The sequence below is a fragment of the Spermophilus citellus genome (genome assembly GCF_964194105.1).
Source record: "Spermophilus citellus genome assembly, chromosome: 7".
Lineage (NCBI taxonomy): Eukaryota > Metazoa > Chordata > Mammalia > Rodentia > Sciuridae > Spermophilus > Spermophilus citellus.
In genome coordinates this window covers 3,349,605-3,421,693 of record NC_138188.1, presented here as the reverse complement: position 1 = coordinate 3,421,693, position 72,089 = coordinate 3,349,605, and positions in this window count along the sequence as shown.

Genomic DNA, 72,089 nt, shown 5'->3' with positions numbered 1-72,089 from the left:
GACTTGGTTCCCCAAATTTTGTTCTTCTATGTTGAAGCGTTCGTTTCCAGTAACAGTTTGAATTTTAGGTTTCACTCTGTTTTCTCCTATATTGATAGATGTATTTGGAACTCTGAATCCAACAAGGTTTGTGCTAGGTTCTTGAAACTTGACACAATAAAGTAGTTTCACGTTCTATCTATATGTTTTGTTTCCTCTTGATGTAGCCCTAACAGTAACTGGCGAGAAACACTTTCATGGATAGGGGTTGCCAGGCTTCCCAAATATATGAATCTCCAGAAATCTCAGTAAATATTTTTTCACCCAAACAGGATGATACTTTCAGGTAATGATCAGTACACTAAGGCGACTTGGTTCCCCAAATTTCGTTTTTCTATGTTAAAGCGTTCGTTTCCAGTAACAGTTTGAATTTTTAGGTTTCACTCTGTTTTCTCCTATATTGATAGATGTATTTGGAAGTCTAAATCCAACACGGTTTGTGCTAGTTTATTGAAACTTGACACAATAAAGTAGTTTCACGTTCTATCTCTATGTTTTGTTTCCTCTTGATGTAGCCCTAAGCAGTGACTGGCGAGAAACACTTTCATGGAACGGGGTTGCCAGGCTTCCCAAATATACGAATCTCCAGAAATCTCAGCAAATATTTTTTCACCCAAACTGGATGATACTTTCAGATAATGATCAGTACACTAAGGCGACTTGGTTCCCCAAATGTCGTTCCTCTATGTTGAAGCATTCGTTTCCAGTAACAGTTTGAATTTTTAGGTTTCACTCTGTTTTCTCCTATATTGATAGATGTATTTGGAACTCTAAATCCAACACGGTTTGTGCTAGCTTCTTGAAACTTGACACAATAAAGTAGTTTCACGTTCTATCTCTATGTTTTGTTTCCTCTTGATGTAGCCCTAAGCAGTGACTGGCGAGAAACACTTTCATGGAAAGGGGTTGCCAGGCTTCCCAAATATACGAATCTCCAGAAATCTCAGGAAATATTTTTTCACCCAAACAGGATGATACTTTCAGGTAATGATCAGTACACTAAGGCGACTTGGTTCCCCAAATTTCGTTTTTCTATGTTAAAGCGTTCGTTTCCAGTAACAGTTTGAATTTTTAGGTTTCACTCTGTTTTCTCCTATATTGATAGATGTATTTGGAACTCTAAATCCAACACGGTTTGTGCTAGCTTCTTGAAACTTGACACAATAAAGTAGTTTCACGTTCTATCTCTATGTTTTGTTTCCTCTTGATGTAGCCCTAAGCAGAGACTGGCGAGAAACACTTTCATGGAAAGGGGTGGCTTCCCAAAATTACCAATCTCCAGAAATCTCAGCAAATATTTTTTCACCCAAACTGGATGATACTTTCAGGTAATGATCAGTACACTAAGGCGACTTGGTTCCCCAAATTTCGTTCTTCTATGTTGAAGCGTTCGTTTCCAGTAACAGTTTGAATTTTAGGTTTCACTCTGTTTTCTCCTATATTGATAGATGTATTTGGAACTCTGAATCCAACAAGGTTTGTGCTAGGTTCTTGAAACTTGACACAATAAAGTAGTTTCACGTTCTATCTCTATGTTTTGTTTCCTCTTGATGTAGCCCTAACAGTGACTGTCGAGAAACACTTTCATGGAAAGGGGTTGCCAGGCTTCCCAAATATACGAATCTCCAGAAATCTCAGCAAATATTTTTTCACCCAAACTGGATGATACTTCCAGGTAATGATCAGTACACTAAGGCGACTTGGTTCCCCAAATGTCGTTCTTCTATGTTAAAGCGTTCGTTTCCAGAAACAGTTTGAATTTTTAGGTTTCACTCTGTTTTCTCCTATATTGATAGATGTATTTGGAACTCTAAATCCAACACGGTTTGTGCTAGCTTCTTGAAACTTGACACAATAAAGTAGTTTCACGTTCTATCTCTATGTTTTGTTTCCTCTTGATGTAGCCCTAACAGTGACTGGCGAGAAACACTTTCATGGCAAGGGGTTGCCAGGCTTCCTATATATACAAATCTCCAGAAATCTCAGGAAATATTTTTTCACCCAAACAGGATGATACTTTCAGGTAATGATCAGTACACTAAGGCGACTTGGTTCCCCAAATTTCGTTTTTCTATGTTAAAGCGTTCGTTTCCAGTAACAGTTTGAATTTTTAGGTTTCACTCTGTTTTCTCCTATATTGATAGATGTTTTTGGAACTCTAAATCCAACACGGTTTGTGCCTGCTTCTTGAAACTTGACACAATAAAGTAGTTTCACGTTCTATCTCTATGTTTTGTTTCCTCTTGATGTAGCCCTAAGCAGTGACTGGCGAGAAACACTTTCATGGAAAGGGGTGGCTTCCCAAAATTACGAATCTCCAGAAATCTCAGCAAATATTTTTTCACCCAAACTGGATGATACTTTCAGGTAATGATCAGTACACTAAGGCGACTTGGTTCCCCAAATTTTGTTCTTCTATGTTGAAGCGTTCGTTTCCAGTAACAGTTTGAATTTTAGGTTTCACTCTGTTTTCTCCTATATTGATAGATGTATTTGGAACTCTGAATCCAACAAGGTTTGTGCTAGGTTCTTGAAACTTGACACAATAAAGTAGTTTCACGTTCTATCTATATGTTTTGTTTCCTCTTGATGTAGCCCTAACAGTAACTGGCGAGAAACACTTTCATGGATAGGGGTTGCCAGGCTTCCCAAATATATGAATCTCCAGAAATCTCAGTAAATATTTTTTCACCCAAACAGGATGATACTTTCAGGTAATGATCAGTACACTAAGGCGACTTGGTTCCCCAAATTTCGTTTTTCTATGTTAAAGCGTTCGTTTCCAGTAACAGTTTGAATTTTTAGGTTTCACTCTGTTTTCTCCTATATTGATAGATGTATTTGGAAGTCTAAATCCAACACGGTTTGTGCTAGTTTATTGAAACTTGACACAATAAAGTAGTTTCACGTTCTATCTCTATGTTTTGTTTCCTCTTGATGTAGCCCTAAGCAGTGACTGGCGAGAAACACTTTCATGGAACGGGGTTGCCAGGCTTCCCAAATATACGAATCTCCAGAAATCTCAGCAAATATTTTTTCACCCAAACTGGATGATACTTTCAGATAATGATCAGTACACTAAGGCGACTTGGTTCCCCAAATGTCGTTCCTCTATGTTGAAGCATTCGTTTCCAGTAACAGTTTGAATTTTTAGGTTTCACTCTGTTTTCTCCTATATTGATAGATGTATTTGGAACTCTAAATCCAACACGGTTTGTGCTAGCTTCTTGAAACTTGACACAATAAAGTAGTTTCACGTTCTATCTCTATGTTTTGTTTCCTCTTGATGTAGCCCTAACAGTGACTGGCGAGAAACACTTTCATGGAAAGGGGTGGCTTCCCAAAATTACGAATCTCCAGAAATCTCAGCAAATATTTTTTCACCCAAACTGGATGATACTTTCAGGTAATGATCAGTACACTAAGGCGACTTGGTTCCCCAAATTTCGTTCTTCTATGTTGAAGCGTTCGTTTCCAGTAACAGTTTGAATTTTAGGTTTCACTCTGTTTTCTCCTATATTGATAGATGTATTTGGAACTCTGAATCCAACAAGGTTTGTGCTAGGTTCTTGAAACTTGACACAATAAAGTAGTTTCACATTCTATCTATATGTTTTGTTTCCTCTTGATGTAGCCCTAACAGTAACTGGCGAGAAACACTTTCATGGATAGGGGTTGCCAGGCTTCCCAAATATATGAATCTCCAGAAATCTCAGTAAATATTTTTTCACCCAAACAGGATGATACTTTCAGGTAATGATCAGTACACTAAGGCGACTTGGTTCCCCAAATTTCGTTTTTCTATGTTAAAGCGTTCGTTTCCAGTAACAGTTTAAATTTTTAGGTTTCACTCTGTTTTCTCCTATATTGATAGATGTATTTGGAACTCTAAATCCTACACGGTTTGTGCTAGCTTCTTGAAACTTGACACAATAATGTAGTTTCACGTTCTATCTCTATGTTTTGTTTCCTCTTGATGTAGCCCTAAGCAGAGACTGGCGAGAAACACTTTCATGGAAAGGGGTGGCTTCCCAAAATTACCAATCTCCAGAAATCTCAGCAAATATTTTTTCACCCAAACTGGATGATACATTCAGGTAATGATCAGTACACTAAGGCGACTTGGTTCCCCAAATTTCGTTCTTCTATGTTGAAGCGTTCGTTTCCAGTAACAGTTTGAATTTTAGGTTTCACTCTGTTTTCTCCTATATTGATAGATGTATTTGGAACTCTGAATCCAACAAGGTTTGTGCTAGGTTCTTGAAACTTGACACAATAAAGTAGTTTCACGTTCTATCTCTATGTTTTGTTTCCTCTTGATGTAGCCCTAACAGTGACTGTCGAGAAACACTTTCATGGAAAGGGGTTGCCAGGCTTCCCAAATATACGAATCTCCAGAAATCTCAGCAAATATTTTTTCACCCAAACTGGATGATACTTTCAGGTAATGATCAGTACACTAAGGCGACTTGGTTCCCCAAATGTCGTTCTTCTATGTTAAAGCGTTCGTTTCCAGAAACAGTTTGAATTTTTAGGTTTCACTCTGTTTTCTCCTATATTGATAGATGTATTTGGAACTCTAAATCCAACACGGTTTGTGCCTGCTTCTTGAAACTTGACACAATAAAGTAGTTTCACGTTCTATCTCTATGTTTTGTTTCCTCTTGATGTAGCCCTAAGCAGTGACTGGCGAGAAACACTTTCATGGAAAGGGGTGGCTTCCCAAAATTACGAATCTCCAGAAATCTCAGCAAATATTTTTTCACCCAAACTGGATGATACTTTCAGGTAATGATCAGTACACTAAGGCGACTTGGTTCCCCAAATTTTGTTCTTCTATATTGAAGCGTTCGTTTCCAGTAACAGTTTGAATTTTAGGTTTCACTCTGTTTTCTCCTATATTGATAGATGTATTTGGAACTCTGAATCCAACAAGGTTTGTGCTAGGTTCTTGAAACTTGACACAATAAAGTAGTTTCACGTTCTATCTATATGTTTTGTTTCCTCTTGATGTAGCCCTAACAGTAACTGGCGAGAAACACTTTCATGGATAGGGGTTGCCAGGCTTCCCAAATATATGAATCTCCAGAAATCTCAGTAAATATTTTTTCACCCAAACAGGATGATACTTTCAGGTAATGATCAGTACACTAAGGCGACTTGGTTCCCCAAATTTCGTTTTTCTATGTTAAAGCGTTCGTTTCCAGTAACAGTTTGAATTTTTAGGTTTCACTCTGTTTTCTCCTATATTGATAGATGTATTTGGAAGTCTAAATCCAACACGGTTTGTGCTAGTTTATTGAAACTTGACACAATAAAGTAGTTTCACGTTCTATCTCTATGTTTTGTTTCCTCTTGATGTAGCCCTAAGCAGTGACTGGCGAGAAACACTTTCATAGAAAGGGGTTGCCAGGCTTCCCAAATATACGAATCTCCAGAAATCTCAGCAAATATTTTTTCACCCAAACTGGATGATACTTTCAGATAATGATCAGTACACTAAGGCGACTTGGTTCCCCAAATGTCGTTCCTCTATGTTGAAGCATTCGTTTCCAGTAACAGTTTGAATTTTTAGGTTTCACTCTGTTTTCTCCTATATTGATAGATGTATTTGGAACTCTAAATCCAACACGGTTTGTGCTAGCTTCTTGAAACTTGACACAATAAAGTAGTTTCACGTTCTATCTCTATGTTTTGTTTCCTCTTGATGTAGCCCTAAGCAGTGACTGGCGAGAAACACTTTCATGGAAAGGGGTTGCCAGGCTTCCCAAAATTACGAATCTCCAGAAATCTCAGCAAATATTTTTTCACCAAAACTGGATGATACTTTCAGGTAATGATCAGTACACTAAGGCGACTTGGTTCCCCAAATTTCGTTTTTCTATGTTAAAGCGTTCGTTTCCACTAACAGTTTGAATTTTTAGGTTTCACTCTGTTTTCTCCTATATTGATAGATGTATTTGGAACTCTAAATCCAACACGGTTTGTGCTAGCTTCTTGAAACTTGACACAATAAAGTAGTTTCACGTTCTATCTCTATGTTTTGTTTCCTCTTGATGTAGCCCTAAGCAGAGACTGGCGAGAAACACTTTCATGGAAAGGGGTGGCTTCCCAAAATTACCAATCTCCAGAAATCTCAGCAAATATTTTTTCACCCAAACTGGATGATACATTCAGGTAATGATCAGTACACTAAGGCGACTTGGTTCCCCAAATTTCGTTCTTCTATGTTGAAGCGTTCGTTTCCAGTAACAGTTTGAATTTTAGGTTTCACTCTGTTTTCTCCTATATTGATAGATGTATTTGGAACTCTGAACCCAACAAGGTTTGTGCTAGGTTCTTGAAACTTGACACAATAAAGTAGTTTCACGTTCTATCTCTATGTTTTGTTTCCTCTTGATGTAGCCCTAACAGTGACTGTCGAGAAACACTTTCATGGAAAGGGGTTGCCAGGCTTCCCAAATATACGAATCTCCAGAAATCTCAGCAAATATTTTTTCACCCAAACTGGATGATACTTTCAGGTAATGATCAGTACACTAAGGCGACTTGGTTCCCCAAATGTCGTTCTTCTATGTTAAAGCATTCGTTTCCAGAAACAGTTTGAATTTTTAGGTTTCACTCTGTTTTCTCCTATATTGATAGATGTATTTGGAACTCTAAATCCAACACGGTTTGTGCTAGCTTCTTGAAACTTGACACAATAAAGTAGTTTCACGTTCTATCTCTATGTTTTTTTTCCTCTTGATGTAGCCCTAACAGTGACTGGCGAGAAACACTTTCATGGAAAGGGGTTGCCAGGCTTCCCATATATACGAATCTCCAGAAATCTCAGGAAATATTTTTTCACCCAAACAGGATGATACTTTCAGGTAATGATCAGTACACTAAGGCGATTTGGTTCCCCAAATTTCGTTTTTCTATGTTAAAGCGTTCGTTTCCAGTAACAGTTTGAATTTTTAGGTTTCACTCTGTTTTCTCCTATATTGATAGATGTATTTGGAACTCTAAATCCAACACGGTTTGTGCTAGCTTCTTGAAACTTGACACAATAAAGTAGTTTCACGTTCTATCTCTATGTTTTGTTTCCTCTTGATGTAGCCCTAAGCAGTGACTGGCGAGAAACACTTTCATGGAAAGGGGTTGCCAGGCTTCCCAAAATTACGAATCTCCAGAAATCTCAGCAAATATTTTTTCACCCAAACTGGATGATACTTTCAGGTAATGATCAGTACACTAAGGCGACTTGGTTCCCCAAATGTCGTTCTTCTATGTTGAAGCGTTCGTTTCCAGTAACAGTTTGAATTTTTAGGTTTCACTCTGTTTTCTCATATATTGATAGATGTATTTGGAACTCTAAATCCAACACGGTTTGTGCTAGCTTCTTGAAACTTGACACAATAAAGTAGTTTCACGTTCTATCTCTATGTTTTGTTTCCACTTGATGTAGCCCTAACAGTGACTGGCGAGAAACACTTTCATGGAAAGGGTTTGCCAGGCTTCCCAAATATACGAATCTGCAGAAATCTCAGGAAACATTTTTTCACCCAAACTGGATGATACTTTCACGTAATGATCACTAAACTAACGCGACTTGGTTCCCCAAATTTCGTTCTTCTATGTTGAAGAGTTCGTTTCCAGTAACAGTTTGAATTTTAGGTTTCACTCTGTTTTCTCCTATATTGATAGATGTATTTGGAACTCTGAATCCAACAAGGTTTGTGCTAGGTTCTTGAAACTTGACACAATAAAGTAGCTTCACGTTCTATCTATATGTTTTGTTTCCTCTTGATGTAGCCCTAACGGTGACTGGCGAAAAACACTTTCATGGAAAGTGGTTGCCAGGCTTCCCAAATATATGAAACTCCAGAAATCTCAGGAAATATTTTTTCACCCAAACAGGATGATACTTTCAGGTAATGATCAGTACACTAAGGCGACTTGGTTTCCCAAATTTCGTTTTTCTATGTTAAAGCGTTCGTTTCCAGTAACAGTTTGAATTTTTAGGTTTCACTCTGTTTTCTCCTATATTGATAGATGTATTTGGAAGTCTAAATCCAACACGGTTTGTGCTAGCTTCTTGAAACTTGACACAATAAAGTAGTTTCACGTTCTATCTCTATGTTTTGTTTCCTCTTGATGTAGCCCTAAGCAGTGACTGGCGAGAAACACTTTCATGGAAAGGGGTTGCCAGGCTTCCCAAAATTACGAATCTCCAGAAATCTCAGCAAATATTTTTTCACCCAAACTGGATGATACTTTCAGGTAATGATCAGTACACTAAGGCGACTTGGTTCCCCAAATGTCGTTCTTCTATGTTGAAGCGTTCGTTTCCAGTAACAGTTTGAATTTTTAGGTTTCACTCTGTTTTCTCCTATATTGATAGATGTATTTGGAACTCTAAATCCAACACGGTTTGTGCTAGCTTCTTGAAATTGAGACAATAAAATAGTTTCACGTTCTATCTCTATGTTTTGTTTCCTCTTGATGTAGCCCTAACAGTGACTGGCGAGAAACACTTTCATGGAAAGGGGTTGCCAGGCTTCCCAAATATACGAATCTCCAGAAATCTCAGCAAATATTTTTTCACCCAAACTGGATGATACTTTCAGGTAATGATCACTACACTAACGCGACTTGGTTCCCCAAATTTCGTTCTTCTATGTTGAAGCCTTCGTTTCCAGTAACAGTTTGAATTTTTAGGTTTCACTCTGTTTTCTCCTATATTGATAGATGTTTTTGGAACTCTAAATCCAACACGGTTTGTGCCTGCTTCTTGAAACTTGACACAATAAAGTAGTTTCACGTTCTATCTCTATGTTTTGTTTCCTCTTGATGTAGCCCTAAGCAGTGACTGGCGAGAAACACTTTCATGGAAAGGGGTGGCTTCCCAAAATTACGAATCTCCAGAAATCTCAGCAAATATTTTTTCACCCAAACTGGATGATACTTTCAGGTAATGATCAGTACACTAAGGCGACTTGGTTCCCCAAATATCGTTCTTCTATGTTGAAGCGTTCGTTTCCAGTAACAGTTTGAATTTTTAGGTTTCACTCTGTTTTCTCCTATATTGATAGATGTATTTGGAAGTCTAAATCCAACACGGTTTGTGCTAGTTTATTGAAACTTGACACAATAAAGTAGTTTCACGTTCTATCTCTATGTTTTGTTTCCTCTTGATGTAGCCCTAAGCAGTGACTGGCGAGAAACACTTTCATAGAAAGGGGTTGCCAGGCTTCCCAAATATACGAATCTCCAGAAATCTCAGCAAATATTTTTTCACCCAAACTGGATGATACTTTCAGATAATGATCAGTACACTAAGGCGACTTGGTTCCCCAAATGTCGTTCCTCTATGTTGAAGCATTCGTTTCCAGTAACAGTTTGAATTTTTAGGTTTCACTCTGTTTTCTCCTATATTGATAGATGTATTTGGAACTCTAAATCCAACACGGTTTGTGCTAGCTTCTTGAAACTTGACACAATAAAGTAGTTTCACGTTCTATCTCTATGTTTTGTTTCCTCTTGATGTAGCCCTAAGCAGTGACTGGCGAGAAACACTTTCATGGAAAGGGGTTGCCAGGCTTCCCAAAATTACGAATCTCCAGAAATCTCAGCAAATATTTTTTCACCAAAACTGGATGATACTTTCAGGTAATGATCAGTACACTAAGGCGACTTGGTTCCCCAAATTTCGTTTTTCTATGTTAAAGCGTTCGTTTCCACTAACAGTTTGAATTTTTAGGTTTCACTCTGTTTTCTCCTATATTGATAGATGTATTTGGAACTCTAAATCCAACACGGTTTGTGCTAGCTTCTTGAAACTTGACACAATAAAGTAGTTTCACGTTCTATCTCTATGTTTTGTTTCCTCTTGATGTAGCCCTAAGCAGAGACTGGCGAGAAACACTTTCATGGAAAGGGGTGGCTTCCCAAAATTACCAATCTCCAGAAATCTCAGCAAATATTTTTTCACCCAAACTGGATGATACATTCAGGTAATGATCAGTACACTAAGGCGACTTGGTTCCCCAAATTTCGTTCTTCTATGTTGAAGCGTTCGTTTCCAGTAACAGTTTGAATTTTAGGTTTCACTCTGTTTTCTCCTATATTGATAGATGTATTTGGAACTCTGAACCCAACAAGGTTTGTGCTAGGTTCTTGAAACTTGACACAATAAAGTAGTTTCACGTTCTATCTCTATGTTTTGTTTCCTCTTGATGTAGCCCTAACAGTGACTGTCGAGAAACACTTTCATGGAAAGGGGTTGCCAGGCTTCCCAAATATACGAATCTCCAGAAATCTCAGCAAATATTTTTTCACCCAAACTGGATGATACTTTCAGGTAATGATCAGTACACTAAGGCGACTTGGTTCCCCAAATGTCGTTCTTCTATGTTAAAGCATTCGTTTCCAGAAACAGTTTGAATTTTTAGGTTTCACTCTGTTTTCTCCTATATTGATAGATGTATTTGGAACTCTAAATCCAACACGGTTTGTGCTAGCTTCTTGAAACTTGACACAATAAAGTAGTTTCACGTTCTATCTCTATGTTTTTTTTCCTCTTGATGTAGCCCTAACAGTGACTGGCGAGAAACACTTTCATGGAAAGGGGTTGCCAGGCTTCCCATATATACGAATCTCCAGAAATCTCAGGAAATATTTTTTCACCCAAACAGGATGATACTTTCAGGTAATGATCAGTACACTAAGGCGATTTGGTTCCCCAAATTTCGTTTTTCTATGTTAAAGCGTTCGTTTCCAGTAACAGTTTGAATTTTTAGGTTTCACTCTGTTTTCTCCTATATTGATAGATGTATTTGGAACTCTAAATCCAACACGGTTTGTGCTAGCTTCTTGAAACTTGACACAATAAAGTAGTTTCACGTTCTATCTCTATGTTTTGTTTCCTCTTGATGTAGCCCTAAGCAGTGACTGGCGAGAAACACTTTCATGGAAAGGGGTTGCCAGGCTTCCCAAAATTACGAATCTCCAGAAATCTCAGCAAATATTTTTTCACCCAAACTGGATGATACTTTCAGGTAATGATCAGTACACTAAGGCGACTTGGTTCCCCAAATGTCGTTCTTCTATGTTGAAGCGTTCGTTTCCAGTAACAGTTTGAATTTTTAGGTTTCACTCTGTTTTCTCATATATTGATAGATGTATTTGGAACTCTAAATCCAACACGGTTTGTGCTAGCTTCTTGAAACTTGACACAATAAAGTAGTTTCACGTTCTATCTCTATGTTTTGTTTCCACTTGATGTAGCCCTAACAGTGACTGGCGAGAAACACTTTCATGGAAAGGGTTTGCCAGGCTTCCCAAATATACGAATCTGCAGAAATCTCAGGAAACATTTTTTCACCCAAACTGGATGATACTTTCACGTAATGATCACTAAACTAACGCGACTTGGTTCCCCAAATTTCGTTCTTCTATGTTGAAGAGTTCGTTTCCAGTAACAGTTTGAATTTTAGGTTTCACTCTGTTTTCTCCTATATTGATAGATGTATTTGGAACTCTGAATCCAACAAGGTTTGTGCTAGGTTCTTGAAACTTGACACAATAAAGTAGCTTCACGTTCTATCTATATGTTTTGTTTCCTCTTGATGTAGCCCTAACGGTGACTGGCGAAAAACACTTTCATGGAAAGTGGTTGCCAGGCTTCCCAAATATATGAAACTCCAGAAATCTCAGGAAATATTTTTTCACCCAAACAGGATGATACTTTCAGGTAATGATCAGTACACTAAGGCGACTTGGTTTCCCAAATTTCGTTTTTCTATGTTAAAGCGTTCGTTTCCAGTAACAGTTTGAATTTTTAGGTTTCACTCTGTTTTCTCCTATATTGATAGATGTATTTGGAAGTCTAAATCCAACACGGTTTGTGCTAGCTTCTTGAAACTTGACACAATAAAGTAGTTTCACGTTCTATCTCTATGTTTTGTTTCCTCTTGATGTAGCCCTAAGCAGTGACTGGCGAGAAACACTTTCATGGAAAGGGGTTGCCAGGCTTCCCAAAATTACGAATCTCCAGAAATCTCAGCAAATATTTTTTCACCCAAACTGGATGATACTTTCAGGTAATGATCAGTACACTAAGGCGACTTGGTTCCCCAAATGTCGTTCTTCTATGTTGAAGCGTTCGTTTCCAGTAACAGTTTGAATTTTTAGGTTTCACTCTGTTTTCTCCTATATTGATAGATGTATTTGGAACTCTAAATCCAACACGGTTTGTGCTAGCTTCTTGAAATTGAGACAATAAAATAGTTTCACGTTCTATCTCTATGTTTTGTTTCCTCTTGATGTAGCCCTAACAGTGACTGGCGAGAAACACTTTCATGGAAAGGGGTTGCCAGGCTTCCCAAATATACGAATCTCCAGAAATCTCAGCAAATATTTTTTCACCCAAACTGGATGATACTTTCAGGTAATGATCACTACACTAACGCGACTTGGTTCCCCAAATTTCGTTCTTCTATGTTGAAGCCTTCGTTTCCAGTAACAGTTTGAATTTTTAGGTTTCACTCTGTTTTCTCCTATATTGATAGATGTTTTTGGAACTCTAAATCCAACACGGTTTGTGCCTGCTTCTTGAAACTTGACACAATAAAGTAGTTTCACGTTCTATCTCTATGTTTTGTTTCCTCTTGATGTAGCCCTAAGCAGTGACTGGCGAGAAACACTTTCATGGAAAGGGGTGGCTTCCCAAAATTACGAATCTCCAGAAATCTCAGCAAATATTTTTTCACCCAAACTGGATGATACTTTCAGGTAATGATCAGTACACTAAGGCGACTTGGTTCCCCAAATTTTGTTCTTCTATGTTGAAGCGTTCGTTTCCAGTAACAGTTTGAATTTTAGGTTTCACTCTGTTTTCTCCTATATTGATAGATGTATTTGGAACTCTGAATCCAACAAGGTTTGTGCTAGGTTCTTGAAACTTGACACAATAAAGTAGTTTCACGTTCTATCTATATGTTTTGTTTCCTCTTGATGTAGCCCTAACAGTAACTGGCGAGAAACACTTTCATGGATAGGGGTTGCCAGGCTTCCCAAATATATGAATCTCCAGAAATCTCAGTAAATATTTTTTCACCCAAACAGGATGATACTTTCAGGTAATGATCAGTACACTAAGGCGACTTGGTTCCCCAAATTTCGTTTTTCTATGTTAAAGCGTTCGTTTCCAGTAACAGTTTGAATTTTTAGGTTTCACTCTGTTTTCTCCTATATTGATAGATGTATTTGGAAGTCTAAATCCAACACGGTTTGTGCTAGTTTATTGAAACTTGACACAATAAAGTAGTTTCACGTTCTATCTCTATGTTTTGTTTCCTCTTGATGTAGCCCTAAGCAGTGACTGGCGAGAAACACTTTCATGGAAAGGGGTTGCCAGGCTTCCCAAATATACGAATCTCCAGAAATCTCAGCAAATATTTTTTCACCCAAACTGGATGATACTTTCAGGTAATGATCAGTACACTAAGGCGACTTGGTTCCCCAAATGTCGTTCCTCTATGTTGAAGCATTCACTTTCCAGTAACAGTTTGAATTCTTAGGTTTCACTCTGTTTTCTCCTATATTGATAGATGTATTTGGAACTCTAAATCCAACACGGTTTGTGCTAGCTTCTTGAAACTTGACACAATAAAGTAGTTTCACGTTCTATCTCTATGTTTTGTTTCCTCTTGATGTAGCCCTAAGCAGTGACTGGCGAGAAACACTTTCATGGAAAGGGGTTGCCAGGCTTCCCAAATATACGAATCTCCAGAAATCTCAGGAAATATTTTTTCACCCAAACAGGATGATACTTTCAGGTAATGATCAGTACACTAAGGCGACTTGGTTCCCCAAATTTCGTTTTTCTATGTTAAAGCGTTCGTTTCCAGTAACAGTTTGAATTTTTAGGTTTCACTCTGTTTTCTCCTATATTGATAGATGTATTTGGAACTCTAAATCCAACACGGTTTGTGCTAGCTTCTTGAAACTTGACACAATAAAGTAGTTTCACGTTCTATCTCTATGTTTTGTTTCCTCTTGATGTAGCCCTAACAGTAACTGGCGAGAAACACTTTCATGGAAAGGGGTGGCTTCCCAAAATTACCAATCTCCAGAAATCTCAGCAAATATTTTTTCACCCAAACTGGATGATACATTCAGGTAATGATCAGTACACTAAGGCGACTTGGTTCCCCAAATTTCGTTCTTCTATGTTGAAGCGTTCGTTTCCAGTAACAGTTTGAATTTTAGGTTTCACTCTGTTTTCTCCTATATTGATAGATGTATTTGGAACTCTGAATCCAACAAGGTTTGTGCTAGGTTCTTGAAACTTGACACAATAAAGTAGTTTCACGTTCTATCTCTATGTTTTGTTTCCTCTTGATGTAGCCCTAACAGTGACTGGCGAGAAACACTTTCATGGAAAGGGGTTGCCAGGCTTCCCAAATATACGAATCTCCAGAAATCTCAGCAAATATTTTTTCACCCAAACTGGATGATACTTTCAGGTAATGATCACTACACTAACGCGACTTGGTTCCCCAAATTTCGTTCTTCTATGTTGAAGCCTTCGTTTCCAGTAACAGTTTGAATTTTTAGGTTTCACTCTGTTTTCTCCTATATTGATAGATGTTTTTGGAACTCTAAATCCAACACGGTTTGTGCCTGCTTCTTGAAACTTGACACAATAAAGTAGTTTCACGTTCTATCTCTATGTTTTGTTTCCTCTTGATGTAGCCCTAAGCAGTGACTGGCGAGAAACACTTTCATGGAAAGGGGTGGCTTCCCAAAATTACGAATCTCCAGAAATCTCAGCAAATATTTTTTCACCCAAACTGGATGATACTTTCAGGTAATGATCAGTACACTAAGGCGACTTGGTTCCCAAAATTTTGTTCTTCTATGTTGAAGCGTTCGTTTCCAGTAACAGTTTGAATTTTAGGTTTCACTCTGTTTTCTCCTATATTGATAGATGTATTTGGAACTCTGAATCCAACAAGGTTTGTGCTAGGTTCTTGAAACTTGACACAATAAAGTATTTTCACGTTCTATCTATATGTTTTGTTTCCTCTTGATGTAGCCCTAACAGTAACTGGCGAGAAACACTTTCATGGATAGGGGTTGCCAGGCTTCCCAAATATATGAATCTCCAGAAATCTCAGTAAATATTTTTTCACCCAAACAGGATGATACTTTCAGGTAATGATCAGTACACTAAGGCGACTTGGTTCCCCAAATTTCGTTTTTCTATGTTAAAGCGTTCGTTTCCAGTAACAGTTTGAATTTTTAGGTTTCACTCTGTTTTCTCCTATATTGATAGATTTATTTGGAAGTCTAAATCCAACACGGTTTGTGCTAGTTTATTGAAACTTGACACAATAAAGTAGTTTCACGTTCTATCTCTATGTTTTGTTTCCTCTTGATGTAGCCCTAAGCAGTGACTGGCGAGAAACACTTTCATGGAAAGGGGTTGCCAGGCTTCCCAAATATACGAATCTCCAGAAATCTCAGCAAATATTTTTTCACCCAAACTGGATGATACTTTCAGGTAATGATCAGTACACTAAGGCGACTTGGTTCCCCAAATGTCGTTCCTCTATGTTGAAGCATTCATTTCCAGTAACAGTTTGAATTTTTAGGTTTCACTCTGTTTTCTCCTATATTGATAGATGTATTTGGAACTCTAAATCCAACACGGTTTGTGCTAGCTTCTTGAAACTTGACACAATAAAGTAGTTTCACGTTCTATCTCTATGTTTTGTTTCCTCTTGATGTAGCCCTAAGCAGTGACTGGCGAGAAACACTTTCATGGAAAGGGGTTGCCAGGCTTCCCAAATATACGAATCTCCAGAAATCTCAGGAAATATTTTTTCACCCAAACAGGATGATACTTTCAGGTAATGATCAGTACACTAAGGCGACTTGGTTCCCCAAATTTCGTTTTTCTATGTTAAAGCGTTCGTTTCCAGTAACAGTTTGAATTTTTAGGTTTCACTCTGTTTTCTCCTATATTGATAGATGTATTTGGAACTCTAAATCCAACACGGTTTGTGCTAGCTTCTTGAAACTTGACACAATAAAGTAGTTTCACGTTCTATCTCTATGTTTTGTTTCCTCTTGATGTAGCCCTAAGCAGAGACTGGCGAGAAACACTTTCATGGAAAGGGGTGGCTTCCCAAAATTACCAATCTCCAGAAATCTCAGCAAATATTTTTTCACCCAAACTGGATGATACATTCAGGTAATGATCAGTACACTAAGGCGACTTGGTTCCCCAAATTTCGTTCTTCTATGTTGAAGCGTTCGTTTCCAGTAACAGTTTGAATTTTAGGTTTCACTCTGTTTTCTCCTATATTGATAGATGTATTTGGAACTCTGAATCCAACAAGGTTTGTGCTAGGTTCTTGAAACTTGACACAATAAAGTAGTTTCACGTTCTATCTCTATGTTTTGTTTCCTCTTGATGTAGCCCTAACAGTGACTGTCGAGAAACACTTTCATGGAAAGGGGTTGCCAGGCTTCCCAAATATACGAATCTCCAGAAATCTCAGCAAATATTTTTTCACCCAAACTGGATGATACTTTCAGGTAATGATCAGTACACTAAGGCAACTTGGTTCCCCAAATGTCGTTCTTCTATGTTAAAGCGTTCGTTTCCAGAAACAGTTTGAATTTTTAGGTTTCACTCTGTTTTCTCCTATATTGATAGATGTATTTGGAACTCTAAATCCAACACGGTTTGTGCTAGCTTCTTGAAACTTGACACAATAAAGTAGTTTCACGTTCTATCTCTATGTTTTGTTTCCTCTTGATGTAGCCCTAACAGTGACTGGCGAGAAACACTTTCATGGAAAGGGGTTGCCAGGCTTCCCAAATATACGAATCTCCAGAAATCTCAGGAAATATTTTTTCACCCAAACAGGATGATAGTTTCAGGTAATGATCAGTACACTAAGGCGACTTGGTTCCCCAAATTTCGTTTTTCTATGTTAAAGCGTTCGTTTCCAGTATCAGTTTGAATTTTTAGGTTTCACTCTGTTTTCTCCTATATTGATAGATGTATTTGGAACTCTAAATCCAACACGGTTTGTGCTAGCTTCTTGAAACTTGACACAATAAAGTAGTTTCACGTTCTATCTCTATGTTTTGTTTCCTCTTGATGTAGCCCTAAGCAGTGACTGGCGAGAAACACTTTCATGGAAAGGGGTTGCCAGGCTTCCCAAATATACGAATCTCCAGAAATCTCAGCAAATATTTTTTCACCCAAACTGGATGATACATTCAGGTAATGATCACTACACTAACGCGACTTGGTTCCCCAAATTTCGTTCTTCTATGTTGAAGCGTTCGTTTCCAGTAACAGTTTGAATTTTTAGGTTTCACTCTGATTTCTCCTATATTGATAGATGTATTTGGAACTCTAAATCCAACACGGTTTGTGCTAGCTTCTTGAAACTTGACACAATAAAGTAGTTTCACGTTCTATCTCTATGTTTTGTTTCCTCTTGATGTAGCCCTAAGCAGTGACTGGCGAGAAACACTTTCATGGAAAGGGGTTGACAGGCTTCCCAAAATTACGAATCTCCAGAAATCTCAGCAAATATTTTTTCACCCAAACTGGATGATACTTTCAGATAATGATCAGTACACTAAGTCGACTTGGTTCCCCAAATGTCGTTCTTCTATGTTGAAGCGTTCGTTTCCAGTAACAGTTTGAATTTTTAGGTTTCACTCTGTTTTCTCCTATATTGATAGATGTATTTGGAACTCTAAATCCAACACGGTTTGTGCTAGCTTCTTGAAACTTGACACAATAAAGTAGTTTCACGTTGTATCTCTATGTTTTGTTTCCTCTTGATGTAGCCCTAACAGTGACTGGCGAGAAACACTTTCATGGAAAGGGGTTGCCAGGCTTCCCAAATATACGAATCTCCAGAAATCTCAGCAAATATTTTTTCACCCAAACTGGATGATACATTCAGGTAATGATCAGTACACTAAGGCGACTTGGTTCCCCAAATGTCGTTCTTCTATGTTGAAGCGTTCGTTTCCAGTAACAGTTTGAATTTTTAGGTTTCACTCTGTTTTCTCATATATTGATAGATGTATTTGGAACTCTAAATCCAACACGGTTTGTGCTAGCTTCTTGAAACTTGACACAATAAAGTAGTTTCACGTTCTATCTCTATGTTTTGTTTCCACTTGATGTAGCCCTAACAGTGACTGGCGAGAAACACTTTCATGGAAAGGGGTTGCCAGGCTTCCCAAATATACGAATCTGCAGAAATCTCAGGAAACATTTTTTCACCCAAACTGGATGATACTTTCACGTAATGATCACTAAACTAACGCGACTTGGTTCCCCAAATTTCGTTCTTCTATGTTGAAGAGTTCGTTTCCAGTAACAGTTTGAATTTTAGGTTTCACTCTGTTTTCTCCTATATTGATAGATGTATTTGGAACTCTGAATCCAACAAGGTTTGTGCTAGGTTCTTGAAACTTGACACAATAAAGTAGCTTCACGTTCTATCTATATGTTTTGTTTCCTCTTGATGTAGCCCTAACGGTGACTGGCGAGAAACACTTTCATGGAAAGTGGTTGCCAGGCTTCCCAAATATATGAAACTCCAGAAATCTCAGGAAATATTTTTTCACCCAAACAGGATGATACTTTCAGGTAATGATCAGTACACTAAGGCGACTTGGTTTCCCAAATTTCGTTTTTCTATGTTAAAGCGTTCGTTTCCAGTAACAGTTTGAATTTTTAGGTTTCACTCTGTTTTCTCCTATATTGATAGATGTATTTGGAAGTCTAAATCCAACACGGTTTGTGCTAGCTTCTTGAAACTTGACACAATAAAGTAGTTTCACGTTCTATCTCTATGTTTTGTTTCCTCTTGATGTAGCCCTAAGCAGTGACTGGCGAGAAACACTTTCATGGAAAGGGGTTGCCAGGCTTCCCAAAATTACGAATCTCCAGAAATCTCAGCAAATATTTTTTCACCCAAACTGGATGATACTTTCAGGTAATGATCAGTACACTAAGGCGACTTGGTTCCCCAAATGTCGTTCTTCTATGTTGAAGCGTTCGTTTCCAGTAACAGTTTGAATTTTTAGGTTTCACTCTGTTTTCTCCTATATTGATAGATGTATTTGGAACTCTAAATCCAACACGGTTTGTGCTAGCTTCTTGAAACTTGACACAATAAAATAGTTTCACGTTCTATCTCTATGTTTTGTTTCCTCTTGATGTAGCCCTAACAGTGACTGGCGAGAAACACTTTCATGGAAAGGGGTTGCCAGGCTTCCCAAATATACGAATCTCCAGAAATCTCAGCAAATATTTTTTCACCCAAACTGGATGATACTTTCAGGTAATGATCACTACACTAACGCGACTTGGTTCCCCAAATTTCGTTCTTCTATGTTGAAGCCTTCGTTTCCAGTAACAGTTTGAATTTTTAGGTTTCACTCTGTTTTCTCCTATATTGATAGATGTTTTTGGAACTCTAAATCCAACACGGTTTGTGCCTGCTTCTTGAAACTTGACACAATAAAGTAGTTTCACGTTCTATCTCTATGTTTTGTTTCCTCTTGATGTAGCCCTAAGCAGTGACTGGCGAGAAACACTTTCATGGAAAGGGGTGGCTTCCCAAAATTACGAATCTCCAGAAATCTCAGCAAATATTTTTTCACCCAAACTGGATGATACTTTCAGGTAATGATCAGTACACTAAGGCGACTTGGTTCCCCAAATTTTGTTCTTCTATGTTGAAGCGTTCGTTTCCAGTAACAGTTTGAATTTTAGGTTTCACTCTGTTTTCTCCTATATTGATAGATGTATTTGGAACTCTGAATCCAACAAGGTTTGTGCTAGGTTCTTGAAACTTGACACAATAAAGTAGTTTCACGTTCTATCTATATGTTTTGTTTCCTCTTGATGTAGCCCTAACAGTAACTGGCGAGAAACACTTTCATGGATAGGGGTTGCCAGGCTTCCCAAATATATGAATCTCCAGAAATCTCAGTAAATATTTTTTCACCCAAACAGGATGATACTTTCAGGTAATGATCAGTACACTAAGGCGACTTGGTTCCCCAAATTTCGTTTTTCTATGTTAAAGCGTTCGTTTCCAGTAACAGTTTGAATTTTTAGGTTTCACTCTGTTTTCTCCTATATTGATAGATGTATTTGGAAGTCTAAATCCAACACGGTTTGTGCTAGTTTATTGAAACTTGACACAATAAAGTAGTTTCACGTTCTATCTCTATGTTTTGTTTCCTCTTGATGTAGCCCTAAGCAGTGACTGGCGAGAAACACTTTCATGGAAAGGGGTTGCCAGGCTTCCCAAATATACGAATCTCCAGAAATCTCAGCAAATATTTTTTCACCCAAACTGGATGATACTTTCAGGTAATGATCAGTACACTAAGGCGACTTGGTTCCCCAAATGTCGTTCCTCTATGTTGAAGCATTCATTTCCAGTAACAGTTTGAATTTTTAGGTTTCACTCTGTTTTCTCCTATATTGATAGATGTATTTGGAACTCTAAATCCAACACGGTTTGTGCTAGCTTCTTGAAACTTGACACAATAAAGTAGTTTCACGTTCTATCTCTATGTTTTGTTTCCTCTTGATGTAGCCCTAAGCAGTGACTGGCGAGAAACACTTTCATGGAAAGGGGTTGCCAGGCTTCCCAAATATACGAATCTCCAGAAATCTCAGGAAATATTTTTTCACCCAAACAGGATGATACTTTCAGGTAATGATCAGTACACTAAGGCGACTTGGTTCCCCAAATTTCGTTTTTCTATGTTAAAGCGTTCGTTTCCAGTAACAGTTTGAATTTTTAGGTTTCACTCTGTTTTCTCCTATATTGATAGATGTATTTGGAACTCTAAATCCAACACGGTTTGTGCTAGCTTCTTGAAACTTGACACAATAAAGTAGTTTCACGTTCTATCTCTATGTTTTGTTTCCTCTTGATGTAGCCCTAAGCAGAGACTGGCGAGAAACACTTTCATGGAAAGGGGTGGCTTCCCAAAATTACCAATCTCCAGAAATCTCAGCAAATATTTTTTCACCCAAACTGGATGATACTTTCAGGTAATGATCAGTACACTAAGGCGACTTGGTTCCCCAAATTTTGTTCTTCTATGTTGAAGCGTTCGTTTCCAGTAACAGTTTGAATTTTAGGTTTCACTCTGTTTTCTCCTATATTGATAGATGTATTTGGAACTCTGAATCCAACAAGGTTTGTGCTAGGTTCTTGAAACTTGACACAATAAAGTAGTTTCACGTTCTATCTATATGTTTTGTTTCCTCTTGATGTAGCCCTAACAGTAACTGGCGAGAAACACTTTCATGGATAGGGGTTGCCAGGCTTCCCAAATATATGAATCTCCAGAAATCTCAGTAAATATTTTTTCACCCAAACAGGATGATACTTTCAGGTAATGATCAGTACACTAAGGCGACTTGGTTCCCCAAATTTCGTTTTTCTATGTTAAAGCGTTCGTTTCCAGTAACAGTTTGAATTTTTAGGTTTCACTCTGTTTTCTCCTATATTGATAGATGTATTTGGAAGTCTAAATCCAACACGGTTTGTGCTAGTTTATTGAAACTTGACACAATAAAGTAGTTTCACGTTCTATCTCTATGTTTTGTTTCCTCTTGATGTAGCCCTAAGCAGTGACTGGCGAGAAACACTTTCATGGAAAGGGGTTGCCAGGCTTCCCAAATATACGAATCTCCAGAAATCTCAGCAAATATTTTTTCACCCAAACTGGATGATACTTTCAGGTAATGATCAGTACACTAAGGCGACTTGGTTCCCCAAATGTCGTTCCTCTATGTTGAAGCATTCATTTCCAGTAACAGTTTGAATTTTTAGGTTTCACTCTGTTTTCTCCTATATTGATAGATGTATTTGGAACTCTAAATCCAACACGGTTTGTGCTAGCTTCTTGAAACTTGACACAATAAAGTAGTTTCACGTTCTATCTCTATGTTTTGTTTCCTCTTGATGTAGCCCTAAGCAGTGACTGGCGAGAAACACTTTCATGGAAAGGGGTTGCCAGGCTTCCCAAATATACGAATCTCCAGAAATCTCAGGAAATATTTTTTCACCCAAACAGGATGATACTTTCAGGTAATGATCAGTACACTAAGGCGACTTGGTTCCCCAAATTTCGTTTTTCTATGTTAAAGCGTTCGTTTCCAGTAACAGTTTGAATTTTTAGGTTTCACTCTGTTTTCTCCTATATTGATAGATGTATTTGGAACTCTAAATCCAACACGGTTTGTGCTAGCTTCTTGAAACTTGACACAATAAAGTAGTTTCACGTTCTATCTCTATGTTTTGTTTCCTCTTGATGTAGCCCTAAGCAGAGACTGGCGAGAAACACTTTCATGGAAAGGGGTGGCTTCCCAAAATTACCAATCTCCAGAAATCTCAGCAAATATTTTTTCACCCAAACTGGATGATACATTCAGGTAATGATCAGTACACTAAGGTGACTTGGTTCCCCAAATTTCGTTCTTCTATGTTGAAGCGTTCGTTTCCAGTAACAGTTTGAATTTTAGGTTTCACTCTGTTTTCTCCTATATTGATAGATGTATTTGGAACTCTGAATCCAACAAGGTTTGTGCTAGGTTCTTGAAACTTGACACAATAAAGTAGTTTCACGTTCTATCTCTATGTTTTGTTTCCTCTTGATGTAGCCCTAACAGTGACTGTCGAGAAACACTTTCATGGAAAGGGGTTGCCAGGCTTCCCAAATATACGAATCTCCAGAAATCTCAGCAAATATTTTTTCACCCAAACTGGATGATACTTTCAGGTAATGATCAGTACACTAAGGCAACTTGGTTCCCCAAATGTCGTTCTTCTATGTTAAAGCGTTCGTTTCCAGAAACAGTTTGAATTTTTAGGTTTCACTCTGTTTTCTCCTATATTGATAGATGTATTTGGAACTCTAAATCCAACACGGTTTGTGCTAGCTTCTTGAAACTTGACACAATAAAGTAGTTTCACGTTGTATCTCTATGTTTTGTTTCCTCTTGATGTAGCCCTAACAGTGACTGGCGAGAAACACTTTCATGGAAAGGGGTTGCCAGGCTTCCCAAATATACGAATCTCCAGAAATCTCAGCAAATATTTTTTCACCCAAACTGGATGATACATTCAGGTAATGATCACTACACTAACGCGACTTGGTTCCCCAAATTTCGTTCTTCTATGTTGAAGCGTTCGTTTCCAGTAACAGTTTGAATTTTTAGGTTTCACTCTGATTTCTCCTATATTGATAGATGTATTTGGAACTCTAAATCCAACACGGTTTGTGCTAGCTTCTTGAAACTTGACACAATAAAGTAGTTTCACGTTCTATCTCTATGTTTTGTTTCCTCTTGATGTAGCCCTAAGCAGTGACTGGCGAGAAACACTTTCATGGAAAGGGGTTGACAGGCTTCCCAAAATTACGAATCTCCAGAAATCTCAGCAAATATTTTTTCACCCAAACTGGATGATACTTTCAGATAATGATCAGTACACTAAGTCGACTTGGTTCCCCAAATGTCGTTCTTCTATGTTGAAGCGTTCGTTTCCAGTAACAGTTTGAATTTTTAGGTTTCACTCTGTTTTCTCCTATATTGATAGATGTATTTGGAACTCTAAATCCAACACGGTTTGTGCTAGCTTCTTGAAACTTGACACAATAAAGTAGTTTCACGTTGTATCTCTATGTTTTGTTTCCTCTTGATGTAGCCCTAACAGTGACTGGCGAGAAACACTTTCATGGAAAGGGGTTGCAAGGCTTCCCAAATATACGAATCTCCAGAAATCTCAGCAAATATTTTTTCACCCAAACTGGATGATACTTTCAGGTAATGATCACTACACTAACGCGACTTGGTTCCCCAAATTTCGTTCTTCTATGTTGAAGCCTTCGTTTCCAGTAACAGTTTGAATTTTTAGGTTTCACTCTGTTTTCTCCTATATTGATAGATGTTTTTGGAACTCTAAATCCAACACGGTTTGTGCCTGCTTCTTGAAACTTGACACAATAAAGTAGTTTCACATTCTATCTCTATGTTTTGTTTCCTCTTGATGTAGCCCTAAGCAGTGACTGGCGAGAAACACTTTCATGGAAAGGGGTGGCTTCCCAAAATTACGAATCTCCAGAAATCTCAGCAAATATTTTTTCACCCAAACTGGATGATACTTTCAGGTAATGATCAGTACACTAAGGCGACTTGGTTCCCCAAATTTTGTTCTTCTATGTTGAAGCGTTTGTTTCCAGTAACAGTTTGAATTTTAGGTTTCACTCTGTTTTCTCCTATATTGATAGATGTATTTGGAACTCTGAATCCAACAAGGTTTGTGCTAGGTTCTTGAAACTTGACACAATAAAGTAGTTTCACGTTCTATCTATATGTTTTGTTTCCTCTTGATGTAGCCCTAACAGTAACTGGCGAGAAACACTTTCATGGATAGGGGTTGCCAGGCTTCCCAAATATATGAATCTCCAGAAATCTCAGTAAATATTTTTTCACCCAAACAGGATGATACTTTCAGGTAATGATCAGTACACTAAGGCGACTTGGTTCCCCAAATTTCGTTTTTCTATGTTAAAGCGTTCGTTTCCAGTAACAGTTTGAATTTTTAGGTTTCACTCTGTTTTCTCCTATATTGATAGATGTATTTGGAAGTCTAAATCCAACACGGTTTGTGCTAGTTTATTGAAACTTGACACAATAAAGTAGTTTCACGTTCTATCTCTATGTTTTGTTTCCTCTTGATGTAGCCCTAAGCAGTGACTGGCGAGAAACACTTTCATGGAAAGGGGTTGCCAGGCTTCCCAAATATACGAATCTCCAGAAATCTCAGCAAATATTTTTTCACCCAAACTGGATGATACTTTCAGATAATGATCAGTACACTAAGGCGACTTGGTTCCCCAAATGTCGTTCCTCTATGTTGAAGCATTCGTTTCCAGTAACAGTTTGAATTTTTAGGTTTCACTCTGTTTTCTCCTATATTGATAGATGTATTTGGAACTCTAAATCCAACACGGTTTGTGCTAGCTTCTTGAAACTTGACACAATAAAGTAGTTTCACGTTCTATCTCTATGTTTTGTTTCCTCTTGATGTAGCCCTAAGCATTGACTGGCGAGAAACACTTTCATGGAAAGGGGTTGCCAGGCTTCCCAAATATACGAATCTCCAGAAATCTCAGGAAATATTTTTTCACCCAAACAGGATGATACTTTCAGGTAATGATCAGTACACTAAGGCGACTTGGTTCCCCAAATTTCGTTTTTCTATGTTAAAGCGTTCGTTTCCAGTAACAGTTTGAATTTTTAGGTTTCACTCTGTTTTCTCCTATATTGATAGATGTATTTGGAACTCTAAATCCAACACGGTTTGTGCTAGCTTCTTGAAACTTGACACAATAAAGTAGTTTCACGTTCTATTTCTATGTTTTGTTTCCTCTTGATGTAGCCCTAAGCAGAGACTGGCGAGAAACACTTTCATGGAAAGGGGTGGCTTCCCAAAATTACCAATCTCCAGAAATCTCAGCAAATATTTTTTCACCCAAACTGGATGATACATTCAGGTAATGATCAGTACACTAAGGCGACTTGGTTCAACAAATTTCGTTCTTCTATGTTGAAGCGTTCGTTTCCAGTAACAGTTTGAATTTTAGGTTTCACTCTGTTTTCTCCTATATTGATAGATGTATTTGGAACTCTGAATCCAACAAGGTTTGTGCTAGGTTCTTGAAACTTGACACAATAAAGTAGTTTCACATTCTATCTCTATGTTTTGTTTCCTCTTGATGTAGCCCTAACACTGACTGTCGAGAAACACTTTCATGGAAAGGGGTTGCCAGGCTTCCCAAATATACGAATCTCCAGAAATCTCAGCAAATATTTTTTCACCCAAACTGGATGATACTTTCAGGTAATGATCAGTACACTAAGGCGACTTGGTTCCCCAAATGTCGTTCTTCTATGTTAAAGCGTTCGTTTCCAGAAACAGTTTGAATTTTTAGATTTCACTCTGTTTTCTCCTATATTGATAGATGTATTTGGAACTCTAAATCCAACACGGTTTGTGCTAGCTTCTTGAAACTTGACACAATAAAGTAGTTTCACGTTCTATCTCTATGTTTTGTTTCCTCTTGATGTAGCCCTAACAGTGACTGGCGAGAAACACTTTCATGGAAAGGGGTTGCCAGGCTTCCCAAATATACGAATCTCCAGAAATCTCAGGAAATATTTTTTCACCCAAACAGGATGATAGTTTCAGGTAATGATCAGTACACTAAGGCGACTTGGTTCCCCAAATTTCGTTTTTCTATGTTAAAGCGTTCGTTTCCAGTATCAGTTTGAATTTTTAGGTTTCACTCTGTTTTCTCCTATATTGATAGATGTATTTGGAACTCTAAATCCAACACGGTTTGTGCTAGCTTCTTGAAACTTGACACAATAAAGTAGTTTCACGTTCTATCTCTATGTTTTGTTTCCTCTTGATGTAGTCCTAAGCAGTGACTGGCGAGAAACACTTTCATGGAAAGGGGTTGCCAGGCTTCCCAAATATACGAATCTCCAGAAATCTCAGCAAATATTTTTTCACCCAAACTGGATGATACATTCAGGTAATGATCACTACACTAACGCGACTTGGTTCCCCAAATTTCGTTCTTCTATGTTGAAGCGTTCGTTTCCAGTAACAGTTTGAATTTTTAGGTTTCACTCTGATTTCTCCTATATTGATAGATGTATTTGGAACTCTAAATCCAACACGGTTTCTGCTAGCTTCTTGAAACTTGACACAATAAAGTAGTTTCACGTTCTATCTCTATGTTTTGTTTCCTCTTGATGTAGCCCTAAGCAGTGACTGGCGAGAAACACTTTCATGGAAAGGGGTTGCCAGGCTTCCCAAAATTACGAATCTCCAGAAATCTCAGCAAATATTTTTTCACCCAAACTGGATGATACTTTCAGGTAATGATCAGTACACTAAGGCGACTTGGTTCCCCAAATGTCGTTTTTCTATGTTGAAGCGTTCGTTTCCAGTAACAGTTTGAATTTTTAGGTTTCACTCTGTTTTCTCCTATATTGATAGATGTATTTGGAACTCTAAATCCAACACGGTTTGTGCTAGCTTCTTGAAACTTGACACAATAAAGTAGTTTCACGTTCTATCTCTATGTATTGTTTCCTCTTGATGTAGCCCTAAGCAGTGACTGGCGAGAAACACTTTCATGGAAAGGGGTTGCCAGGCTTCCCAAATATACGAATCTCCAGAAATCTCAGCAAATATTTTTTCACCCAAACTGGATGATACTCAGATAATGATCAGTACACTAAGGCGACTTGGTTCCCCAAATGTCGTTCCTCTATGTTGAAGCATTCGTTTCCAGTAACAGTTTGAATTTTTAGGTTTCACTCTGTTTTCTCCTATATTGATAGATGTATTTGGAACTCTAAATCCAACACGGTTTGTGCCTGCTTCTTGAAACTTGACACAATAAAGTAGTTTCACGTTCTATCTCTATGTTTTGTTTCCTCTTGATGTAGCCCTAAGCAGTGACTGGCGAGAAACACTTTCATGGAAAGGGGTGGCTTCCCAAAATTACGAATCTCCAGAAATCTCAGCAAATATTTTTTCACCCAAACTGGATGATACTTTCAGGTAATGATCAGTACACTAAGGCGACTTGGTTCCCCAAATTTTGTTCTTCTATGTTGAAGCGTTCGTTTCCAGTAACAGTTTGAATTTTAGGTTTCACTCTGTTTTCTCCTATATTGATAGATGTATTTGGAACTCTGAATCCAACAAGGTTTGTGCTAGGTTCTTGAAACTTGACACAATAAAGTAGTTTCACGTTCTATCTATATGTTTTGTTTCCTCTTGATGTAGCCCTAACAGTAACTGGCGAGGAACACTTTCATGGATAAGGGTTGCCAGGCTTCCCAAATATATGAATCTCCAGAAATCTCAGTAAATATTTTTTCACCCAAACAGGATGATACTTTCAGGTAATGATCAGTACACTAAGGCGACTTGGTTCCCCAAATTTCGTTTTTCTATGTTAAAGCTTTCGATTCCAGTAACAGTTTGAATTTTTAGGTTTCACTCTGTTTTCTCCTATATTGATAGATGTATTTGGAAGTCTAAATCCAACACGGTTTGTGCTAGTTTATTGAAACTTGACACAATAAAGTAGTTTCACGTTCTATCTCTATGTATTGTTTCCTCTTGATGTAGCCCTAAGCAGTGACTGGCGAGAAACACTTTCATGGAAAGGGGTTGCCAGGCTTCCCAAATATACGAATCTCCAGAAATCTCAGCAAATATTTTTTCACCCAAACTGGATGATACTTTCAGATAATGATCAGTACACTAAGGCGACTTGGTTCCCCAAATGTCGTTCCTCTATGTTGAAGCATTCGTTTCCAGTAACAGTTTGAATTTTTAGGTTTCACTCTGTTTTCTCCTATATTGATAGATGTATTTGGAACTCTAAATCCAACACGGTTTGTGCTAGCTTCTTGAAACTTGACACAATAAAGTAGTTTCACGTTCTATCTCTATGTTTTGTTTCCTCTTGATGTAGCCCTAAGCAGTGACTGGCGAGAAACACTTTCATGGAAAGGGGTTGCCAGGCTTCCCAAATATACGAATCTCCAGAAATCTCAGGAAATATTTTTTCACCCAAACAGGATGATACTTTCAGGTAATGATCAGTACACTAAGGCGACTTGGTTCCCCAAATTTCGTTTTTCTATGTTAAAGCGTTCGTTTCCAGTAACAGTTTGAATTTTTAGGTTTCACTCTGTTTTCTCCTATATTGATAGATGTATTTGGAACTCTAAATCCAACACGGTTTGTGCTAGCTTCATGAAACTTGACACAATAAAGTAGTTTCACGTTCTATCTCTATGTTTTGTTTCCTCTTGATGTAGCCCTAAGCAGAGACTGGCGAGAAACACTTTCATGGAAAGGGGTGGCTTCCCAAAATTACCAATCTCCAGAAATCTCAGCAAATATTTTTTCACCCAAACTGGATGATACATTCAGGTAATGATCAGTACACTAAGGCGACTTGGTTCCCCAAATTTCGTTCTTCTATGTTGAAGCGTTCGTTTCCAGTAACAGTTTGAATTTTAGGTTTCACTCTGTTTTCTCCTATATTGATAGATGTATTTGGAACTCTGAATCCAACAAGGTTTGTGCTAGGTTCTTGAAACTTGACACAATAAAGTAGTTTCACGTTCTATCTCTATGTTTTGTTTCCTCTTGATGTAGCCCTAACAGTGACTGTCGAGAAACACTTTCATGGAAAGGGGTTGCCAGGCTTCCCAAATATACGAATCTCCAGAAATCTCAGCAAATATTTTTTCACCCAAACTGGATGATACTTTCAGGTAATGATCAGTACACTAAGGCGACTTGGTTCCCCAAATGTCGTTCTTCTATGTTAAAGCGTTCGTTTCCAGAAACAGTTTGAATTTTTAGGTTTCACTCTGTTTTCTCCTATATTGATAGATGTATTTGGAACTCTAAATCCAACACGGTTTGTGCTAGCTTCTTGAAACTTGACACAATAAAGTAGTTTCACGTTCTATCTCTATGTTTTGTTTCCTCTTGATGTAGCCCTAACAGTGACTGGCGAGAAACACTTTCATGGAAAGGGGTTGCCAGGCTTCCCAAATATACGAATCTCCAGAAATCTCAGGAAATATTTTTTCACCCAAACAGGATGATAGTTTCAGGTAATGATCAGTACACTAAGGCGACTTGGTTCCCCAAATTTCGTTTTTCTATGTTAAAGCGTTCGTTTCCAGTATCAGTTTGAATTTTTAGGTTTCACTCTGTTTTCTCCTATATTGATAGATGTATTTGGAACTCTAAATCCAACACGGTTTCTGCTAGCTTCTTGAAACTTGACACAATAAAGTAGTTTCACGTTCTATCTCTATGTTTTGTTTCCTCTTGATGTAGCCCTAAGCAGTGACTGGCGAGAAACACTTTCATGGAAAGGGGTTGCCAGGCTTCCCAAATATACGAATCTCCAGAAATCTCAGCAAATATTTTTTCACCCAAACTGGATGATACATTCAGGTAATGATCACTACACTAACGCGACTTGGTTCCCCAAATTTCGTTCTTCTATGTTGAAGCGTTCGTTTCCAGTAACAGTTTGAATTTTTAGGTTTCACTCTGATTTCTCCTATATTGATAGATGTATTTGGAACTCTAAATCCAACACGGTTTGTGCTAGCTTCTTGAAACTTGACACAATAAAGTAGTTTCACGTTCTATCTCTATGTTTTGTTTCCTCTTGATGTAGCCCTAAGCAGTGACTGGCGAGAAACACTTTCATGGAACGTGGTGGCTTCCCAAAATTACGAATCTCCAGAAATCTCATCAAATATTTTTTCACCCAAACTGGATGATACTTTCAGGTAATGATCAGTACACTAAGGCGACTTGGTTCCCCAAATTTTGTTCTTCTATGTTGAAGCGTTCGTTTCCAGTAACAGTTTGAATTTTAGGTTTCACTCTGTTTTCTCCTATATTGATAGATGTATTTGGAACTCTGAATCCAACAAGGTTTGTGCTAGGTTCTTGAAACTTGACACAATAAAGTAGTTTCACGTTCTATCTCTATGTTTTGTTTCCTCTTGATGTAGCCCTAACAGTAACTGGCGAGAAACACTTTCATGGATAGGGGTTGCCAGGCTTCCCAAATATATGAATCTCCAGAAATCTCAGTAAATATTTTTTCACCCAAACAGGATGATACTTTCAGGTAATGATCAGTACACTAAGGCGACTTGGTTCCCCAAATTTCGTTTTTCTATGTTAAAGCTTTCGTTTCCAGTAACAGTTTGAATTTTTAGGTTTCACTCTGTTTTCTCCTATATTGATAGATGTATTTGGAAGTCTAAATCCAACACGGTTTGTGCTAGTTTATTGAAACTTGACACAATAAAGTAGTTTCACGTTCTATCTCTATGTTTTGTTTCCTCTTGATGTAGCCCTAAGCAGTGACTGGCGAGAAACACTTTCATGGAAAGGGGTTGCCAGGCTTCCCAAATATACGAATCTCCAGAAATCTCAGCAAATATTTTTTCACCCAAACTGGATGATACTTTCAGATAATGATCAGTACACTAAGGCGACTTGGTTCCCCAAATGTCGTTCCTCTATGTTGAAGCATTCGTTTCCAGTAACAGTTTGAATTTTTAGGTTTCACTCTGTTTTCTCCTATATTGATAGATGTATTTGGAACTCTAAATCCAACACGGTTTGTGCTAGCTTCTTGAAACTTGACACAATAAAGTAGTTTCACGTTCTATCTCTATGTTTTGTTTCCTCTTGATGTATCCCTAAGCAGTGACTGGCGAGAAACACTTTCATGGAAAGGGGTTGCCAGGCTTCCCAAATATACGAATCTCCAGAAATCTCAGGAAATATTTTTTCACCCAAACAGGATGATACTTTCAGGTAATGATCAGTACACTAAGGCGACTTGGTTCCCCAAATTTCGTTTTTCTATGTTAAAGCGTTCGTTTCCACTAACAGTTTGAATTTTTAGGTTTCACTCTGTTTTCTCCTATATTGATAGATGTATTTGGAACTCTAAATCCAACACGGTTTGTGCTAGCTTCATGAAACTTGACACAATAAAGTAGTTTCACGTTCTATCTCTATGTTTTGTTTCCTCTTGATGTAGCCCTAAGCAGTGACTGGCGAGAAACACTTTCATGGAAAGGGGTTGCCAGGCTTCCCAAATATACGAATCTCCAGAAATCTCAGCAAATATTTTTTCACCCAAACTGGATGATACATTCAGGTAATGATCACTACACTAACGCGACTTGGTTCCCCAAATTTCGTTCTTCTATGTTGAAGCGTTCGTTTCCAGTAACAGTTTGAATTTTTAGGTTTCACTCTGTTTTCTCCTATATTGATAGATGTATTTGGAACACTAAATCCAACACGGTTTGTGCTAGCTTCTTGAAACTTGACACAATAAAGTAGTTTCACGTTCTATCTCTATGTTTTGTTTCCTCTTGATGTAGCCCTAAGCAGTGACTGGCGAGAAACTCTTTCATGGAAAGGGGTTGCCAGGCTTCCCAAATATACGAATCTCCAGAAATCTCAGCAAATATTTTTTCACCCAAACTGGATGATACTTTCAGATAATGATCAGTACACTAAGGCGACTTGGTTCCCCAAATGTCGTTCTTCTATGTTGAAGCGTTCGTTTCCAGTAACAGTTTGAATTTTTAGGTTTCACTCTGTTTTCTCCTATATTGATAGATGTATTTGGAACTCTAAATCCAACACGGTTTGTGCTAGCTTCTTGAAACTTGACACAATAAAGTAGTTTCACGTTCTATCTCTATGTTTTGTTTCCTCTTGATGTAGCCCTAAAAAGAGACTGGCGAGAAACACTTTCATGGAAAGGGGTGGCTTCCCAAAATTACCAATCTCCAGAAATCTCAGCAAATATTTTTTCACCCAAACTGGATGATACATTCAGGTAATGATCAGTACACTAAGGCAACTTGGTTCCCCAAATTTCGTTCTTCTATGTTGAAGCGTTCGTTTCCAGTAACAGTTTGAATTTTAGGTTTCACTCTGTTTTCTCCTATATTGATATATGTATTTGGAACTCTGAATCCAACAAGGTTTGTGCTAGGTTCTTGAAACATGACACAATAAAGTAGTTTCAAGTTCTATCTATATGTTTTGTTTCCTCTTGATGTAGCCCTAACAGTGACTGGCGAGAAACACTTTCATGGAAAGGGGTTGCCAGGCTTCCCAAATATATGAATCTCCAGAAATCTCAGGAAATATTTTTTCACCCAAACAGGATGATACTTTCAGGTAATGATCAGTACACTAAGGCGACTTGGTTCCACAAATTTCGTTTTTCTATATTAAAGCGTTCGTTTCCAGTAACAGTTTGAATTTTTAGGTTTCACTCTGTTTTCTCCTATATTGATAGATGTATTTGGAACTCTAAATCCAACACGGTTTGTGCTAGCTTCTTGAAACTTGACACAATAAAGTAGTTTCACGTTCTATCTCTATGTTTTGTTTCCTCTTGATGTAGCCCTAAGCAGAGACTGGCGAGAAACACTTTCATGGAAAGGGGTGGCTTCCCAAAATTACCAATCTCCAGAAATCTCAGCAAATATTTTTTCACCCGAACTGGATGATACATTCAGGTAATGATCAGTACACTAAGGCGACTTGGTTCCCCAAATTTCGTTCTTCTATGTTGAAGTGTTCGTTTCCAGTAACAGTTTGAATTTTAGGTTTCACTCTGTTTTCTCCTATATTGATAGGTGTATTTGGAACTCTGAATCCAACAAGGTTTGTGCTAGCTTCTTGAAGCTTGACACAATAAAGTAGTTTCACGTTCTATCTATATGTTTTGTTTCCTCTTGATGTAGCCCTAACAGTGACTGGCGAGAAACACTTTCATGGAAAGGGGTTGCCAGGCTTCCCAAATATATGAATCTCCAGAAATCTCAGGAAATATTTTTTCACCCAAACAGGATGATACTTTCAGGTAATGATCAGTACACTAAGGCGACTTGGTTCCCCAAATTTCGTTTTTCTATGTTAAAGCGTTCGTTTCCAGTAACAGTTTGAATTTTTAGGTTTCAGTCTGTTTTCTCCTATATTGATAGATGTATTTGGAACTCTAAATCCAACACGGTTTGTGCTAGCTTCTTGAAACTTGACACAATAAAGTAGTTTCACGTTCTATCTCTATGTTTTGTTTCCTCTTGATGTAGCCCTAACAGTGACTGGCGAGAAACACTTTCATGGAAAGGGGTTGCCAGGCTTCCCAAATATACGAATCTCCACAAATCTCAGCAAATATTTTTTCACCCAAACTGGATGATACTTTCAGGTAATGATCAGTACACTAAGGCGACTTGGTTCCCCAAATGTCGTTCTTCTATGTTGAAGCGTTCGTTTCCAGTAACAGTTTGAATTTTTAGGTTTCACTCTGTTTTCTCCTATATTGATAGATGTATTTGGAACTCTAAATCCAACACGGTTTGTGCTAGCTTCTTGAAACTTGACACAATAAAGTAGTTTCACGTTCTATCTCTACGTTTTGTTTCCTCTTGATGTAGCCCTAACAGTGACTGGCGAGAAACACTTTCATGGAAAGGTGTTGCCAGGCTTCCCAAATATATGAATCTCCAGAAATCTCAGGAAATATTTTTTCACCCAAACAGGATGATACTTTCAGGTAATGATCAGTACACTAAGGCGACTTGGTTCCCCAAATGTCGTTTTTCTATGTTAAAGCGTTCGTTTCCAGTAACAGTTTGAATTTTTAGGTTTCACTCTGTTTTCTCCTATATTGATAGATGTATTTGGAACTCTACATCCAACACGGTTTGTGCTAGCTTCTTGAAACTTGACACAATAAACTAGTTTCACGTTCTATCTCTATGTTTTGTTTCCTCTTGATGTAGCCCTAAGCAGTGACTGGCGAGAAACACTTTCATGGAAAGGGGTTGCCAGGCTTCCCAAAATTACGAATCTCCAGAAATCTCAGCAAATATTTTTTCACCCAAACTGGATGATACTTTCAGGTAATGATCAGTACACTAAGGCGACTTGGTTCCCCAAATTTCGTTCTTCTATGTTGAAGCGTTCGTTTCCAGTAACAGTTTGAATTTTAGGTTTCACTCTGTTTTCTCCTATATTGATATATGTATTTGGAACTCTGAATCCAACAAGGTTTGTGCTAGGTTCTTGAAACTTGACACAATAAAGTAGTTTCACGTTCTATCTATATGTTTTGTTTCCTCTTGATGTAGCCCTAACAGTGACTGGCAAGAAACACTTTAATGGATAGGGGTTGCCAGGCTTCCCAAATATATGAATCTCCAGAAATCTCAGGAAATATTTTTTCACCCAAACAGGATGATACTTTCAGGTAATGATCAGTACACTAAGGCGACTTGGTTCCACAAATTTCGTTTTTCTATGTTAAAGCGTTCGTTTCCAGTAACAGTTTGAATTTTTAGGTTTCACACTGTTTTCTCCTATATTGATAGATGTATTTGGAACTCTAAATCCAACACGGTTTGTGCTAGCTTCTTGAAACTTGACACAATAAAGTAGTTTCACGTTCTATCTCTATGTTTTGTTTCCTCTTGATGTAGCCCTAAGGAGTGACTGGCGAGAAACACTTTCATGGAAAGGGGTGGCTTCCCAAAATTACGAATCTCCAGAAATCTCAGCAAATATTTTTTCACCCAAACTGGATGATACTTTCAGGTAATGATCAGTACACAAAGGCGACTTGGTTCCCCAAATATCGTTCTTCTATGTTGAAGCGTTCGTTTCCAGTAACAGTTTGAATTTTAGGTTTCACTCTGTTTTCTCCTATATTGATAGATGTATTTGGAACTCTGAATCCAACAAGGTTTGTGCTAGGTTCTTGAAACTTGACACAATAAAGTAGTTTCACGTTCTATCTATATGTTTTGTTTCCTCTTGATGTAGCCCTAACAGTGACTGGCGAGAAACACTTTCATGGATAGGGGTTGCCAGGCTTCCCAAATATATGAATCTCCAGAAATCTCAGTAAATATTTTTTCACCCAAACAGGATGATACTTTCAGGTAATGATCAGTACACTAAGGCGCCTTGGTTCCCCAAATTTTGTTTTTCTATGTTGAAGCGTTCGTTTCCAGTAACAGTTTGAATTTTTAGGTTTCACTCTGTTTTCTCCTATATTGATAGATGTATTTGGAACTCTAAATCCAACACGGTTTGTGCTAGCTTCTTGAAACTTGACACAATAAAGTAGTTTCACGTTCTATCTCTATGTTTTGTTTCCTCTTGATGTAGCCCTAAGCAGTGACTGGCGAGAAACACTTTCATGGAAAGGGGTTGCCAGGCTTCCCAAAATTACGAATCTCCAGAAATCTCAGCAAATATTTTTTCACCCAAACTGGATGATACTTTCAGGTAATGATCAGTACACTAAGGCGACTTGGTTCCCCAAATGTCGTTCTTCTATGTTAAAGCGTTCGTTTCCAGAAACAGTTTGAATTTTTAGGTTTCACTCTGTTTTCTCCTATATTGATAGATGTATTTGGAACTCTAAATCCAACACGGTTTGTGCTAGCTTCTTGAAACTTGACACAATAAAGTAGTTTCACGTTCTATCTCTATGTTTTGTTTCCTCTTGATGTAGCCCTAACAGTGACTGGCGAGAAACACTTTCATGGAAAGGGGTTGCCAGGCTTCCCAAATATACGAATCTCCAGAAATCTCAGGAAATATTTTTTCACCCAAACAGGATGATACTTTCAGGTAATGATCAGTACACTAAGGCGACTTGGTTCCCCAAATTTCGTTTTTCTATGTTAAAGCGTTCGTTTCCAGTATCAGTTTGAATTTTTAGGTTTCACTCTGTTTTCTCCTATATTGATAGATGTATTTGGAAGTCTAAATCCAACACGGTTTGTGCTAGCTTCTTGAAACTTGACACAATAAAGTAGTTTCACGTTCTATCTCTATGTTTTGTTTCCTCTTGATGTAGCCCTAAGCAGTGACTGGCGAGAAACACTTTCATGGAAAGGGGTTGCCAGGCTTCCCAAATATACGAATCTCCAGAAATCTCAGCAAATATTTTTTCACCCAAACTGGATGATACATTCAGGTAATGATCACTACACTAACGCGACTTGGTTCCCCAAATTTCGTTCTTCTATGTTGAAGCGTTCGTTTCCAGTAACAGTTTGAATTTTTAGGTTTCACTCTGATTTCTCCTATATTGATAGATGTATTTGGAACTCTAAATCCAACACGGTTTGTGCTAGCTTCTTGAAACTTGACACAATAAAGTAGTTTCAAGTTCTATCTATATGTTTTGTTTCCTCTTGATGTAGCCCTAACAGTGACTGGCGAGAAACACTTTCATGGAAAGGGGTTGCCAGGCTTCCCAAATATATGAATCTCCAGAAATCTCAGGAAATATTTTTTCACCCAAACAGGATGATACTTTCAGGTAATGATCAGTACACTAAGGCGACTTGGTTCCACAAATTTCGTTTTTCTATGTTAAAGCGTTCGTTTCCAGTAACAGTTTGAATTTTTAGGTTTCACTCTGTTTTCTCCTATATTGATAGATGTATTTGGAACTCTAAATCCAACACGGTTTGTGCTAGCTTCTTGAAACTTGACACAATAAAGTAGTTTCACGTTCTATCTCTATGTTTTGTTTCCTCTTGATGTAGCCCTAAGCAGAGACTGGCGAGAAACACTTTCATGGAAAGGGGTGGCTTCCCAAAATTACCAATCTCCAGAAATCTCAGCAAATATTTTTTCACCCAAACTGGATGATACATTCAGGTAATGATCAGTACACTAAGGCGACTTGGTTCCCCAACTTTCGTTCTTCTATGTTGAAGTGTTCGTTTCCAGTAACAGTTTGAATTTTAGGTTTCACTCTGTTTTCTCCTATATTGATAGGTGTATTTGGAACTCTGAATCCAACAAGGTTTGTGCTAGCTTCTTGAAGCTTGACACAATAAAGTAGTTTCACGTTCTATGTATATGTTTTGTTTCCTCTTGATGTAGCCCTAAGCAGTGACTGGCGAGAAACACTTTCATGGAAAGGGGTTGCCAGGCTTCCCAAATATACGAATCTCCAGAAATCTCAGCAAATATTTTTTCACCCAAACTGGATGATACATTCAGGTAATGATCACTACACTAACGCGACTTGGTTCCCCAAATTTCGTTCTTCTATGTTGAAGCGTTCGTTTCCAGTAACAGTTTGAATTTTTAGGTTTCACTCTGATTTCTCCTATATTGATAGATGTATTTGGAACTCTAAATCCAACACGGTTTGTGCTAGCTTCTTGAAACTTGACACAATAAAGTAGTTTCAAGTTCTATCTATATGTTTTGTTTCCTCTTGATGTAGCCCTAACAGTGACTGGCGAGAAACACTTTCATGGAAAGGGGTTGCCAGGCTTCCCAAATATATGAATCTCCAGAAATCTCAGGAAATATTTTTTCACCCAAACAGGATGATACTTTCAGGTAATGATCAGTACACTAAGGCGACTTGGTTCCACAAATTTCGTTTTTCTATGTTAAAGCGTTCGTTTCCAGTAACAGTTTGAATTTTTAGGTTTCACTCTGTTTTCTCCTATATTGATAGATGTATTTGGAACTCTAAATCCAACACGGTTTGTGCTAGCTTCTTGAAACTTGACACAATAAAGTAGTTTCACGTTCTATCTCTATGTTTTGTTTCCTCTTGATGTAGCCCTAAGCAGAGACTGGCGAGAAACACTTTCATGGAAAGGGGTGGCTTCCCAAAATTACCAATCTCCAGAAATCTCAGCAAATATTTTTTCACCCAAACTGGATGATACATTCAGGTAATGATCAGTACACTAAGGCGACTTGGTTCCCCAACTTTCGTTCTTCTATGTTGAAGTGTTCGTTTCCAGTAACAGTTTGAATTTTAGGTTTCACTCTGTTTTCTCCTATATTGATAGGTGTATTTGGAACTCTGAATCCAACAAGGTTTGTGCTAGCTTCTTGAAGCTTGACACAATAAAGTAGTTTCACGTTCTATCTATATGTTTTGTTTCCTCTTGATGTAGCCCTAACAGTGACTGGCGAGAAACACTTTCATGGAAAGGGGTTGCCAGGCTTCCCAAATATATGAATCTCCAGAAATCTCAGGAAATATTTTTTCACCCAAACAGGATGATACTTTCAGGTAATGATCAGTACACTAAGGCGACTTGGTTCCCCAAATTTCGTTTTTCTATGTTAAAGCGTTCGTTTCCAGTAACAGTTTGAATTTTTAGGTTTCAGTCTGTTTTCTCCTATATTGATAGATGTATTTGGAACTCTAAATCCAACACGGTTTGTGCTAGCTTCTTGAAACTTGACACAATAAAGTAGTTTCACGTTCTATCTCTATGTTTTGTTTCCTCTTGATGTAGCCCTAACAGTGACTGGCGAGAAACACTTTCATGGAAAGGGGTTGCCAGGCTTCCCAAATATACGAATCTCCACAAATCTCAGCAAATATTTTTTCACCCAAACTGGATGATACTTTCAGGTAATGATCAGTACACTAAGGCGACTTGGTTCCCCAAATGTCGTTCTTCTATGTTGAAGCGTTCGTTTCCAGTAACAGTTTGAATTTTTAGGTTTCACTCTGTTTTCTCCTATATTGATAGATGTATTTGGAACTCTAAATCCAACACGGTTTGTGCTAGCTTCTTGAAACTTGACACAATAAAGTAGTTTCACGTTCTATCTCTATGTTTTGTTTCCTCTTGATGTAGCCCTAAGGAGTGACTGGCGAGAAACACTTTCATGGAAAGGGGTGGCTTCCCAAAATTACGAATCTCCAGAAATCTCAGCAAATATTTTTTCACCCAAACTGGATGATACTTTCAGGTAATGATCAGTACACGAAGGCGACTTGGTTCCCCAAATATCGTTCTTCTATGTTGAAGCGTTCGTTTCCAGTAACAGTTTGAATTTTAGGTTTCACTCTGTTTTCTCCTATATTGATAGATGTATTTGGAACTCTGAATCCAACAAGGTTTGTGCTAGGTTCTTGAAACTTGACACAATAAAGTAGTTTCACGTTCTATCTATATGTTTTGTTTCCTCTTGATGTAGCCCTAACAGTGACTGGCGAGAAACACTTTCATGGATAGGGGTTGCCAGGCTTCCCAAATATATGAATCTCCAGAAATCTCAGTAAATATTTTTTCACCCAAACAGGATGATACTTTCAGGTAATGATCAGTACACTAAGGCGCCTTGGTTCCCCAAATTTTGTTTTTCTATGTTGAAGCGTTCGTTTCCAGTAACAGTTTGAATTTTTAGGTTTCACTCTGTTTTCTCCTATATTGATAGATGTATTTGGAACTCTAAATCCAACACGGTTTGTGCTAGCTTCTTGAAACTTGACACAATAAAGTAGTTTCACGTTCTATCTCTATGTTTTGTTTCCTCTTGATGTAGCCCTAACAGTGACTGGCGAGAAACACTTTCATGGAAAGGGGTTGCCAGGCTTCCCAAATATACGAATCTCCAGAAATCTCAGGAAATATTTTTTCACCCAAACAGGATGAAACTTTCAGGTAATGATCAGTACACTAAGGCGACTTGGTTCCCCAAATTTCGTTTTTCTATGTTAAAGCGTTCGTTTCCAGTATCAGTTTGAATTTTTAGGTTTCACTCTGTTTTCTCCTATATTGATAGATGTATTTGGAAGTCTAAATCCAACACGGTTTGTGCTAGCTTCTTGAAACTTGACACAATAAAGTAGTTTCACGTTCTATCTCTATGTTTTGTTTCCTCTTGATGTAGCCCTAAGCAGTGACTGGCGAGAAACACTTTCATGGAAAGGGGTTGCCAGGCTTCCCAAATATACGAATCTCCAGAAATCTCAGCAAATATTTTTTCACCCAAACTGGATGATACATTCAGGTAATGATCACTACACTAACGCGACTTGGTTCCCCAAATTTCGTTCTTCTATGTTGAAGCGTTCGTTTCCAGTAACAGTTTGAATTTTTAGGTTTCACTCTGATTTCTCCTATATTGATAGATGTATTTGGAACTCTAAATCCAACACGGTTTGTGCTAGCTTCTTGAAACTTGACACAATAAAGTAGTTTCAAGTTCTATCTATATGTTTTGTTTCCTCTTGATGTAGCCCTAACAGTGACTGGCGAGAAACACTTTCATGGAAAGGGGTTGCCAGGCTTCCCAAATATATGAATCTCCAGAAATCTCAGGAAATATTTTTTCACCCAAACAGGATGATACTTTCAGGTAATGATCAGTACACTAAGGCGACTTGGTTCCACAAATTTCGTTTTTCTATGTTAAAGCGTTCGTTTCCAGTAACAGTTTGAATTTTTAGGTTTCACTCTGTTTTCTCCTATATTGATAGATGTATTTGGAACTCTAAATCCAACACGGTTTGTGCTAGCTTCTTGAAACTTGACACAATAAAGTAGTTTCACGTTCTATCTCTATGTTTTGTTTCCTCTTGATGTAGCCCTAAGCAGAGACTGGCGAGAAACACTTTCATGGAAAGGGGTGGCTTCCCAAAATTACCAATCTCCAGAAATCTCAGCAAATATTTTTTCACCCAAACTGGATGATACATTCAGGTAATGATCAGTACACTAAGGCGACTTGGTTCCCCAAATTTCGTTCTTCTATGTTGAAGTGTTCGTTTCCAGTAACAGTTTGAATTTTAGGTTTCACTCTGTTTTCTCCTATATTGATAGGTGTATTTGGAACTCTGAATCCAACAAGGTTTGTGCTAGCTTCTTGAAGCTTGACACAATAAAGTAGTTTCACGTTCTATCTATATGTTTTGTTTCCTCTTGATGTAGCCCTAACAGTGACTGGCGAGAAACACTTTCATGGAAAGGGGTTGCCAGGCTTCCCAAATATATGAATCTCCAGAAATCTCAGGAAATATTTTTTCACCCAAACAGGATGATACTTTCAGGTAATGATCAGTACACTAAGGCGACTTGGTTCCCCAAATTTCGTTTTTCTATGTTAAAGCGTTCGTTTCCAGTAACAGTTTGAATTTTTAGGTTTCAGTCTGTTTTCTCCTATATTGATAGATGTATTTGGAACTCTAAATCCAACACGGTTTGTGCTAGCTTCTTGAAACTTGACACAATAAAGTAGTTTCACGTTCTATCTCTATGTTTTGTTTCCTCTTGATGTAGCCCTAACAGTGACTGGCGAGAAACACTTTCATGGAAAGGGGTTGCCAGGCTTCCCAAATATACGAATCTCCACAAATCTCAGCAAATATTTTTTCACCCAAACTGGATGATACTTTCAGGTAATGATCAGTACACTAAGGCGACTTGGTTCCCCAAATGTCGTTCTTCTATGTTGAAGCGTTCGTTTCCAGTAACAGTTTGAATTTTTAGGTTTCACTCTGTTTTCTCCTATATTGATAGATGTATTTGGAACTCTAAATCCAACACGGTTTGTGCTAGCTTCTTGAAACTTGACACAATAAAGTAGTTTCACGTTCTATCTCTATGTTTTGTTTCCTCTTGATGTAGCCCTAAGGAGTGACTGGCGAGAAACACTTTCATGGAAAGGGGTGGCTTCCCAAAATTACGAATCTCCAGAAATCTCAGCAAATATTTTTTCACCCAAACTGGATGATACTTTCAGGTAATGATCAGTACACGAAGGCGACTTGGTTCCCCAAATATCGTTCTTCTATGTTGAAGCGTTCGTTTCCAGTAACAGTTTGAATTTTAGGTTTCACTCTGTTTTCTCCTATATTGATAGATGTATTTGGAACTCTAAATCCAACACGGTTTGTGCTAGCTTCTTGAAACTTGACACAATAAAGTAGTTTCACGTTCTATCTCTATGTTTTGTTTCCTCTTGATGTAGCACTAAGCAGTGACTGGCGAGAAACACTTTCATGGAAAGGGGTTGCCAGGCTTCCCAAAATTACGAATCTCCAGAAATCTCAGCAAATATTTTTTCACCCAAACTGGATGATACTTTCAGGTAATGATCAGTACACTAAGGCGACTTGGTTCCCCAAATGTCGTTCTTCTATGTTAAAGCGTTCGTTTCCAGAAACAGTTTGAATTTTTAGGTTTCACTCTGTTTTCTCCTATATTGATAGATGTATTTGGAACTCTAAATCCAACACGGTTTGTGCTAGCTTCTTGAAACTTGACACAATAAAGTAGTTTCACGTTCTATCTCTATGTTTTGTTTCCTCTTGATGTAGCCCTAAGCAGTGACTGGCGAGAAACACTTTCATGGAAAGGGGTTGCCAGGCTTCCCAAATATACGAATCTCCAGAAATCTCAGCAAATATTTTTTCACCCAAACTGGATGATACATTCAGGTAATGATCACTACACTAACGCGACTTGGTTCCCCAAATTTCGTTCTTCTATGTTGAAGCGTTCGTTTCCAGTAACAGTTTGAATTTTTAGGTTTCACTCTGTTTTCTCCTATATTGATAGATGTATTTGGAACACTAAATCCAACACGGTTTGTGCTAGCTTCTTGAAACTTGACACAATAAAGTAGTTTCACGTTCTATCTCTATGTTTTGTTTCCTCTTGATGTAGCCCTAAGCAGTGACTGGCGAGAAACACTTTCATGGAAAGGGGTTGCCAGGCTTCCCAAAATTACGAATCTCCAGAAATCTCAGCAAATATTTTTTCACCCAAACTGGATGATACTTTCAGGTAATGATCAGTACACTAAGGCGACTTGGTTCCCCAAATGTCGTTTTTCTATGTTGAAGCGTTCGTTTCCAGTAACAGTTTGAATTTTTAGGTTTCACTCTGTTTTCTCCTATATTGATAGATGTATTTGGAACTCTAAATCCAACACGGTTTGTGCTAGCTTCTTGAAACTTGACACAATAAAGTAGTTTCACGTTCTATCTCTATGTTTTGTTTCCTCTTGATGTAGCCCTAAGCAGTGACTGGCGAGAAACTCTTTCATGGAAAGGGGTTGCCAGGCTTCCCAAATATACGAATCTCCAGAAATCTCAGCAAATATTTTTTCACCCAAACTGGATGATACTTTCAGATAATGATCAGTACACTAAGGCGACTTGGTTCCCCAAATGTCGTTCTTCTATGTTGAAGCGTTCGTTTCCAGTAACAGTTTGAATTTTTAGGTTTCACTCTGTTTTCTCCTATATTGATAGATGTATTTGGAACTCTAAATCCAACACGGTTTGTGCTAGCTTCTTGAAACTTGACACAATAAAGTAGTTTCACGTTCTATCTCTATGTTTTGTTTCCTCTTGATGTAGCCCTAAAAAGAGACTGGCGAGAAACACTTTCATGGAAAGGGGTGGCTTCCCAAAATTACCAATCTCCAGAAATCTCAGCAAATATTTTTTCACCCAAACTGGATGATACATTCAGGTAATGATCAGTACACTAAGGCGACTTGGTTCCCCAAATTTCGTTCTTCTATGTTGAAGCGTTCGTTTCCAGTAACAGTTTGAATTTTAGGTTTCACTCTGTTTTCTCCTATATTGATATATGTATTTGGAACTCTGAATCCAACAAGGTTTGTGCTAGGTTCTTGAAACATGACACAATAAAGTAGTTTCAAGTTCTATCTATATGTTTTGTTTCCTCTTGATGTAGCCCTAACAGTGACTGGCGAGAAACACTTTCATGGAAAGGGGTTGCCAGGCTTCCCAAATATATGAATCTCCAGAAATCTCAGGAAATATTTTTTCACCCAAACAGGATGATACTTTCAGGTAATGATCAGTACACTAAGGCGACTTGGTTCCCCAAATTTCGTTTTTCTATGTTAAAGCGTTCGTTTCCAGTAACAGTTTGAATTTTTAGGTTTCAGTCTGTTTTCTCCTATATTGATAGATGTATTTGGAACTCTAAATCCAACACGGTTTGTGCTAGCTTCTTGAAACTTGACACAATAAAGTAGTTTCACGTTCTATCTCTATGTTTTGTTTCCTCTTGATGTAGCCCTAACAGTGACTGGCGAGAAACACTTTCATGGAAAGGGGTTGCCAGGCTTCCCAAATATACGAATCTCCACAAATCTCAGCAAATATTTTTTCACCCAAACTGGATGATACTTTCAGGTAATGATCAGTACACTAAGGCGACTTGGTTCCCCAAATGTCGTTCTTCTATGTTGAAGCGTTCGTTTCCAGTAACAGTTTGAATTTTTAGGTTTCACTCTGTTTTCTCCTATATTGATAGATGTATTTGGAACTCTAAATCCAACACGGTTTGTGCTAGCTTCTTGAAACTTGACACAATAAAGTAGTTTCACGTTCTATCTCTACGTTTTGTTTCCTCTTGATGTAGCCCTAACAGTGACTGGCGAGAAACACTTTCATGGAAAGGTGTTGCCAGGCTTCCCAAATATATGAATCTCCAGAAATCTCAGGAAATATTTTTTCACCCAAACAGGATGATACTTTCAGGTAATGATCAGTACACTAAGGCGACTTGGTTCCCCAAATGTCGTTTTTCTATGTTAAAGCGTTCGTTTCCAGTAACAGTTTGAATTTTTAGGTTTCACTCTGTTTTCTCCTATATTGATAGATGTATTTGGAACTCTACATCCAACACGGTTTGTGCTAGCTTCTTGAAACTTGACACAATAAACTAGTTTCACGTTCTATCTCTATGTTTTGTTTCCTCTTGATGTAGCCCTAAGCAGTGACTGGCGAGAAACACTTTCATGGAAAGGGGTTGCCAGGCTTCCCAAAATTACGAATCTCCAGAAATCTCAGCAAATATATTTTCACCCAAACTGGATGATACTTTCAGGTAATGATCAGTACACTAAGGCGACTTGGTTCCCCAAATTTCGTTCTTCTATGTTGAAGCGTTCGTTTCCAGTAACAGTTTGAATTTTAGGTTTCACTCTGTTTTCTCCTATATTGATATATGTATTTGGAACTCTGAATCCAACAAGGTTTGTGCTAGGTTCTTGAAACTTGACACAATAAAGTAGTTTCACGTTCTATCTATATGTTTTGTTTCCTCTTGATGTAGCCCTAACAGTGACTGGCAAGAAACACTTTAATGGATAGGGGTTGCCAGGCTTCCCAAATATATGAATCTCCAGAAGTCTCAGGAAATATTTTTTCACCCAAACAGGATGATACTTTCAGGTAATGATCAGTACACTAAGGCGACTTGGTTCCACAAATTTCGTTTTTCTATGTTAAAGCGTTCGTTTCCAGTAACAGTTTGAATTTTTAGGTTTCACACTGTTTTCTCCTATATTGATAGATGTATTTGGAACTCTAAATCCAACACGGTTTGTGCTAGCTTCTTGAAACTTGACACAATAAAGTAGTTTCACGTTCTATCTCTATGTTTTGTTTCCTCTTGATGTAGCCCTAAGGAGTGACTGGCGAGAAACACTTTCATGGAAAGGGGTGGCTTCCCAAAATTACGAATCTCCAGAAATCTCAGCAAATATTTTTTCACCCAAACTGGATGATACTTTCAGGTAATGATCAGTACACGAAGGCGACTTGGTTCCCCAAATATCGTTCTTCTATGTTGAAGCGTTCGTTTCCAGTAACAGTTTGAATTTTAGGTTTCACTCTGTTTTCTCCTATATTGATAGATGTATTTGGAACTCTGAATCCAACAAGGTTTGTGCTAGGTTCTTGAAACTTGACACAATAAAGTAGTTTCACGTTCTATCTATATGTTTTGTTTCCTCTTGATGTAGCCCTAACAGTGACTGGCGAGAAACACTTTCATGGATAGGGGTTGCCAGGCTTCCCAAATATATGAATCTCCAGAAATCTCAGTAAATATTTTTTCACCCAAACAGGATGATACTTTCAGGTAATGATCAGTACACTAAGGCGCCTTGGTTCCCCAAATTTTGTTTTTCTATGTTGAAGCGTTCGTTTCCAGTAACAGTTTGAATTTTTAGGTTTCACTCTGTTTTCTCCTATATTGATAGATGTATTTGGAACTCTAAATCCAACACGGTTTGTGCTAGCTTCTTGAAACTTGACACAATAAAGTAGTTTCACGTTCTATCTCTATGTTTTGTTTCCTCTTGATGTAGCCCTAAGCAGTGACTGGCGAGAAACACTTTCATGGAAAGGGGTTGCCAGGCTTCCCAAAATTACGAATCTCCAGAAATCTCAGCAAATATTTTTTCACCCAAACTGGATGATACTTTCAGGTAATGATCAGTACACTAAGGCGACTTGGTTCCCCAAATGTCGTTCTTCTATGTTAAAGCGTTCGTTTCCAGAAACAGTTTGAATTTTTAGGTTTCACTCTGTTTTCTCCTATATTGATAGATGTATTTGGAACTCTAAATCCAACACGGTTTGTGCTAGCTTCTTGAAACTTGACACAATAAAGTTGTTTCACGTTCTATCTCTATGTTTTGTTTCCTCTTGATGTAGCCCTAACAGTGACTGGCGAGAAACACTTTCATGGAAAGGGGTTGCCAGGCTTCCCAAATATACGAATCTCCAGAAATCTCAGGAAATATTTTTTCACCCAAACAGGATGATACTTTCAGGTAATGATCAGTACACTAAGGCGACTTGGTTCCCCAAATTTCGTTTTTCTATGTTAAAGCGTTCGTTTCCAGTATCAGTTTGAATTTTTAGGTTTCACTCTGTTTTCTCCTATATTGATAGATGTATTTGGAAGTCTAAATCCAACACGGTTTGTGCTAGCTTCTTGAAACTTGACACAATAAAGTAGTTTCACGTTCTATCTCTATGTTTTGTTTCCTCTTGATGTAGCCCTAAGCAGTGACTGGCGAGAAACACTTTCATGGAAAGGGGTTGCCAGGCTTCCCAAATATACGAATCTCCAGAAATCTCAGCAAATATTTTTTCACCCAAACTGGATGATACATTCAGGTAATGATCACTACACTAACGCGACTTGGTTCCCCAAATTTCGTTCTTCTATGTTGAAGCGTTCGTTTCCAGTAACAGTTTGAATTTTTAGGTTTCACTCTGATTTCTCCTATATTGATAGATGTATTTGGAACTCTAAATCCAACACGGTTTGTGCTAGCTTCTTGAAACTTGACACAATAAAGTAGTTTCAAGTTCTATCTATATGTTTTGTTTCCTCTTGATGTAGCCCTAACAGTGACTGGCGAGAAACACTTTCATGGAAAGGGGTTGCCAGGCTTCCCAAATATATGAATCTCCAGAAATCTCAGGAAATATTTTTTCACCCAAACAGGATGATACTTTCAGGTAATGATCAGTACACTAAGGCGACTTGGTTCCACAAATTTCGTTTTTCTATGTTAAAGCGTTCGTTTCCAGTAACAGTTTGAATTTTTAGGTTTCACTCTGTTTTCTCCTATATTGATAGATGTATTTGGAACTCTAAATCCAACACGGTTTGTGCTAGCTTCTTGAAACTTGACACAATAAAGTAGTTTCACGTTCTATCTCTATGTTTTGTTTCCTCTTGATGTAGCCCTAAGCAGAGACTGGCGAGAAACACTTTCATGGAAAGGGGTGGCTTCCCAAAATTACCAATCTCCAGAAATCTCAGCAAATATTTTTTCACCCAAACTGGATGATACATTCAGGTAATGATCAGTACACTAAGGCGACTTGGTTCCCCAACTTTCGTTCTTCTATGTTGAAGTGTTCGTTTCCAGTAACAGTTTGAATTTTAGGTTTCACTCTGTTTTCTCCTATATTGATAGGTGTATTTGGAACTCTGAATCCAACAAGGTTTGTGCTAGCTTCTTGAAGCTTGACACAATAAAGTAGTTTCACGTTCTATCTATATGTTTTGTTTCCTCTTGATGTAGCCCTAACAGTGACTGGCGAGAAACACTTTCATGGAAAGGGGTTGCCAGGCTTCCCAAATATATGAATCTCCAGAAATCTCAGTAAATATTTTTTCACCCAAACAGGATGATACTTTCAGGTAATGATCAGTACACTAAGGCGACTTGGTTCCCCAAATTTCGTTTTTCTATGTTAAAGCGTTCGTTTCCAGTAACAGTTTGAATTTTTAGGTTTCAGTCTGTTTTCTCCTATATTGATAGATGTATTTGGAACTCTAAATCCAACACGGTTTGTGCTAGCTTCTTGAAACTTGACACAATAAAGTAGTTTCACGTTCTATCTCTATGTTTTGTTTCCTCTTGATGTAGCCCTAACAGTGACTGGCGAGAAACACTTTCATGGAAAGGGGTTGCCAGGCTTCCCAAATATACGAATCTCCACAAATCTCAGCAAATATTTTTTCACCCAAACTGGATGATACTTTCAGGTAATGATCAGTACACTAAGGCGACTTGGTTCCCCAAATGTCGTTCTTCTATGTTGAAGCGTTCGTTTCCAGTAACAGTTTGAATTTTTAGGTTTCACTCTGTTTTCTCCTATATTGATAGATGTATTTGGAACTCTAAATCCAACACGGTTTGTGCTAGCTTCTTGAAACTTGACACAATAAAGTAGTTTCACGTTCTATCTATATGTTTTGTTTCCTCTTGATGTAGCCCTAAGGAGTGACTGGCGAGAAACACTTTCATGGAAAGGGGTGGCTTCCCAAAATTACGAATCTCCAGAAATCTCAGCAAATATTTTTTCACCCAAACTGGATGATACTTTCAGGTAATGATCAGTACACGAAGGCGACTTGGTTCCCCAAATATCGTTCTTCTATGTTGAAGCGTTCGTTTCCAGTAACAGTTTGAATTTTAGGTTTCACTCTGTTTTCTCCTATATTGATAGATGTATTTGGAACTCTGAATCCAACAAGGTTTGTGCTAGGTTCTTGAAACTTGACACAATAAAGTAGTTTCACGTTCTATCTATATGTTTTGTTTCCTCTTGATGTAGCCCTAACAGTGACTGGCGAGAAACACTTTCATGGATAGGGGTTGCCAGGCTTCCCAAATATATGAATCTCCAGAAATCTCAGTAAATATTTTTTCACCCAAACAGGATGATACTTTCAGGTAATGATCAGTACACTAAGGCGCCTTGGTTCCCCAAATTTTGTTTTTCTATGTTGAAGCGTTCGTTTCCAGTAACAGTTTGAATTTTTAGGTTTCACTCTGTTTTCTCCTATATTGATAGATGTATTTGGAACTCTAAATCCAACACGGTTTGTGCTAGCTTCTTGAAACTTGACACAATAAAGTAGTTTCACGTTCTATCTCTATGTTTTGTTTCCTCTTGATGTAGCACTAAGCAGTGACTGGCGAGAAACACTTTCATGGAAAGGGGTTGCCAGGCTTCCCAAAATTACGAATCTCCAGAAATCTCAGCAAATATTTTTTCACCCAAACTGGATGATACTTTCAGGTAATGATCAGTACACTAAGGCGACTTGGTTCCCCAAATGTCGTTCTTCTATGTTAAAGCGTTCGTTTCCAGAAACAGTTTGAATTTTTAGGTTTCACTCTGTTTTCTCCTATATTGATAGATGTATTTGGAACTCTAAATCCAACACGGTTTGTGCTAGCTTCTTGAAACTTGACACAATAAAGTAGTTTCACGTTCTATCTCTATGTTTTGTTTCCTCTTGATGTAGCCCTAACAGTGACTGGCGAGAAACACTTTCATGGAAAGGGGTTGCCAGGCTTCCCAAATATACGAATCTCCAGAAATCTCAGGAAATATTTTTTCACCCAAACAGGATGATACTTTCAGGTAATGATCAGTACACTAAGGCGACTTGGTTCCCCAAATTTCGTTTTTCTATGTTAAAGCGTTCGTTTCCAGTATCAGTTTGAATTTTTAGGTTTCACTCTGTTTTCTCCTATATTGATAGATGTATTTGGAAGTCTAAATCCAACACGGTTTGTGCTAGCTTCTTGAAACTTGACACAATAAAGTAGTTTCACGTTCTATCTCTATGTTTTGTTTCCTCTTGATGTAGCCCTAAGCAGTGACTGGCGAGAAACACTTTCATGGAAAGGGGTTGCCAGGCTTCCCAAATATACGAATCTCCAGAAATCTCAGCAAATATTTTTTCACCCAAACTGGATGATACATTCAGGTAATGATCACTACACTAACGCGACTTGGTTCCCCAAATTTCCTTCTTCTATGTTGAAGCGTTCGTTTCCAGTAACAGTTTGAATTTTTAGGTTTCACTCTGATTTCTCCTATATTGATAGATGTATTTGGAACTCTAAATCCAACACGGTTTGTGCTAGCTTCTTGAAACTTGACACAATAAAGTAGTTTCAAGTTCTATCTATATGTTTTGTTTCCTCTTGATGTAGCCCTAACAGTGACTGGCGAGAAACACTTTCATGGAAAGGGGTTGCCAGGCTTCCCAAATATATGAATCTCCAGAAATCTCAGGAAATATTTTTTCACCCAAACAGGATGATACTTTCAGGTAATGATCAGTACACTAAGGCGACTTGGTTCCACAAATTTCGTTTTTCTATGTTAAAGCGTTCGTTTCCAGTAACAGTTTGAATTTTTAGGTTTCACTCTGTTTTCTCCTATATTGATAGATGTATTTGGAACTCTAAATCCAACACGGTTTGTGCTAGCTTCTTGAAACTTGACACAATAAAGTAGTTTCACGTTCTATCTCTATGTTTTGTTTCCTCTTGATGTAGCCCTAAGCAGAGACTGGCGAGAAACACTTTCATGGAAAGGGGTGGCTTCCCAAAATTACCAATCTCCAGAAATCTCAGCAAATATTTTTTCACCCAAACTGGATGATACATTCAGGTAATGATCAGTACACTAAGGCGACTTGGTTCCCCAAATTTCGTTCTTCTATGTTGAAGTGTTCGTTTCCAGTAACAGTTTGAATTTTAGGTTTCACTCTGTTTTCTCCTATATTGATAGGTGTATTTGGAACTCTGAATCCAACAAGGTTTGTGCTAGCTTCTTGAAGCTTGACACAATAAAGTAGTTTCACGTTCTATCTATATGTTTTGTTTCCTCTTGATGTAGCCCTAACAGTGACTGGCGAGAAACACTTTCATGGAAAGGGGTTGCCAGGCTTCCCAAATATATGAATCTCCAGAAATCTCAGGAAATATTTTTTCACCCAAACAGGATGATACTTTCAGGTAATGATCAGTACACTAAGGCGACTTGGTTCCCCAAATTTCGTTTTTCTATGTTAAAGCGTTCGTTTCCAGTAACAGTTTGAATTTTTAGGTTTCAGTCTGTTTTCTCCTATATTGATAGATGTATTTGGAACTCTAAATCCAACACGGTTTGTGCTAGCTTCTTGAAACTTGACACAATAAAGTAGTTTCACGTTCTATCTCTATGTTTTGTTTCCTCTTGATGTAGCCCTAACAGTGACTGGCGAGAAACACTTTCATGGAAAGGGGTTGCCAGGCTTCCCAAATATACGAATCTCCACAAATCTCAGCAAATATTTTTTCACCCAAACTGGATGATACTTTCAGGTAATGATCAGTACACTAAGGCGACTTGGTTCCCCAAATGTCGTTCTTCTATGTTGAAGCGTTCGTTTCCAGTAACAGTTTGAATTTTTAGGTTTCACTCTGTTTTCTCCTATATTGATAGATGTATTTGGAACTCTAAATCCAACACGGTTTGTGCTAGCTTCTTGAAACTTGACACAATAAAGTAGTTTCACGTTCTATCTCTATGTTTTGTTTCCTCTTGATGTAGCCCTAAGGAGTGACTGGCGAGAAACACTTTCATGGAAAGGGGTGGCTTCCCAAAATTACGAATCTCCAGAAATCTCAGCAAATATTTTTTCACCCAAACTGGATGATACTTTCAGGTAATGATCAGTACACGAAGGCGACTTGGTTCCCCAAATATCGTTCTTCTATGTTGAAGCGTTCGTTTCCAGTAACAGTTTGAATTTTAGGTTTCACTCTGTTTTCTCCTATATTGATAGATGTATTTGGAACTCTGAATCCAACAAGGTTTGTGCTAGGTTCTTGAAACTTGACACAATAAAGTAGTTTCACGTTCTATCTATATGTTTTGTTTCCTCTTGATGTAGCCCTAACAGTGACTGGCGAGAAACACTTTCATGGATAGGGGTTGCCAGGCTTCCCAAATATATGAATCTCCAGAAATCTCAGTAAATATTTTTTCACCCAAACAGGATGATACTTTCAGGTAATGATCAGTACACTAAGGCGCCTTGGTTCCCCAAATTTTGTTTTTCTATGTTGAAGCGTTCGTTTCCAGTAACAGTTTGAATTTTTAGGTTTCACTCTGTTTTCTCCTATATTGATAGATGTATTTGGAACTCTAAATCCAACACGGTTTGTGCTAGCTTCTTGAAACTTGACACAATAAAGTAGTTTCACGTTCTATCTCTATGTTTTGTTTCCTCTTGATGTAGCACTAAGCAGTGACTGGCGAGAAACACTTTCATGGAAAGGGGTTGCCAGGCTTCCCAAAATTACGAATCTCCAGAAATCTCAGCAAATATTTTTTCACCCGAACTGGATGATACTTTCAGGTAATGATCAGTACACTAAGGCGACTTGGTTCCCCAAATGTCGTTCTTCTATGTTAAAGCGTTCGTTTCCAGAAACAGTTTGAATTTTTAGGTTTCACTCTGTTTTCTCCTATATTGATAGATGTATTTGGAACTCTAAATCCAACACGGTTTGTGCTAGCTTCTTGAAACTTGACACAATAAAGTAGTTTCACGTTCTATCTCTATGTTTTGTTTCCTCTTGATGTAGCCCTAACAGTGACTGGCGAGAAACACTTTCATGGAAAGGGGTTGCCAGGCTTCCCAAATATACGAATCTCCAGAAATCTCAGGAAATATTTTTTCACCCAAACAGGATGATACTTTCAGGTAATGATCAGTACACTAAGGCGACTTGGTTCCCCAAATTTCGTTTTTCTATGTTAAAGTGTTCGTTTCCAGTATCAGTTTGAATTTTTAGGTTTCACTCTGTTTTCTCCTATATTGATAGATGTATTTGGAAGTCTAAATCCAACACGGTTTGTGCTAGCTTCTTGAAACTTGACACAATAAAGTAGTTTCACGTTCTATCTCTATGTTTTGTTTCCTCTTGATGTAGCCCTAAGCAGTGACTGGCGAGAAACACTTTCATGGAAAGGGGTTGCCAGGCTTCCCAAATATACGAATCTCCAGAAATCTCAGCAAATATTTTTTCACCCAAACTGGATGATACATTCAGGTAATGATCACTACACTAACGCGACTTGGTTCCCCAAATTTCGTTCTTCTATGTTGAAGCGTTCGTTTCCAGTAACAGTTTGAATTTTTAGGTTTCACTCTGATTTCTCCTATATTGATAGATGTATTTGGAACTCTAAATCCAACACGGTTTGTGCTAGCTTCTTGAAACTTGACACAATAAAGTAGTTTCAAGTTCTATCTATATGTTTTGTTTCCTCTTGATGTAGCCCTAACAGTGACTGGCGAGAAACACTTTCATGGAAAGGGGTTGCCAGGCTTCCCAAATATATGAATCTCCAGAAATCTCAGGAAATATTTTTTCACCCAAACAGGATGATACTTTCAGGTAATGATCAGTACACTAAGGCGACTTGGTTCCACAAATTTCGTTTTTCTATGTTAAAGCGTTCGTTTCCAGTAACAGTTTGAATTTTTAGGTTTCACTCTGTTTTCTCCTATATTGATAGATGTATTTGGAACTCTAAATCCAACACGGTTTGTGCTAGCTTCTTGAAACTTGACACAATAAAGTAGTTTCACGTTCTATCTCTATGTTTTGTTTCCTCTTGATGTAGCCCTAAGCAGAGACTGGCGAGAAACACTTTCATGGAAAGGGGTGGCTTCCCAAAATTACCAATCTCCAGAAATCTCAGCAAATATTTTTTCACCCAAACTGGATGATACATTCAGGTAATGATCAGTACACAAAGGCGACTTGGTTCCCCAAATTTCGTTCTTCTATGTTGAAGTGTTCGTTTCCAGTAACAGTTTGAATTTTAGGTTTCACTCTGTTTTCTCCTATATTGATAGGTGTATTTGGAACTCTGAATCCAACAAGGTTTGTGCTAGCTTCTTGAAGCTTGACACAATAAAGTAGTTTCACGTTCTATCTATATGTTTTGTTTCCTCTTGATGTAGCCCTAACAGTGACTGGCGAGAAACACTTTCATGGAAAGGGGTTGCCAGGCTTCCCAAATATATGAATCTCCAGAAATCTCAGGAAATATTTTTTCACCCAAACAGGATGATACTTTCAGGTAATGATCAGTACACTAAGGCGACTTGGTTCCCCAAATTTCGTTTTTCTATGTTAAAGCGTTCGTTTCCAGTAACAGTTTGAATTTTTAGGTTTCAGTCTGTTTTCTCCTATATTGATAGATGTATTTGGAACTCTAAATCCAACACGGTTTGTGCTAGCTTCTTGAAACTTGACACAATAAAGTAGTTTCACGTTCTATCTCTATGTTTTGTTTCCTCTTGATGTAGCCCTAACAGTGACTGGCGAGAAACACTTTCATGGAAAGGGGTTGCCAGGCTTCCCAAATATACGAATCTCCACAAATCTCAGCAAATATTTTTTCACCCAAACTGGATGATACTTTCAGGTAATGATCAGTACACTAAGGCGACTTGGTTCCCCAAATGTCGTTCTTCTATGTTGAAGCGTTCGTTTCCAGTAACAGTTTGAATTTTTAGGTTTCACTCTGTTTTCTCCTATATTGATAGATGTATTTGGAACTCTAAATCCAACACGGTTTGTGCTAGCTTCTTGAAACTTGACACAATAAAGTAGTTTCACGTTCTATCTCTACGTTTTGTTTCCTCTTGATGTAGCCCTAACAGTGACTGGCGAGAAACACTTTCATGGAAAGGTGTTGCCAGGCTTCCCAAATATATGAATCTCCAGAAATCTCAGGAAATATTTTTTCACCCAAACAGGATGATACTTTCAGGTAATGATCAGTACACTAAGGCGACTTGGTTCCCCAAATGTCGTTTTTCTATGTTAAAGCGTTCGTTTCCAGTAACAGTTTGAATTTTTAGGTTTCACTCTGTTTTCTCCTATATTGATAGATGTATTTGGAACTCTACATCCAACACGGTTTGTGCTAGCTTCTTGAAACTTGACACAATAAACTAGTTTCACGTTCTATCTCTATGTTTTGTTTCCTCTTGATGTAGCCCTAAGCAGTGACTGGCGAGAAACACTTTCATGGAAAGGGGTTGCCAGGCTTCCCAAAATTACGAATCTCCAGAAATCTCAGCAAATATTTTTTCACCCAAACTGGATGATACTTTCAGGTAATGATCAGTACACTAAGGCGACTTGGTTCCCCAAATTTCGTTCTTCTATGTTGAAGCGTTCGTTTCCAGTAACAGTTTGAATTTTAGGTTTCACTCTGTTTTCTCCTATATTGATATATGTATTTGGAACTCTGAATCCAACAAGGTTTGTGCTAGGTTCTTGAAACTTGACACAATAAAGTAGTTTCACGTTCTATCTATATGTTTTGTTTCCTCTTGATGTAGCCCTAACAGTGACTGGCAAGAAACACTTTAATGGATAGGGGTTGCCAGGCTTCCCAAATATATGAATCTCCAGAAGTCTCAGGAAATATTTTTTCACCCAAACAGGATGATACTTTCAGGTAATGATCAGTACACTAAGGCGACTTGGTTCCACAAATTTCGTTTTTCTATGTTAAAGCGTTCGTTTCCAGTAACAGTTTGAATTTTTAGGTTTCACACTGTTTTCTCCTATATTGATAGATGTATTTGGAACTCTAAATCCAACACGGTTTGTGCTAGCTTCTTGAAACTTGACACAATAAAGTAGTTTCACGTTCTATCTCTATGTTTTGTTTCCTCTTGATGTAGCCCTAAGGAGTGACTGGCGAGAAACACTTTCATGGAAAGGGGTGGCTTCCCAAAATTACGAATCTCCAGAAATCTCAGCAAATATTTTTTCACCCAAACTGGATGATACTTTCAGGTAATGATCAGTACACGAAGGCGACTTGGTTCCCCAAATATCGTTCTTCTATGTTGAAGCGTTCGTTTCCAGTAACAGTTTGAATTTTAGGTTTCACTCTGTTTTCTCCTATATTGATAGATGTATTTGGAACTCTGAATCCAACAAGGTTTGTGCTAGGTTCTTGAAACTTGACACAATAAAGTAGTTTCACGTTCTATCTATATGTTTTGTTTCCTCTTGATGTAGCCCTAACAGTGACTGGCGAGAAACACTTTCATGGATAGGGGTTGCCAGGCTTCCCAAATATATGAATCTCCAGAAATCTCAGTAAATATTTTTTCACCCAAACAGGATGATACTTTCAGGTAATGATCAGTACACTAAGGCGCCTTGGTTCCCCAAATTTTGTTTTTCTATGTTGAAGCGTTCGTTTCCAGTAACAGTTTGAATTTTTAGGTTTCACTCTGTTTTCTCCTATATTGATAGATGTATTTGGAACTCTAAATCCAACACGGTTTGTGCTAGCTTCTTGAAACTTGACACAATAAAGTAGTTTCACGTTCTATCTCTATGTTTTGTTTCCTCTTGATGTAGCACTAAGCAGTGACTGGCGAGAAACACTTTCATGGAAAGGGGTTGCCAGGCTTCCCAAAATTACGAATCTCCAGAAATCTCAGCAAATATTTTTTCACCCAAACTGGATGATACTTTCAGGTAATGATCAGTACACTAAGGCGACTTGGTTCCCCAAATGTCGTTCTTCTATGTTAAAGCGTTCGTTTCCAGAAACAGTTTGAATTTTTAGGTTTCACTCTGTTTTCTCCTATATTGATAGATGTATTTGGAACTCTAAATCCAACACGGTTTGTGCTAGCTTCTTGAAACTTGACACAATAAAGTAGTTTCACGTTCTATCTCTATGTTTTGTTTCCTCTTGATGTAGCCCTAACAGTGACTGGCGAGAAACACTTTCATGGAAAGGGGTTGCCAGGCTTCCCAAATATACGAATCTCCAGAAATCTCAGGAAATATTTTTTCACCCAAACAGGATGATACTTTCAGGTAATGATCAGTACACTAAGGCGACTTGGTTCCCCAAATTTCGTTTTTCTATGTTAAAGCGTTCGTTTCCAGTATCAGTTTGAATTTTTAGGTTTCACTCTGTTTTCTCCTATATTGATAGATGTATTTGGAAGTCTAAATCCAACACGGTTTGTGCTAGCTTCTTGAAACTTGACACAATAAAGTAGTTTCACGTTCTATCTCTATGTTTTGTTTCCTCTTGATGTAGCCCTAAGCAGTGACTGGCGAGAAACACTTTCATGGAAAGGGGTTGCCAGGCTTCCCAAATATACGAATCTCCAGAAATCTCAGCAAATATTTTTTCACCCAAACTGGATGATACATTCAGGTAATGATCACTACACTAACGCGACTTGGTTCCCCAAATTTCGTTCTTCTATGTTGAAGCGTTCGTTTCCAGTAACAGTTTGAATTTTTAGGTTTCACTCTGATTTCTCCTATATTGATAGATGTATTTGGAACTCTAAATCCAACACGGTTTGTGCTAGCTTCTTGAAACTTGACACAATAAAGTAGTTTCACGTTCTATCTCTATGTTTTGTTTCCTCTTGATGTAGCCCTAAGCAGTGACTGGCGAGAAACACTTTCATGGAAAGGGGTTGCCAGGCTTCCCAAAATTACGAATCTCCAGAAATCTCAGCAAATATTTTTTCACCCAAACTGGATGATACTTTCAGGTAATGATCAGTACACTAAGGCGACTTGGTTCCCCAAATGTCGTTTTTCTATGTTAAAGCGTTCGTTTCCAGTAACAGTTTGAATTTTTATGTTTCACTCTGTTTTCTCCTATATTGATAGATGTATTTGGAACTCTAAATCCAACACGGTTTGTGCTAGCTTCTTGAAACTTGACACAATAAACTAGTTTCACGTTCTTTCTCTATGTTTTGTTTCCTCTTGATGTAGCCCTAAGCAGTGACTGGCGAGAAACACTTTCATGGAAAGGGGTGGCTTCCCAAAATTACGAATCTCCAGAAATCTCAGCAAATATTTTTTCACCCAAACTGGATGATACTTTCAGGTAATGATCAGTACACTAAGGCGACTTGGTTCCCCAAATTTCGTTCTTCTATGTTGAAGCGTTCGTTTCCAGTAACAGTTTGAATTTTAGGTTTCACTCTGTTTTCTCCTATATTGATATATGTATTTGGAACTCTGAATCCAACAAGGTTTGTGCTAGGTTCTTGAAACTTGACACAATAAAGTAGTTTCACGTTCTATCTATATGTTTTGTTTCCTCTTGATGTAGCCCTAACAGTGACTGGCGAGAAACACTTTCATGGATAGGGGTTGCCAGGCTTCCCAAATATATGAATCTCCAGAAATCTCAGGAAATATTTTTTCACCCAAACAGGATGATACTTTCAGGTAATGATCAGTACACTAAGGCGACTTGGTTCCCCAAATTTCGTTTTTCTATGTTAAAGCGTTCGTTTCCAGTAACAGTTTGAATTTTTAGGTTTCAGTCTGTTTTCTCCTATATTGATAGATGTATTTGGAACTCTAAATCCAACACGGTTTGTGCTAGCTTCTTGAAACTTGACACAATAAAGTAGTTTCACGTTCTGTCTCTATGTTTTGTTTCCTCTTGATGTAGCCCTAACAGTGACTGGCGAGAAACACTTTCATGGAAAGGGGTTGCCAGGCTTCCCAAATATACGAATCTCCAGAAATCTCAGCAAATATTTTTTCACCCAAACTGGATGATACTTTCAGGTAATGATCAGTACACTAAGGCGACTTGGTTCCCCAAATGTCGTTCTTCTATGTTGAAGCGTTCGTTTCCAGTAACAGTTTGAATTTTTAGGTTTCACTCTGTTTTCTCCTATATTGATAGATGTATTTGGAACTCTAAATCCAACACGGTTTGTGCTAGCTTCTTGAAACTTGACACAATAAAGTAGTTTCACGTTCTATCTATATGTTTTGTTTCCTCTTGATGTAGCCCTAACAGTGACTGGCGAGAAACACTTTCATGGAAAGGTGTTGCCAGGCTTCCCAAATATATGAATCTCCAGAAATCTCAGGAAATATTTTTTCACCCAAACAGGATGATACTTTCAGGTAATGATCAGTACACTAAGGCGACTTGGTTCCCCAAATGTCGTTTTTCTATGTTAAAGCGTTCGTTTCCAGTAACAGTTTGAATTTTTAGGTTTCACTCTGTTTTCTCCTATATTGATAGATGTATTTGGAACTCTACATCCAACACGGTTTGTGCTAGCTTCTTGAAACTTGACACAATAAACTAGTTTCACGTTCTATCTCTATGTTTTGTTTCCTCTTGATGTAGCCCTAAGCAGTGACTGGCGAGAAACACTTTCATGGAAAGGGGTTGCCAGGCTTCCCAAAATTACGAATCTCCAGAAATCTCAGCAAATATTTTTTCACCCAAACTGGATGATACTTTCAGGTAATGATCAGTACACTAAGGCGACTTGGTTCCCCAAATTTCGTTCTTCTATGTTGAAGCGTTCGTTTCCAGTAACAGTTTGAATTTTAGGTTTCACTCTGTTTTCTCCTATATTGATAGATGTATTTGGAACTCTAAATCCAACACGGTTTGTGCTAGCTTCTTGAAACTTGACACAATAAAGTAGTTTCACGTTCTATCTCTATGTTTTGTTTCCTCTTGATGTAGCCCTAAGGAGTGACTGGCGAGAAACACTTTCATGGAAAGGGGTGGCTTCCCAAAATTACGAATCTCCAGAAATCTCAGCAAATATTTTTTCACCCAAACTGGATGATACTTTCAGGTAATGATCAGTACACGAAGGCGACTTGGTTCCCCAAATATCGTTCTTCTATGTTGAAGCGTTCGTTTCCAGTAACAGTTTGAATTTTAGGTTTCACTCTGTTTTCTCCTATATTGATAGATGTATTTGGAACTCTGAATCCAACAAGGTTTGTGCTAGGTTCTTGAAACTTGACACAATAAAGTAGTTTCACGTTCTATCTATATGTTTTGTTTCCTCTTGATGTAGCCCTAACAGTGACTGGCGAGAAACACTTTCATGGATAGGGGTTGCCAGGCTTCCCAAATATATGAATCTCCAGAAATCTCAGTAAATATTTTTTCACCCAAACAGGATGATACTTTCAGGTAATGATCAGTACACTAAGGCGCCTTGGTTCCCCAAATTTTGTTTTTCTATGTTGAAGCGTTCGTTTCCAGTAACAGTTTGAATTTTTAGGTTTCACTCTGTTTTCTCCTATATTGATAGATGTATTTGGAAGTCTAAATCCAACACGGTTTGTGCTAGCTTCTTGAAACTTGACACAATAAAGTAGTTTCACGTTCTATCTCTATGTTTTGTTTCCTCTTGATGTAGCCCTAAGCAGTGACTGGCGAGAAACACTTTCATGGAAAGGGGTTGCCAGGCTTCCCAAATATACGAATCTCCAGAAATCTCAGCAAATATTTTTTCACCCAAACTGGATGATACATTCAGGTAATGATCACTACACTAACGCGACTTGGTTCCCCAAATTTCGTTCTTCTATGTTGAAGCGTTCGTTTCCAGTAACAGTTTGAATTTTTAGGTTTCACTCTGATTTCTCCTATATTGATAGATGTATTTGGAACTCTAAATCCAACACGGTTTGTGCTAGCTTCTTGAAACTTGACACAATAAAGTAGTTTCACGTTCTATCTCTATGTTTTGTTTCCTCTTGATGTAGCCCTAAGCAGTGACTGGCGAGAAACACTTTCATGGAAAGGGGTTGCCAGGCTTCCCAAAATTACGAATCTCCAGAAATCTCAGCAAATATTTTTTCACCCAAACTGGATGATACTTTCAGGTAATGATCAGTACACTAAGGCGACTTGGTTCCCCAAATGTCGTTTTTCTATGTTAAAGCGTTCGTTTCCAGTAACAGTTTGAATTTTTATGTTTCACTCTGTTTTCTCCTATATTGATAGATGTATTTGGAACTCTAAATCCAACACGGTTTGTGCTAGCTTCTTGAAACTTGACACAATAAACTAGTTTCACGTTCTTTCTCTATGTTTTGTTTCCTCTTGATGTAGCCCTAAGCAGTGACTGGCGAGAAACACTTTCATGGAAAGGGGTGGCTTCCCAAAATTACGAATCTCCAGAAATCTCAGCAAATATTTTTTCACCCAAACTGGATGATACTTTCAGGTAATGATCAGTACACTAAGGCGACTTGGTTCCCCAAATTTCGTTCTTCTATGTTGAAGCGTTCGTTTCCAGTAACAGTTTGAATTTTAGGTTTCACTCTGTTTTCTCCTATATTGATATATGTATTTGGAACTCTGAATCCAACAAGGTTTGTGCTAGGTTCTTGAAACTTGACACAATAAAGTAGTTTCACGTTCTATCTATATGTTTTGTTTCCTCTTGATGTAGCCCTAACAGTGACTGGCGAGAAACACTTTCATGGATAGGGGTTGCCAGGCTTCCCAAATATATGAATCTCCAGAAATCTCAGGAAATATTTTTTCACCCAAACAGGATGATACTTTCAGGTAATGATCAGTACACTAAGGCGACTTGGTTCCCCAAATTTCGTTTTTCTATGTTAAAGCGTTCGTTTCCAGTAACAGTTTGAATTTTTAGGTTTCAGTCTGTTTTCTCCTATATTGATAGATGTATTTGGAACTCTAAATCCAACACGGTTTGTGCTAGCTTCTTGAAACTTGACACAATAAAGTAGTTTCACGTTCTGTCTCTATGTTTTGTTTCCTCTTGATGTAGCCCTAACAGTGACTGGCGAGAAACACTTTCATGGAAAGGGGTTGCCAGGCTTCCCAAATATACGAATCTCCAGAAATCTCAGCAAATATTTTTTCACCCAAACTGGATGATACTTTCAGGTAATGATCAGTACACTAAGGCGACTTGGTTCCCCAAATGTCGTTCTTCTATGTTGAAGCGTTCGTTTCCAGTAACAGTTTGAATTTTTAGGTTTCACTCTGTTTTCTCCTATATTGATAGATGTATTTGGAACTCTAAATCCAACACGGTTTGTGCTAGCTTCTTGAAACTTGACACAATAAAGTAGTTTCACGTTCTATCTATATGTTTTGTTTCCTCTTGATGTAGCCCTAACAGTGACTGGCGAGAAACACTTTCATGGAAAGGTGTTGCCAGGCTTCCCAAATATATGAATCTCCAGAAATCTCAGGAAATATTTTTTCACCCAAACAGGATGATACTTTCAGGTAATGATCAGTACACTAAGGCGACTTGGTTCCCCAAATGTCGTTTTTCTATGTTAAAGCGTTCGTTTCCAGTAACAGTTTGAATTTTTAGGTTTCACTCTGTTTTCTCCTATATTGATAGATGTATTTGGAACTCTACATCCAACACGGTTTGTGCTAGCTTCTTGAAACTTGACACAATAAACTAGTTTCACGTTCTATCTCTATGTTTTGTTTCCTCTTGATGTAGCCCTAAGCAGTGACTGGCGAGAAACACTTTCATGGAAAGGGGTTGCCAGGCTTCCCAAAATTACGAATCTCCAGAAATCTCAGCAAATATTTTTTCACCCAAACTGGATGATACTTTCAGGTAATGATCAGTACACTAAGGCGACTTGGTTCCCCAAATTTCGTTCTTCTATGTTGAAGCGTTCGTTTCCAGTAACAGTTTGAATTTTAGGTTTCACTCTGTTTTCTCCTATATTGATAGATGTATTTGGAACTCTAAATCCAACACGGTTTGTGCTAGCTTCTTGAAACTTGACACAATAAAGTAGTTTCACGTTCTATCTCTATGTTTTGTTTCCTCTTGATGTAGCCCTAAGGAGTGACTGGCGAGAAACACTTTCATGGAAAGGGGTGGCTTCCCAAAATTACGAATCTCCAGAAATCTCAGCAAATATTTTTTCACCCAAACTGGATGATACTTTCAGGTAATGATCAGTACACGAAGGCGACTTGGTTCCCCAAATATCGTTCTTCTATGTTGAAGCGTTCGTTTCCAGTAACAGTTTGAATTTTAGGTTTCACTCTGTTTTCTCCTATATTGATAGATGTATTTGGAACTCTGAATCCAACAAGGTTTGTGCTAGGTTCTTGAAACTTGACACAATAAAGTAGTTTCACGTTCTATCTATATGTTTTGTTTCCTCTTGATGTAGCCCTAACAGTGACTGGCGAGAAACACTTTCATGGATAGGGGTTGCCAGGCTTCCCAAATATATGAATCTCCAGAAATCTCAGTAAATATTTTTTCACCCAAACAGGATGATACTTTCAGGTAATGATCAGTACACTAAGGCGCCTTGGTTCCCCAAATTTTGTTTTTCTATGTTGAAGCGTTCGTTTCCAGTAACAGTTTGAATTTTTAGGTTTCACTCTGTTTTCTCCTATATTGATAGATGTATTTGGAACTCTAAATCCAACACGGTTTGTGCTAGCTTCTTGAAACTTGACACAATAAAGTAGTTTCACGTTCTATCTCTATGTTTTGTTTCCTCTTGATGTAGCACTAAGCAGTGACTGGCGAGAAACACTTTCATGGAAAGGGGTTGCCAGGCTTCCCAAAATTACGAATCTCCAGAAATCTCAGCAAATATTTTTTCACCCAAACTGGATGATACTTTCAGGTAATGATCAGTACACTAAGGCGACTTGGTTCCCCAAATGTCGTTCTTCTATGTTAAAGCGTTCGTTTCCAGAAACAGTTTGAATTTTTAGGTTTCACTCTGTTTTCTCCTATATTGATAGATGTATTTGGAACTCTAAATCCAACACGGTTTGTGCTAGCTTCTTGAAACTTGACACAATAAAGTAGTTTCACGTTCTATCTCTATGTTTTGTTTCCTCTTGATGTAGCCCTAACAGTGACTGGCGAGAAACACTTTCATGGAAAGGGGTTGCCAGGCTTCCCAAATATACGAATCTCCAGAAATCTCAGGAAATATTTTTTCACACAAACAGGATGATACTTTCAGGTAATGATCAGTACACTAAGGCGACTTGGTTCCCCAAATTTCGTTTTTCTATGTTAAAGCGTTCGTTTCCAGTATCAGTTTGAATTTTTAGGTTTCACTCTGTTTTCTCCTATATTGATAGATGTATTTGGAAGTCTAAATCCAACACGGTTTGTGCTAGCTTCTTGAAACTTGACACAATAAAGTAGTTTCACGTTCTATCTCTATGTTTTGTTTCCTCTTGATGTAGCCCTAAGCAGTGACTGGCGAGAAACACTTTCATGGAAAGGGGTTGCCAGGCTTCCCAAATATACGAATCTCCAGAAATCTCAGCAAATATTTTTTCAACCAAACTGGATTATACATTCAGGTAATGATCACTACACTAACGCGACTTGGTTCCCCAAATTTCGTTCTTCTATGTTGAAGCGTTCGTTTCCAGTAACAGTTTGAATTTTTAGGTTTCACTCTGATTTCTCCTATATTGATAGATGTATTTGGAACTCTAAATCCAACACGGTTTGTGCTAGCTTCTTGAAACTTGACACAATAAAGTAGTTTCACGTTCTATCTCTATGTTTTGTTTCCTCTTGATGTAGCCCTAAGCAGTGACTGGCGAGAAACACTTTCATGGAAAGGGGTTGCCAGGCTTCCCAAAATTACGAATCTCCAGAAATCTCAGCAAATATTTTTTCACCCAAACTGGATGATACTTTCAGGTAATGATCAGTACACTAAGGCGACTTGGTTCCCCAAATGTCGTTTTTCTATGTTAAAGCGTTCGTTTCCAGTAACAGTTTGAATTTTTAGGTTTCACTCTGTTTTCTCCTATATTGATAGATGTATTTGGAACTCTAAATCCAACACGGTTTGTGCTAGCTTCTTGAAACTTGACACAATAAACTAGTTTCACGTTCTATCTCTATGTTTTGTTTCCTCTTGATGTAGCCCTAAGCAGTGACTGGCGAGAAACACTTTCATGGAAAGGGGTGGCTTCCCAAAATTACGAATCTCCAGAAATCTCAGGAAATATTTTTTCACCCAAACTGGATGATACTTTCAGGTAATGATCAGTACACTAAGGCGACTTGGTTCCCCAAATTTCGTTCTTCTATGTTGAAGCGTTCGTTTCCAGTAACAGTTTGAATTTTAGGTTTCACTCTGTTTTCTCCTATATTGATATATGTATTTGGAACTCTGAATCCAACAAGGTTTGTGCTAGGTTCTTGAAACTTGACACAATAAAGTAGTTTCACGTTCTATCTATATGTTTTGTTTCCTCTTGATGTAGCCCTAACAGTGACTGGCGAGAAACACTTTAATGGATAGGGGTTGCCAGGCTTCCCAAATATATGAATCTCCAGAAATCTCAGGAAATATTTTTTCACCCAAACAGGATGATACTTTCAGGTAATGATCAGTACACTAAGGCGACTTGGTTCCCCAAATTTCGTTATTCTATGTTAAAGCGTTTGTTTCCAGTAACAGTTTGAATTTTTAGGTTTCACACTGTTTTCTCCTATATTGATAGATGTATTTGGAACTCTAAATCCAACACGGTTTGTGCTAGCTTCTTGAAACTTGACACAATAAAGTAGTTTCACGTTCTATCTCTATGTTTTGTTTCCTCTTGATGTAGCCCTAAGCAGTGACTGGCGAGAAACACTTTCATGGAAAGGGGTGGCTTCCCAAAATTACGAATCTCCAGAAATCTCAGGAAATATTTTTTCACCCAAACTGGATGATACTTTCAGGTAATGATCAGTACACGAAGGCGACTTGGTTCCCCAAATATCGTTCTTCTATGTTGAAGCATTCATTTCCAGTAACAGTTTGAATTTTAGGTTTCACTCTGTTTTCTCCTATATTGATAGATGTATTTGGAACTCTGAATCCAACAAGGTTTGTGCTAGGTTCTTGAAACTTGACACAATAAAGTAGTTTCACGTTCTATCTATATGTTTTGTTTCCTCTTGATGTAGCCCTAACAGTGACTGGCGAGAAACACTTTCATGGATAGGGGTTGCCAGGCTTCCCAAATATATGAATCTCCAGAAATCTCAGTAAATATTTTTTCACCCAAACAGGATGATACTTTCAGGTAATGATCAGTACACTAAGGCGCCTTGGTTCCCCAAATTTCGTTTTTCTATGTTGAAGCGTTCGTTTCCAGTAACAGTTTGAATTTTTAGGTTTCACTCTGTTTTCTCCTATATTGATAGATGTATTTGGAACTCTAAATCCAACACGGTTTGTGCTAGCTTCTTGAAACTTGACACAATAAAGTAGTTTCACGTTCTATCTCTATGTTTTGTTTCCTCTTGATGTAGCACTAAGCAGTGACTGGCGAGAAACACTTTCATGGAAGGGGGTTGCCAGGCTTCCCAAAATTACGAATCTCCAGAAATCTCAGCAAATATTTTTTCACCCAAACTGGATGATACTTTCAGGTAATGATCAGTACACTAAGGCGACTTGGTTCCCCAAATGTCGTTCTTCTATGTTAAAGCGTTCGTTTCCAGAAACAGTTTGAATTTTTAGGTTTCACTCTGTTTTCTCCTATATTGATAGATGTATTTGGAACTCTAAATCCAACACGGTTTGTGCTAGCTTCTTGAAACTTGACACAATAAAGTAGTTTCACGTTCTATCTCTATGTTTTGTTTCCTCTTGATGTAGCCCTAACAGTGACTGGCGAGAAACACTTTCATGGAAAGGGGTTGCCAGGCTTCCCAAATATACGAATCTCCAGAAATCTCAGGAAATATTTTTTCACCCAAACAGGATGATACTTTCAGGTAATGATCAGTACACTAATGCGACTTGGTTCCCCAAATTTCGTTTTTCTATGTTAAAGCATTCGTTTCCAGTATCAGTTTGAATTTTTAGGTTTCACTCTGTTTTCTCCTATATTGATAGATGTATTTGGAAGTCTAAATCCAACACGGTTTGTGCTAGCTTCTTGAAACTTGACACAATAAAGTAGTTTCACGTTCTATCTCTATGTTTTGTTTCCTCTTGATGTAGCCCTAAGCAGTGACTGGCGAGAAACACTTTCATGGAAAGGGGTTGCCAGGCTTCCCAAATATACGAATCTCCAGAAATCTCAGCAAATATTTTTTCACCCAAACTGGATGATACATTCAGGTAATGATCACTACACTAACGCAACTTGGTTCCCCAAATTTCGTTCTTCTATGTTGAAGCGTTCATTTCCAGTAACAGTTTGAATTTTTAGGTTTCACTCTGATTTCTCCTATATTGATAGATGTATTTGGAACTCTAAATCCAACACGGTTTGTGCTAGCTTCTTGAAACTTGACACAATAAAGTAGTTTCACGTTCTATCTCTATGTTTTGTTTCCTCTTGATGTAGCCCTAAGCAGTGACTGGCGAGAAACACTTTCATGGAAAGGGGTTGCCAGGCTTCCCAAAATTACGAATCTCCAGAAATCTCAGCAAATATTTTTTCACCCAAACTGGATGATACTTTCAGGTAATGATCAGTACACTAAGGCGACTTGGTTCCCCAAATGTCGTTTTTCTATGTTGAAGCGTTCGTTTCCAGTAACAGTTTGAATTTTTAGGTTTCACTCTGTTTTCTCCTATATTGATAGATGTATTTGGAACTCTAAATCCAACACGGTTTGTGCTAGCTTCTTGAAACTTGACACAATAAAGTAGTTTCACGTTCTATCTCTATGTTTTGTTTCCTCTTGATGTAGCCCTAAGCAGTGACTGGCGAGAAACACTTTCATGGAAAGGGGTTGCCAGGCTTCCCAAATATACGAATCTCCAGAAATCTCAGCAAATATTTTTTCACCCAAACTGGATGATACTTTCAGATAATGATCAGTACACTAAGGCGACTTGGTTCCCCAAATGTCGTTCTTCTATGTTGAAGCGTTCGTTTCCAGTAACAGTTTGAATTTTTAGGTTTCACTCTGTTTTCTCCTATATTGATAGATGTATTTGGAACTCTAAATCCAACACGGTTTGTGCTAGCTTCTTGAAACTTGACACAATAAAGTAGTTTCACGTTCTATCTCTATGTTTTGTTTCCTCTTGATGTAGCCCTAAGCAGTGACTGGCGAGAAACACTTTCATGGAAAGGGGATGCCAGGCTTCCCAAATATACGAATCTCCATAAATCTCAGGAAATATTTTTTCACCCAAACAGGATGATACTATCAGGTAATGATCAGTACACTAAGGCGAATTGGTTCCCCAAATTTCGTTTTTCTATGTTAAAGCGTTCGTTTCCAGTAACAGTTTGAATTTTTAGGTTTCACTCTGTTTTCTCCTATATTGATAGATGTATTTGGAACTCTAAATCCAACACGGTTTGTGCTAGCTTCTTGAAACTTGACACAATAAAGTAGTTTCACGTTCTATCTCTATGTTTTGTTTCCTCTTGATGTAGCCCTAATCAGAGACTGGCGAGAAACACTTTCATGGAAAGGGGTGGCTTCCCAAAATTACCAATCTCCAGAAATCTCAGCAAATATTTTTTCACCCAAACTGGATGATACTTTCAGGTAATGATCAGTACACTAAGGCGACTTGGTTCCCCAAATTTCGTTTTTCTATGTTAAAGCGTTCGTTTCCAGTAACAGTTTGAATTTTTAGGTTTCACTCTGTTTTCTCCTATATTGATAGATATATTTGGAACTCTAAATCCAACACGGTTTGTGCTAGCTTCTTGAAACTTGACACAATAAAGTAGTTTCACGTTCTCTCTCTATGTTTTGTTTCCTCTTGATGTAGCCCTAAGCAGTGACTGGCGAGAAACACTTTCATGGAAAGGGGTTGCCAGGCTTCCCAAAATTACGAATCTCCAGAAATCTCAGCAAATATTTTTTCACCCAAACTGGATGATACTTTCAGGTAATGATCAGTACACTAAGGCGACTTGGTTCCCCAAATGTCGTTTTTCTATGTTGAAGCGTTCGTTTCCAGTAACAGTTTGAATTTTTAGGTTTCACTCTGTTTTCTCCTATATTGATAGATGTATTTGGAACTCTAAATCCAACACGGTTTGTGCTAGCTTCTTGAAACTTGACACAATAAAGTAGTTTCACATTCTATCTCTATGTTTTGTTTCCTCTTGATGTAGCCCTAACAGTGACTGGCGAGAAACACTTTCATGGAAAGGGGTTGCCAGGCTTCCCAAATATACGAATCTCCAGAAATCTCAGCAAATATTTTTTCACCCAAACTGGATGATACTTTCAGGTAATGATCAGTACACTAAGGCGACTTGGTTCCCCAAATGTCGTTCTTCTATGTTGAAGCGTTCGTTTCCAGTAACAGTTTGAATTTTTAGGTTTCACTCTGTTTTCTCCTATATTGATAGATGTATTTGGAACTCTAAATCCAACACGGTGTGTGCTAGCTTCTTGAAACTTGACACAATAAAGTAGTTTCACGTTCTATCTCTACGTTTTGTTTCCTCTTGATGTAGCCCTAACAGTGACTGGTGAGAAACACTTTCATGGAAAGGTGTTGCCAGGCTTCCGAAATATATGAATCTCCAGAAATCTCAGGAAATATTTTTTCACCCAAACAGGATGATACTTTCAGGTAATGATCAGTACACTAAGGCGACTTGGTTCCCCAAATTTCGTTTTTCTATGTTAAAGCGTTCGTTTCCAGTAACAGTTTGAATTTTTAGGTTTCACTCTGTTTTCTCCTATATTGATAGATGTATTTGGAACTCTAAATCCAACACGGTTTGTGCTAGCTTCTTGAAACTTGACACAATAAAGTAGTTTCACGTTCTATCTCTATGTTTTGTTTCCTCTTGATGTAGCCCTAAGCAGTGACTGGTGAGAAACACTTTCATGGAAAGGGGTTGCCAGGCTTCCCAAAATTACGAATCTCCAGAAATCTCAGCAAATATTTTTTCACCCAAACTGGATGATACTTTCAGGTAATGATCAGTACACTAAGGCGACTTGGTTCCCCAAATGTCGTTTTTCTATGTTGAAGCGTTAGTTTCCAGTAACAGTTTGAATTTTTAGGTTTCACTCTGTTTTCTCCTATATTGATAGATATATTTGGAACTCTAAATCCAACACGGTTTGTGCTAGCTTCTTGAAACTTGACACAATAAAGTAGTTTCACGTTCTATCTCTAGGTTTTGTTTCCTCTTGATGTAGCCCTAACAGTGACTGGCGAGAAACACTTTCATGGAAAGTGGTTGCCAGGCTTCCCAAATATACGAATCTCCAGAAATCTCAGCAAATATTTTTTCACCCAAACTGGATGATACTTTCAGGTAATGATCAGTACACTAAGGCGACTTGGTTCCCCAAATGTCGTTCTTCTATGTTGAAGCGTTCGTTTCCAGTAACAGTTTGAATTTTTAGGTTTCACTCTGTTTTCTCCTATATTGATAGATGTATTTGGAACTCTAAATCCAACACGGTTTGTGCTAGCTTCTTGAAACTTGACACAATAAAGTAGTTTCACGTTCTATCTCTACGTTTTGTTTCCTCTTGATGTAGCCCTAACAGTGACTGGCGAGAAACACTTTCATGGAAAGGGGTTGCCAGGCTTCCCAAATATACGAATCTCCAGAAATCTCAGGAAATATTTTTTCACCCAAACAGGATGATACTTTCAGGTAATGATCAGTACACTAAGGCGACTTGGTTCCCCAAATTTCGTTATTCTATGTTAAAGCGTTCGTTTCCAGTAACAGTTTGAATTTTTAGGTTTCACACTGTTTTCTCCTATATTGATAGATGTATTTGGAACTGTGAATCCAACACGGTTTGTGCTAGCTTCTTGAAACTTGACACAATAAAGTAGTTTCACGTTCTATCTCTATGTTTTGTTTCCTCTTGATGTAGCCCTAAGCAGTGACTGGCGAGAAACACTTTCATGGAAAGGGGTGGCTTCCCAAAATTACGAATCTCCAGAAATCTCAGCAAATATTTTTTCACCCAAACTGGATGATACTTTCAGGTAATGATCAGTACACTAAGGCGACTTGGTTCCCCAAATTTCGTTCTTCTATGTTGAAGCGTTCGTTTCCAGTAACAGTTTGAATTTTAGGTTTCACTCTGTTTTCTCCTATATTGATATATGTATTTGGAACTCTGAATCCAACAATATTTGTGCTAGGTTCTTGAAACTTGACACAATAAAGTAGTTTCACGTTCTATCTATATGTATTGTTTCCTCTTGATGTAGCCCTAACAGTGACTGGCGAGAAACACTTTCATGGATAGGGGTTGCCAGGCTTCCCAAATATATGAATCTCCAGAAATCTCAGTAAATATTTTTTCACCCAAACAGGATGATACTTTCAGGTAATGATCAGTACACTAAGGCGACTTGGTTCCCCAAATTTCGTTATTCTATGTTAAAGCGTTCGTTTCCAGTAACAGTTTGAATTTTTAGGTTTCACACTGTTTTCTCCTATATTGATAGATGTATTTGGAACTCTAAATCCAACACGGTTTGTGCTAGCTTCTTGAAACTTGACACAATAAAGTAGTTTCACGTTCTATCTCTATGTTTTGTTTCCTCTTGATGTAGCCCTAAGCA